The 71921-nt window shown below is 43.5% G+C and overlaps 2 protein-coding genes across 7 annotated transcripts; one reads left to right on the forward strand and one right to left on the reverse strand.

Annotated features, from left to right (window-relative positions):
• Window positions 1-699: 699 nt before the first annotated feature.
• FAM114A2 (family with sequence similarity 114 member A2) lies at window positions 700-20666 on the reverse strand. 2 transcript variants are annotated; one of them, XR_014522273.1, is made up of 15 exons: window positions 20524-20666; window positions 18157-18365; window positions 16900-16999; window positions 16407-16502; window positions 12868-12980; window positions 8513-8647; window positions 8166-8324; window positions 7561-7684; window positions 6525-6604; window positions 5525-5653; window positions 5199-5338; window positions 3900-3972; window positions 3090-3143; window positions 1137-2424; window positions 700-1018 (listed from the first exon to the last, which is right to left on the reverse strand). XR_014522273.1 is itself a non-coding variant. In XM_083488440.1 (14 exons), the coding sequence occupies exons 2-14, from the start codon at window positions 18349-18351 to the stop codon at window positions 2323-2325; spliced, it is 1500 nt and encodes a 499-aa protein (XP_083344566.1). In that variant the 5' UTR covers window positions 18352-18365; window positions 20524-20666; the 3' UTR covers window positions 700-2322. The 2 variants fall into 2 exon arrangements, 1 of the variants encoding a protein (XP_083344566.1); XM_083488440.1 differs by having other exon boundaries at window positions 700-2424.
• Window positions 20667-20805: 139 nt separating this feature from the next.
• Window positions 20806-34688, forward strand: MFAP3 (microfibril associated protein 3). Of its 5 annotated transcripts, none has more exons than XR_014522278.1 (4): window positions 20806-20945; window positions 27383-27800; window positions 29282-32942; window positions 33019-34688. XR_014522278.1 is itself a non-coding variant. In XM_083488493.1 (3 exons), exons 2-3 carry the CDS (start codon window positions 27518-27520, stop codon window positions 30052-30054), a joined length of 1056 nt encoding a protein of 351 aa, XP_083344619.1. In that variant the 5' UTR covers window positions 20806-20945; window positions 27383-27517; the 3' UTR covers window positions 30055-34688. The 5 variants fall into 5 exon arrangements, 3 of the variants coding, with proteins under 3 accessions (XP_083344619.1, XP_083344621.1, XP_083344620.1); XR_014522279.1 differs by having other exon boundaries at window positions 29282-31192; window positions 33294-34688; XM_083488493.1 differs by having other exon boundaries at window positions 29282-34688.
• The last annotated feature ends 37233 nt before the right edge of the window (window positions 34689-71921 follow it).

The raw sequence follows: 71921 nt of genomic DNA on the forward strand, positions 1-71921 counted from the left end.
AGGCTGAGAAGATCCCCCCGTTAGAAACATATTTGCTGTATCATGAAGTAAGAGTTTTAGAGACCTGCTGTTGCATGTTCCCACTATTAAAAAAGCAAGAGGAAAACACTCAAAATGTGTTGGGAAATCATGTTAAGTGACTGCAGAATTACATCTAATGTGCAGGGGATGGAGGAGAGAAGAAGGGGGTGACAACTAGTTCCTCCCCCCCCCTCCTCCTGGTGCCTTGGGAGAAGCCTTATAATTTCTTGAACAACCAGCAAGGCTCATTACACTACAGATCTTGGATGTTGCTTGAAGATTTTTCCATTAAAATTATTAATGCCTCTTGGGATTTGTTTTCCCTTTCCTGCAATTTAACAATACACCCCCCTTTGTTTGTGTTTACAATGAAAAACACAGTTGCTGTGAGTCATGGTTTACGCAGAAGCTGTCAATTTCTGCAAAATTCTCTGTTCACAGGTTCCAGAGTCAATTTATCGAGCATATATACTCTCATCTCTCTTTATATTTCGAAACGCCTTATGCAGGACTGCCAGACTATGATACATAAGACTGTTACCTGCTACTCCTTTGCAGGATAAAGCACATTTAAGGGAACAAGCTTTAGAGCAGTACCAAGAAGTGTGATTCACCTTTTACTGACCCATCCTGGAGTAAGCATGCCTGCATCCTACAGACAATGGATAGATAGCCTGGTTTTAATGGAAAACCTTCTCTTTATTGAATCACAGAACAACATTTATTCTCTTTATATAATATAGTGCAGATTTCACAAACATACATATTTAAAATATAGATTCTTTGGTAGAAAAAGAATCTGTCCCAAACAATAGAACATTTATTGAAAGCTGAAAGACGTTTGCCCTGATGTAGCCACCATTTTGAGTGTGCTGCTGCAACGCTGCTTTTCTGAGTAACGGGGTATGCCAGTAGTCAGAGGATTTAGAAATCAGAGCAGTTTGAAGGCTGAAAAAGATACTAAAAATATTACAACAAACCAGGGATAAGCAACATGGTGCCCTCCAGATGTGGTTGGACTGCAACTCCTATCATCTCTATTGGGGATGTTGCCCAACAACATCAAGAGGGCACCATGTTCACTACCCTGGCAATAGACCAAACCTGATAAAGATGGTGAAAAATTCACTCCTAAAATAAGAGAAAAGTTGGGGGTTGGACTAGATGACCCTTCCAACTCTACAACTCCATGATACCATTTCAAACGGCTGTATCCCATGCTAGTCCTACTCAGAGTAGACCCATTGAAGTTTACAGATATGTTGACTTAAGTTCATTAATTTCAATGAGTAAGACTTAATTGGATGCAACCCAAGCCTTTTCCCTTACTAGTCAAGCACTCGTTTTATTCTCTAAGTGGGGCAAATCATAGCAAGTTGCTTGGTTGTTTAATACAAAAATATTCAGGGTGTTCCTCCCAAATTGCAAGCACAAAGGGGGAGGAAAACTTTCCCATAGCCGTGCAAGATATAAACAATGCGAAGTAATAATTCTATAAAAATAATTCTGTCCTGAAAGTCTTGGGGCCTGTCCATATGAAGCAGCAACAAACCTTTGCCTGGGCATCTAGGCAGGGATCCCACACTCCTGAATACAATGGCGCAAGAGCATTCAGCCACTTGGGATAGGGCCAAGAGGAAGAAAATACGACCGCCAACTACGTACATTTAGCCTATATTAGCTTTTTATTAGCTAGTTCTCTTTGAGCTACTTTTCATCGATCACCGGAAAGCTAGACATTCCAAGTACATTGGCCAAATCTGGTCTAAGTTTCTGTTCTATCCAAACAAGTAAGCTCAAAGAAACAGTGTCACTTGAAGAGTGATTTTTTTAGACTTCCCAATTTGTCTCTAAGGTTTGATTAATAAAAGAGACAAGGCTAGGAAGATAAGGGGCTGATCCAGGCCTTTAATGAAATCTCTTTAAAACACACATACTTGTAGTGTAACCCCATGTTTGTTCACTTGGAAGGAAGTCACACTGTGTCCTATGGAACTTACTCCCGTGTAACTGTGCCTGGTATTGCAACCTTAATGATTCTTTCGCCAGGAACCTCTGGGGAAAAAACATTAACCGGCACAGTGACAAAGCCGCCCCATACTTTGAACTTGCAACGTTGTCTGCACTTTATCTTCCTCGCTAGCCTAGGCAGATAAATGATGGCCATTCAGCAAGTTATTACTGGTCAGTGAAACACAGTCAAAACGTTTTGTATTTTGTTACAAGCTCCTATTATTTTGCTGAACCGGGGAGGTGCCGTTTATGCCGGCTGGGGCACTGCTCTAGGTGCAGAGATTTGATTTATTGCTGTGTTAACTCCGTACGAGCCTTGATGTGAGAAATCTGTAGAACTGGCAGGAGTAGCTGGAAGGCATCTTGGATGTAAGAGGCACTGTTTGAAGCCTGCAAAGAAGAACATAAAAAGGCAATCGCGCTGGGGGGGCCCTTTCCATAAAGAGTGCCTGCTAATTCTGGAGGTTAGCATTTGGTCAGCACTCAAAACCACCACTCCCCAAATCAAACACTTCAATGGAATAATGGGACATTATGCAACAAAAGGCATCTAGGAGAAAGGGCTGAGATATAGCCATGTCCCATCTGGTAGCCTACATACCATGTTCATTGAAGAGCTATACCAACCCTCCACCCACTGTCATTTGAGCAGATAGTTCATATACTTTCTACATCTGCAATCCATAAGAGTTTGGGGAGTATTAAAGATTATTTTTGTTCCAAAAATCCAAATTAAAGTTTTACAGCATAACCTCCCACAGTCTAAATGAGCAGTCAGAAATATTTCTCAACATCTTATCCTCTACTTGCCACCCAATCAGCACAACAAAAAGATTACACCACACTTAGCTCTTTCAGTAATGAGATTTCAGAAACTAGTTACATAATATGAACCAGATGCTGTAACTTTATGACAATATTCACACACACACAAGATTTCTCAACTTATTCTTTCTTCACTCCAGTCATCAGCCAGCCCACCTCAGACAAAGTCATAGCCAGTAAAAATATACATTGTTTAACTAGCTAAAATGTTCAAGTATATTGCAACTGACCTCCAAAAACACTCCAGTGATTAAAGGGTTAAGGACATCTGCCTTCTCTTCCACCTGAAAAGATTGGATATTTTAGGTTGCATTACCAAACACAGCACAAAACATCTTGAATATTATCTGATCTCCAGTCCAAAAATGATTTAAAGATACACTGATTAGATTAGCTGATAATCCATCTCACATTATTTGAAAATGCAGCTCTGATGTATTTCACATCAAAAACATGTTACATACAAAGTAAAGTCAGTTTCTCAGATGAGCTTGCAAAAATTAAAACAACAGCTGTATTACTGGGGCATCATGCTACTTGAGAGAGAAAAAGTTCAGTATGAACCAAGAGTACTGAGGGGGCTACCAGAAATTATGAACAGGAAGTTCATAATATGCAGTCAATGTCAGCCGCCAAAGGAGAGGGGGGGGGGCATAGAAACCAAGAAGATATCTCTAAAATAAGCATAGTGCAAAATGGACATTTTCCACAGACGTTGCTAAACAACAGTTTGCAAAATACTGTTATCTCACTAAGTCATATTATGATATTAATGGACTTGAATCCAATGATTTTAGTTGGTCTACACTGAGTATGACTAATTAGATTATCACCCTATGGATTTTCCCCCCCTTCTTTTCTTTTTTTAAAAAAACCTTTTAATAAAGAGAGAGTAAAGTCTAGAACTGACTGCTGCAGCCACAAGAGGCCGTAGGGTGCCTCCTCTTTTAAAACAGCAAAACAAAGGGAAATCCAGCTTTTCAGATAACTGAAGTAAGATCATACCATTGTCCAACAACTCTTTAAACTTGACTTCTTACCCCAGCAGCTGTTAAGCACGTCACAAAGCCTTTAGATACAGCCGATAGTTCTTTGCACAACACAATGGTCATTCTAAGAAAGAACAAACAGCACACAGTAAACACAAATTGAAAGAAAATTTCCTCCTTGAATGCAATGCTTTTCAATAACCGCTCTTCAAAAACAAAAGTGATTTGATGAATTAAGATTCTTTTGAAAGCATCTGCCTCCTTCAAGCTTAATTCAAGCCTGTATTCGAAAGACAGATGGTGGAGGGAACAGGGATATTTCGAATAATCTGTCAGCATCACACTCTTACCTCCCCTCGGGGGGGGGGGGGGGCTGATATGGACATCACTATTCTGTCTCATCAATCCACCACTTTGGGTGGTGAGATAAGTATAAAGTCCCCTGTGGAGTGAAAACAAGCACATGGCCCCAAAGGAGTGGTGTGATCTCCTGGCTCCACAAGCAAGCAGGAAGACAAGTCAGAACTTTGCCACCTTTGCAGCAGGAACACAACTCCATCTACACCATTGCACAGTTTGCTACTGATTGGATTTGAAATTATTTTTGTGTATGTTTTTGTTGTTAATCGCTTCTAGATGCTTTGTGAGAAGCGATTCACAAATGAAATAGATGGAAGTATTAAGCAATCTGCCTCCTCCCTGTTTTCCCCACCCCTAGTTCTCTGCTCCAGACTGCAGAATCCATGGCTGCATTTGATTTTTTAAAACGCAGAGGAAAACAACATATAAGCGGGGGCAGTATGCAATGGACTTATTCCGTTGGCATAAAAATTTATGCATGCACAAGGAAACTTTCCTCCGCTCCCCAAATCTGCTCTGGAACAGATTAAAGGGGTGATTGGGAAGAGGAGAGGGTAGAAGTTCCATTACAGAAGCAAAATTTTTTGCATCAATGAAATGAGTGGTGTAGAGCTACTTTGGATACAACTCTTGAGTATAGTTTGGCCTAATAGTTCTCTAATATCAAAATCAAGAGAAATGGAACAGTAGTATCAAAGCCAGCAACAAGGATTCGACAGTGGTACCTCGGGTTACACACGCTTCAGGTTACACACTCCGCTAACCCAGAAATAGTGCTTCAGGTTAAGAACTTTGCTTCAGGATGAGAACAGAAATCGGGCTCCGGAGGCACAGCGGCAGCAGGAGGCCCCATAGGTAAAGTGGTGCTTCAGGTTAAGAACAGTTTCAGGTTAAGAACAGACCTCCGGAACGAATTAAGTACTTAACCCGAGGTACCACTGTACTTATCACCTTATACACAGCAGAGTGGCCAAGAGTGATCAACCTTACTGTGAAAGGGCTTTGGCCCGATCTAGGGCTAACACCTCTTGCTCCTGCCCGTGAAGAACCAGAGCTGCAGTTTTGTGGAACGCTTCGATAGAATAAGCTGTCAATTCAGCCAGGCTCCTGATCGCACATGCGTGAACTTCCTGCAGAAGTTAGAAAAAGATAAATAAATTATTGTGCTACTTTCCCACCCAATTCCATCCCACAGGCTTCATGCAGAGATTGTAACTGCAAGCATGAAGCAGCATGCTGTCAGCTATGAGCTTAGATTATATAAGCGCATTGACAGCTAGACAGCAGTGCAATATTCCTTCGGTTAAAATGATTACCTCTACTGATTTTTTATCCTCTTGCTCAGCATCCCCGGAGCCCACTTGCTGGTCTCCTTCGTTCGGCGTTTCTTGTTTTGCAGTTCGCGCGCTGAGGCTCTTTGTCAATTCATGAGCGGAGTTCCTTGCCTGTCCAAGAGGAAGCAGAAACACACCAGCACATCACCAAAAGGAGAGGCAGGACCATCATGATCATGCTGCACATGGAGGAAGTACAACTGCCTCTGGAACGAAACTACGCAATGGGGAACATAATTTTTGTTGCATTGACACCTGCAGTTGTTCTAACCTAATTTCAATGTGCTGATTTCATATCTGAAGTGGGTTTTGTTCTGGAAGCTCGAGGTTTTTTTGCAATTCATGTTTTTCACTTTTCACCATAATTTTTGTTTTTCACAATGCAAGAATTCAATATTTTATTAAACACATAGCCAAAGCAGTACAATATGAGTATAAATGTAAGTGACTTACATAGCATTGAACATGACATGTACAGCATTGAAAATGACATGTATATCTCTGTACAGCTGAAGGTATGCAAAAAAATGTATTCCCTTGGGATGCACAGTATACTGGGGAACAATTTTTCCCCCCATTTTCTTTTGCATGAGATTTTTCAACTGTTCTTATATGTTCTTTCAATGCTGGTTTCAAATCTGAAATTATTTCTGTGTACATGCGATAGTTATCTTTCAATTTCCAACTCTTGCCGATATGTCATATTTACACTGGGGATAAGTGGACACTGACATGTTGATCTACCCTAACCACATGGTAATTATTGTTTTGCAAACCTAGTTTTTCTTTATTTTTACAGTTTTGTAACCTAAATATTTGTATTTTTCAGATCGGACCATGGCTTCTTCAAGTAGACAAAAATGTGTAAACAAGCCTGATGCCTTTTGTGGCTGCTACACACTTCCTCGTCAAAGACGCAATATAACAGCGTTTGTGAGGCGTACCTAACAGCCAAAAGATGACAAAAAAAACACTCACTCACTTGGGTTAGTTTGGCTGGTGTTGTAGAGACTCGTAATTGTGAAAAGAGATCTCCTACTTCCTTTGTGAAGTCTTCCTCCTCTGAAAGCAAGAGATGACAGGTGCTGAATGCTACATCTAATCATCGACATTAAAACTTACTAAATTGCATTTGAATTTTGCATTTGTACTCATTTCTGTCCTTTTGTATAAATAGCTTTGCTTTACAAATACCGTATTTTTCGCTCTATAAGACGCACCAGACCACAAGACACACCTAGGAGGAAAACAAGAAAAAAAAATTCTGAATCTCAGAAGCCAGAGCAGCAAGAGGGATCGCTGCGCAGTGAAAGCAGCAATCCCTCTTGCTGTTCTGGCTTCTGGGATAGCTGCACAGCCTGCATTCGCTCCATAAGACCCACACACATTTCCGCTTACTTTTTAGGAGGGAAAAAGTGAGTCTTGTAGAGCAAAAAATACGGTATCTTAGTCTCCTTAAAATCTACCAAGAGGGACAGCCTCCTGCTCAAGGATTTGTATTAGAATGGTCTTCTTCCCCTTTATGTCAGGAACGATGAAGGAGATTATCCTGGGGAGCTTAGCAGTGCTTCTCTTGCGCAAGTCCACAAGACTTCTGCTGCGGTTTTCATGATCCCACTGATCAACTGCAATATCCTTCATTTAAGCTTTGGATCACAGACTCAAAGAGTGAGTGAGTCAGAATACCAGTAGTGATTAACCAAGAGCCTGATGACATAGATAATCTTGCCAAAGGTATTCACTTGAAGAAGCTGGAAGTGCACAGAGTAGTCAATTAACAGCCTGTGTTATCTGCATCTCCTGCAAAGCTTCCAGAGAACTGTCCACTGTCAGAAACAGAATAATGGTAAGGTGGACCATTGATAGGACTTAATGGACTGGTTCATATGCTTAGTTTTCCATCTTTCATGTGTTATTGCACCACACTCATAACGGAATGGCTGAACTCACCATTCAGTCATTTTACTTTTGCTATTCAGTCTACTGTTACTTTTGCAAGTGGGAATTCTTGTAATTACCCTTCTTTTCTTCCTCTTCATCATCATAAAATTCAGCTAACGAAAACGCTTCTTTGAGCTGTTCCAGTTCGGCCTTCAAAGTATCTAACTCATCTCCGGAGAGGGCGCTTATCACCGACTTCACCTGATTTAAAAGGAAGGAAAGCCACAAAGAGAACCGTAAACCCACCAGCCAGAAACGCTTGATATTTGGTGTGAAAAGTTAAGGTGGCAGCACTAATGACAAGCTGACTACGGAAAGCAGTTCACTCTTTGAGAAAGGGAGCTCTGTGTTTGGCATATTCCCTCACAGCAGAGAGAGAAGGTGTGTGTGTAAAAATATCAAACCTGCTCTACCTTGCAGTGCCATTGATTTTTACTCTCAATGGCTCAGGCATTCGGAGCAACAAAGATCGAGAAAGCTCTTATTTTAATAAAAAACACTACACAAGGGGTAAAGAAACAGCAGGGGAGGGCAGGGAGAGGTGTTTTTCCTGCATTTACTGGCTTTCATTTACTGATGCTTGTGTGGAATCCATAAAAGGGCTCATCTGCCAGAGTTTAAAGAAATATTCATTTTTATTCCTCCTCAACTGTAAAAAAAGGAAATTGCTCAGGGCCATTACCTTTGATTCACTCTCTCTGGAAAGCATCTCTAAAGCTTCCAAATGAGAAAGACCCTGAAACTCATCAAAAAGTAGCCCATAATGGGCTTTCTTCTCTGTAGCCATGGAAACCTCAGTAGCTGTCCGCTGTTCTTCTCTCTCCTTTGCCTCTCGCAAGATCTACAAATGGAAAAGTTGAAGCGTTAACGCTGGTGCATGTATATAGAAACACACACAAAGGAAAGGTTCGTCCTGAAATATCTGGTGTTCTGCTGTGAACAGCTCTAGGGACTGATCATTTGCCATTAAGGGAATTCAGGAAGAAGCTACTCTTTGTTGCTGTGTGGAAGCTTGAAGTTAGCCAATACCTGAGAAAGTGTGGAATTTCTGATCATCAGGCCTTTTGTTTTCTTAAAACCAGGGTCACCTTCAGCTATCACATCCATGGTCTTCTTACCAATGAATTCTAATGCATCCAAACTTCCACTAATAACAGTCTTCCCCTAAAAGTGGGGCAGAGTAAGGTGGGAAGCAAGAGAAAAAGAGTAAACATTTGATTGATGGAGTTTACTTAGGTGCTGCATTTCCACAATAAGCTGCACCCAAAGAGGCTTACAGCACACATTCAAAACATCAAAATACAGAGCATTGGAAATACAACTATACAAAACACAGAGCATGTCAGTAAATTCAAAAATTTGAAGGAACAGAGATCAAAACTCAAGTCAGAAAGGACTTGAAGGATTTAGCTTCAACCGGCTCCCACGTAACCATCCAGCCACAGCTTCCAAACATCTGGTCAGTGTGTCTGGGGCCGAGTCAGGATGGCCATCCATCAACAGATAGAGTTGGGTGTCATCAGCATACTGATGGCAACCCAGCTCAAAACTCCGGACAAGCTGGGCAAGGGGGCGCATAAAGATGTTGAAAAGCATCGGGGAGAGTATCACACCCTGAGGTACTCCACACACCAAGGAGTGGCGCAATGACAATTCCCCCCCAAGCACCACCCTCTGTCCCCGACCAGAGAGAAACGAGCGCAGCCATTGAAGGACTGTGCCCTGGATCCCCACGTTGGCAAGGGGGTGGTCCAGAAGTTCGTGATCAACCATGTCGAAAGCTGCTGACAGATCTAGAAGAATCAGCAGCCCCGACCCGCCTCGATCCAGTTGTCTACAAAGATCATCTGTTAGGGCAACCAGAGCCACCTCGGTCCCATGACCAGCGCGGAAGCCGGACAGGAATGGATCCAGAGCCGATGTTTCATCCAGAAACCCACCAAGCTGTTCAGCAACCGCTCTCTCAATCACCTTACCCAGGAACGGAAGATTCGAAACCGGGCAGTAATTGGATAGATCTAAAGGATCTAATGATGTTTTCTTTAAGAGCGGGCGCACCACTGCCTCCTTCAGTTCCCCTGGGAATGTCCCCCTGCCGAGGGACAAATTGATGATATCCCCCAGGAGGGCCCGCACCTCGTCTGGACATGCTCCAATCAGCCAAGACAGGCACGGGTCGAGAGGACAGGTGGTGGGCTTTCCAGCTCGGAGGAGTCTGTCCACATCGGCTGGGGATATCCGGTCGAAGTGGTCCAATACTGGACCCGAGGACAGTCGAGGGGCCTCCAGTTCCTTTATTGTATCCAAATTGGCAGGGAGGTCATGGCGGAGCAACAAGACCTTCTCCGCAAAAAAGCTCGCAAATGCCTCACAGCTGAGTGTCAAATTGTTATTTAAATTTGGCTGTCCCTCAAGGGACGTTAAAGACCTGATTATACTAAATAATTGCGTCGGGCGAGAGCTAGCAGATGCAATGGAGGCCGAGAAGTAAGACTTCTTAGCAGCCTTCACCGCCATCTCGTAGGTTTTCATAAAAGCCCTATAAGATGTTCTTGAGGCTCCGTCACGGGCACCCCGCCATACTCGTTCTAGCCGTCTGAGGTCCCGCTTCATTTTCCGGAGCTCCTCGGTAAACAAGGGAGCCCGTTTTCTGCGGGGTCGCAGAGGGCGCTAAGGTGCGATCTCATCGATGGCTGCCAGGAGCTGGGCATTCCAGCCCTCAACAAGCTCAGTCAATGAGTCGCCAGGGGGAGCAAGGTCCCACAAGGCTTGGCGGAATCTATCAGGGTCCATCAGCCTCTGCGGGCGAGCCCAAATCGGCTCACCACCTAAGCAGGGTGGGGGTGGAAAGTCAATCCTGGCTTTCAGAGCGTAGTGATCAGACCATGGCACCTTCATCGAAGGAGACATGATCACATCTATACCTACGCCAAAGATCAAATCCAGTGTGTGGCCTGCTTGATGTGTTGGGCCCGAAACAAACTGGGAGAGCCCTAGTGTCGCCATGAAAGACACCAGGTCCAGAGCCTGTGAGGAGGGAGTGGCATCAGCGTGGATGTTGAAGTCCCCCAATACCAATAGGTTAGGGAACTCCAAGGCCCAGCCGGCCACCGCCTCCAATAGGCCTGACAGGGTGGCTGCTGGTGTGCTAGGTGGCCGGTACACCAACCAGTCAGCCAAGCTCTCCTTGGAGCCCCACACTAGGCCAACACATTCAATGCCGGGGATCGATGGCGATGGTAGAGCCCTGAAAGGACAATCTTCCCGGATTAATAATGCCACCCCTCCCCCCCCGGCCCACAGTCTGTGACTGGTGGAGGACGGAGAAACCCGGGGGTGCCATCCCTCGTAAGGTAACTGTTGCCCCTTCGCGCACCCAGGTCTCTGTCACACAAGCCAGGTCGACCCCCTGCGAGATAAAGAAATCTCGCAGGGTGGCGGTTTTGTTGCCTATAGACCTGGCATTGCACAGCACCAGTGACGTAGGTGAGTAATCCTTACTCACCCTACCCTCGTCCCTCGGGATGGGGCACAGATTGGAAGGGGTACGAGCGTATCCATATCCCGGTCCCCTTCGCCTATAACATCTGCCCCCACCGCCATACCTCCCTCGCCCCTCCACGGTAGCAATCCCAAGCCTCATAGTAGCCTCCATTGACGGCAATTAATGTTCTTTCGCAGCCTAAAACAATAAAACCTTAAAACAATAAAAACAAAAACAACCCAGAAAACAAAAAAACAATGCAAATAAAAACTGCAAAAATTACAAATTCATCAAAATCTAACAAATTCCCAAGCCCACCCAAACATCCATCCCACCCCCATATATAAAAAATCTAAAGGGAAAGGAAAATTTTAAAACATGTTAAAAAGAACTCTGCACCCCTCCGGGTCCTCCTGGGCAGTAGCAGCATCAGTGGCAACAACCGTCCTTGTGAGGCCCCACCCTGGGCCAGATAGTAAGTGGCAGGAAGGAGCAGGGCCCTCAGGCACTCACACAGGAGAGTCCTCCTGGGCAGCAGAGCAGTCCTTTTGAGGCTTCAGGCTCCGCCCCAGGCCAGATGGTAAGTGGCAAGAGCAGGGCCCTCAGACACTCACACAGGGGAGTCCTCCTGGGCAGCAGAGCAGTCCATTTGAGGCTTCAGGCCCCGCCCCAGGCCAGATGGTAAGTGGCAAGAGCAGAACCCTCAGACACTCACACAGGGGAGTCCTCCTGGGCAGCAGAGCAGTCCATTTGAGGCTTCAGGCCCTGCCCTGGGCCAGATGGTAAGTGGCAAGAGCAGGGCCCTCAGACACTCACGCAGGGGGCCAGCAGGGGGGTGGTTTCTGGCTCAGACTGTAGACTGTAGTGGGAAAAAGCTATCAGGGGAGGAAATATAGGCTAAAGTGGTGCCTCGCAATACGAAAATAATTCGTTCCGCGAGTCTTTTCGTCTTGCGATGTTTTTCATCTTGCGAAGCACGGTCCGTCGCAACTGCGCCTCTTCAAGCGGCTTTTAAAAAAAAGCGCAAGACGTTTTTGTCTTGTGAAGCAAGCCCATAGGGAAATTCATCTAGCGAAGCAAAGCAAAACCGAAAAACCCTTTCGTCTAGCAAGTTTTTCGTCTTGCGAGGCATTCGTCTTGCAGGGCACCACTGTACTTCAGAATACCAGCATGTTAGGAATACATCACTTCTCTAAATGAAATAAAGCGTTACAAAGTTCAGCAACATCACTAATTGCTAGCAAAGTCCACAGAATACTACAAATCCAAATCTTTATTGCTTAGCCAAAGGTCCTTACCACCACAAAGCACCATGCAATGTACCATTTGCTAATGTACTTGTATACTTTCAGGATATTTCACTCCACTCCAATTAAACATCAGTTCTAGACTAAGGAATTCATTGAGATTGGTGCCCAGGGGAGTCCCCTGTGTGAGTGTCTGAGGGCCCTGCTCCTTCCTGCCACTTACCATCTGGCCCAGGGCAGGGCCTGAAGCCTCATTCATTGAGATTGGTCTTAAGCACGCAGCAGGAAATCCTCCTTTATGAAGGAATGCCGTCAAGACATTCCAGATTTTACATCTCAAGGATAAAATGCCCACTTCTACTCAGACGCCAATCAAAAACTTGTTCTTATCATATACAGCTGCTAGACAGGTCACAAGCAACTAATTACCCACCAATAAGTTATGATAATGCATATTACACAACACTACAGAATCATTTGATGATTTAATGAGCCATTGCGCAGCATCAACCAACCGCTTGAATCAGGTTTTCCACTACCCAGAATTCAAAATGAAAGACAAGCTTCCAATAAATAAATAAATAAATTCAATAAATAAATAAATAATAAAATAAGCTGGTGTTAATTGATATATTGCTTGCAGTCTCACTCACTGTGCTCTGAACAGCAGCAGAGATGGTAGAAAACATTCCAAATGCACCACTAATAGGCGAGGGATTTTCAGTTTCTTCTTTGCCATCATTGCCTTCTTCAGAGTTTTGGATTTCTGAAACAAGGGGAAGGGAATAGGATTTAAGTGGTGTGTGGGCCAAACTTAGCCTGTGAGGGATTTAAATTTGACCTACTAGGCCATTTTCTCCAAACCGTGCACACCTCTCCACACCTGACTTCATTTGTGGTGCCAGGTGTGGGGCAAGCAGAGATAGAATCATAGAATCGGAAGAGACCACAAGGGCCATCAAGTCCAACCCCCTGCCAACCAGGAAACACCATCAGAGCACTCCTGACATATGGTTGTCAAGCCTCTGCTTAAAGACCTCCAAAGTAGGAGACTCCACCACACTCCTTGGCAGCAAATTCCACTGTCGAACAGCTCTTACTGGCAGGAAGTTCTTCCTAATGTTTAGGTGGAATCTTCTTTCTTGTAGTTTGGATCCATTGCTCCGTGTCCGCTTCTCTGGAGCAGCAGAAAACAACCTTTCTCCCTCCTCTATGTGACATCCTTTTATATATTTGAACATGGCTATCATATCACCCCTTAACCTCCTCTTCTCCAGGCTAAACATGCCCAGCTCCCTTAGCCGTTCCTCATAAGGCATCGTTTCCAGGCCTTTGACCATTTCGGTTGCCCTCCTCTGGACACGTTCCAGTTTGTCAGTGTCCTTCTTGAACTGTGGTGCCCAGAACTGGACACAGTACTCCAGGTGAGGTCTGACCAGAGCAGAATACAGTGGCACTATTACTTCCCTTGATCTAGATGCTATACTCCTATTGATGCAGCCCAGAATTGCATTGGCTTTTTTAGCTGCCGTGTCACACTGTTGGCTCATGTCAAGTTTGTGGTCAACCAAGACTCCTAGATCCTTTTCACATGTACTGCTCTCAAGCCAGGTGTCACCCATCTTGTATTTGTGCCTCTCAATTTTTTTTGCCCAAGTGCAATACTTTACATTTCTCCTTGTTAAAGTTCATCTTGTTTGTTGATGCAGCAGCTCCCAATGCACAATCCAGCCCCTTTATTGACCCCCCAATTGTCCATTGGCAAAGGAAAGCAGGCTTTGATTTTTCCACCCATCAACTGATGAGTAGTAGAGCCAAAGGTCAGGTGAATGAGTTCCCTTGCACTCCTTACTCCTAGGGTTGTGCGTGGTCCCTACTTCAAAGCACCCAATCAGCTGACATCACTGTGATGTCAAGTGATTGAAAGGTGGTTACCACCACCTACCTGTGTAATTTGAAAAGGATCTGGTCAAAGAGCCAAAAAGGTTCTCCACCCTGGTTTAGAACAGAGGGAGGGTGAAATGTAAAAATGTCTGCTGGGCAATTGTTTTACCCTTTTTAATATATGCAATTGTTTCTATGGTATTGTGAAATTGCTGCAAGATGCTTTATAGGAAGTGATTCATTAAATAAATAAAGGTATATACCAAATCTAAGATCTCTCTCTCTCTCTCTCTCTCTCTCTCTGAATTGCATAAAATTGATGCTTCTATGAAAAAGAGGCGGCAAATAAGGTCCCAAGCATCTTTTTTAATATATTTGTGATAATGCCACATAAAACTCATACAGTATCACAGATGTAGTGCCAACATGGATGTAGAGCATCACAGATGTAGTGCTTAATATCACAAACCTGTTGCCAATCTGATCTTCGTGTGACAAAATCCATAGTTGACTTCAGGGTCAGTGATAAAACAGCTACTTGATAGAAATCCAGGAATTCAGAAGTTTGTGTTCGACACTTGTGATTAAAAGGCAGTTCAACATTTTGTGACCCATGAGGTCATAATTTGAAAACTGACTTGGATAAGCATGTGTCTTTAAGAAATGGCAGATCTTTCCTTTATTTCTGTTTCCCAAATGATGTTTTCTGAATACGGCCAAGTAGTCCTATTTTTATTTTGGGTTGAATCCAAAGCTTGAGTTCATGAGTCACACAGTCCTTGCCATGAGTTCCAAATCTGTTCCAGAGGGTTGGGGGACCCACAAGAATAGAACTGGGGTGTGCATAGGAAGCTGCAGTGGGGATGAGAGGAGGTGAAAGTCCCCTAATGCAAATATTGGATTCTGCCCTCTGCCTCCATGTCTACTTTTACAATTGACATTCTACAATGAAGGAATCTGGTGTTATAGTAACAGTACCATCCTAGGCAAGGACTTAGGTTGCACATAATGCTAAGCCAAACCATGACTTACTGTGAATGCATGAGTGTGCAAGTACTAACAGTAGAAATAAGGTCTGCTTTGACACCCACACCTACACACCCAGATGGTTTGGCTTAGCGTTACATCCAAATCCATAGTCATGGTTTGTGTCTTTCAGACAAACCACAAGCAGCAAGGCAAGAACAAACCTTGGCTACAGCTTGTCTGAGTGAGACCAACCACAAGTCTGGATTTGGACAGACCAGCAAGCCAGACGATGGCTGAGCTTCAGCAAGATGAAGATCACAGGAAGAGTGAAGCGGGTTGCAGTTTTTACTGTTAGTACCTGCACACCAACACACCAATGCTTAGCCATGCTTTGGCTTAGTGCTGCAATGTATCTAGGGCTTGATGCAGAGATATTCATGTGCAAAAGGACAATACCTGAAATCAAAAGAGCTTCTTTAGGTGCAGTCAAGAATTTGGGCAAGACCAGTGTAGTGTGACACTCCCTTTCCGACCAAAAGCAGACACATATGTCATCATCACAAGCTAACTTGAAAGTCCCCTTGATTTTTCAATAGCTTGCTATGGGGAACTGCTCTTTAAAACGAGTTCAAAGCCCCTTTGAGTGCATGGAAATAAAAGTAAAGGTAAAGGAACCCCTGACCGTTAAGTCCAGTCACGGATGACTCTGGGGTTGCGATGCTCATCTCGCTTTACTGGCCGAGGGAGTCGGCGTTTGTCTGCAGACAGTTTCCTGGTCATGTGGCCAGCATGACTAAGCCGCTTCTGCCAAACCAGAGCCGTGCACAGAAATGCCGTTTACCTTCCCGCCGGAGTGGTACCTATTTATCTACTTGCACGTTGACGTGCTTTCGAACTGCTAGGTTGGCAGGAAATAGTAATGCAATTATTTGAATCCCAGCCAATCTACGCCAGTAGTTTCACATGCAATAAGCTGATAAATATGCATTTAATTTGATTTGGACCAGTAGTCATTTACACTATACAGCAAAGAATCCTCATGTGCAAAGGCACCTCCCATAGCCATATAGGAGGTGCCAGTGCTAGATAAGACATAGGCTATGGGCTGTAGCTCCCATTTCTTTGTGTATGTCTTGGATAAAAGGAGGCAAGGGAAGCTGATACTTATGAAGAGCCTCACAATCTGTAAGTAAACTAGTGACAGCAAAATAGCAGCTTCTATTGAAATATATAACAGATTCCCTTGTACAAGAAGTAATAGCATTAAAACAACAACATCCATCATAGTACCACAAGGGGCAAACTTCAAATAGTTTATATATTTTTAATAGAAACCAACCTTCCCCAACATCTTTAGCCTCAGAAGATAATTCAGTAGGGCTGGGGATCCCAAGGGATGTCTCTGCTTTTTCAATGACATTTGAGATTCCGTGACCTAAAGAAAGCAGAGATGTTACTTTAGTCCAAAGGTAAAATGAATTACTTCAACAAGCAAGCAGAGGCCAAGTCAGCAAGATGAATTGCTCCAGGCAGTATGCTGCATTTGAAAAGCACAATGAATTGCCCAATCAAGCCAGTAGCTTAAAATTTCCCTCTTTTTCCTTTGTTTAAGAGACAGCACACATTGCAACCTTTCAACTTCTATGCTGCTGCTTACATTTTTACCATGTTTAATCTGCCACTAATTAATTTTCTTCTGTTGTTTTCTATATAGAACATTTTGCACTTGTCACTTTTAACTTCTAAAGGTAAAAAAGAAAAAGAAAAGCAATTTTGAGCAGACCCAATTTATTTGATTCGGATTGTATAGCTTAGGTTTCGGGCAGCCTCACCTACGGTAGCCACTGTAGCAGAAGCAGTCGAGAGCAATGATTTTCCCCAGCTCCCCCAGTAACTCCATCCTGTCTGCGACCCTTCCATGGAACTGGAACCCTGGGGAAGAAACGAAATGACATTACCAACTGTACTATTGAAATTAAACATCCAGTTTAACCAAAATTCATTTCCAGACAGGAAAACCAAGTCATTCAGGAATTTTTATAGCAACACAAGTCTTGAACCTTGCCATATGGGCATCCAGTATATATGTTTTAAATAGGTGTCACATGCTGTTGGCCATCTACCCCCATCAGCAGTCTAGCTGCTGCATTCTGCACTAGCTACTTACCAATGCATGGTCTACAGCGGCCAAGTTATCCCAGTCCAGACACAGTCATAGCTGGCAAACAAGGCAAAGCTGGTAAAAGGCACATGCCCTCAAAATATGCTCTAGGGCAGTGGTTCCCAACCTTTTTTTAGCCATGCCCCACCTAAGCAACTCTAAAATCCTGATGCCCCCCCCCCCCATGACATATCATTCTTATTATTCAAAAAGTGAACTATTCACATGGAGGAAACCTAAAAGGCCATTAACTGCTAACAAGTCATTCTTGATTTGTCCCCCTTAAAAATAAAGTTGCCCCCTGTGGGGCATGTGCCCCACATTAGCAACCACAGCTCTGGGGGGTCCAGAGCAGATTGTGGGTGTATATGGGGAAGAGAGAAAGGCGAAGTCACATTGCACTAGCAGGAACCCGCTCAAGCAGTGTTAGATTCCACCATACATCGTTTTATTAAATAATTTTTTAAAATAATTAATTAAACGAAAATTAAGCAGAGAAGAACGCAGGTCATTGCTTGTATCCCTTTTGACAGGTTCCATCCTGCTTAAAGCACTCAGTTTGTCTCAGCCTTTACTGACTCTCACAGTTCTGACCGAGTAAGGTAGCAAAATCAACAACAGGGTTTTGCCACTGTGCTGTCCGCTGCTACATCCATCCACATCTTCTTAGCCCATCATAAGTTACACAAGTCTGACTCCTGCTTTCCCTATGTCTCAAACAGGTCCAACAAGATGAATGTTAACGATGCACCTTACTATTTAGCACACAGGACAAATGCAGAACACAGACATCCACATCTCACAGTTCCACACTTCATTCAAATGGATCTTCTTGGCCCATTTGAATGTATAGGGAATGTATAATATTAAAATGTGAATGTTGTTGGGGTAAATGAGAATTTACTGATAGCAGGCTTAGCACCAATACCTGTACATTCTGACCCAGTGGCTGTTGTACAATACTGGGCTCAGAGATTTTTGCTTCAGGCCTTTTCCGTGTCATAGCCACAAGCTCAGCTTCCTCTCCATTAGTCTCAGTGGGTTCTGCCTCCTCTGTCTTCTGAACATTTTCCTCTAGTTCATGAGCAACTTCATTCAAGGGTTCATTATCCTTTTGGGACATGACCACAGCATACCCTAGATTTATAAAGAATTATTGTTAAAACACATACAAGAAGTTTAACAAGATAAATGGCATTTTGGGGGGAATAAACTTAACTGGAATATTTTCTGGTGGCCTACATAGGTTGCGGAGTAATTTAACATGTTTGGATCATATATACTTTTGGTGTCAATCTGCGCTCCTTACAAAAAAATAATCCTAGTATGTGTTTCCCTAGCAAGGGCAGTCATGGGAATGTGGGAGTTAATTACATTTTTTAAGTGTCCTAATTTGATTGGCATTGTACCCATTCATTATGATACTAATTCTATGAGACAATGCATTTTGAAAACAAAGTATTTTCCGTAGAAAAATATAGCAGTTGAAAACTTCCCACCATTGCTCACTACTAGTCCCAGCGTATAGGGGATCTAAAATCCAGGTTATGTCCAGTTGTGAAATTCTACATAATGAAACTACATGGCCCAGTTAGTACAGTAGCTACTCAAAACATTTTTCTTAAGATTGTTGTGCATTCCAAAATGTATTCACTTGGACTTGAAGTGTCCTCCCATTCACCAATGGCTCTTTGATCCAGCAAAAACTTCCATAAACAGAAGGCAAGAGGCAATTTTTTGACTCTTTCGCTCTGAAGATTCCTGTGCCTCTCCCCCGTGTCTGTTCTAGACGGCTGACTGGTGGGGCAGAGGTCTTCAGGAGACAGGGACTGATACACACAAGTCACTCCACTCCCATTTTTCTTCATGTGTGTGCTAACAACATCGGTGAGCATTCCGCAATATTGTGGGGGGAAATAAAAGATGACCATACCATATTCTCTCCCTCTCTCTCTCTCTCACACACACACACACTTCAGATATGCAGAACCACAAATATGTCTCTTCCTCTCTCTGTCCACGTGCATGACACAGGGCAGACAGCCCATTTCCCAAACATTTGCTCTTCTCGGGTCATATCACTTACCCCCCAAGTGACCTGTCAGCCTTCTATTACAGTTTAACATTACTGAATGACATCAGTGTGTTCAGTTGTATACAACACTGTTGTGAATAATAAAAAAGAAGGGAGGAAAACTGGATTTATTCAGGGTGGGGGTATTAGGCAGCAGCTAAAATAGCCTTCTGCTTAAACACTAGCCTGGTAGCTTTGTTGTTGTTTAGTTGTTTAGTCGTGTCCGACTCTTCGTGACCCCATGGACCAGAGCACGCCAGGCACTCCTGTCTTCCACTGCCTCCCGCAGTTCAGTCAAACTCATAGCCTGGTAGCTATACAGGTGGCAAGAAATGACATATAGGCAAATGCATTGAATACCATATGGGTGAGTGAGGGAGCTGTTGGAGGAGGAACTCTGCACCTAGTATAGAAACCAGGGAAGCTGCCTTCTCCTCCCCTCTGGAGTCTAGCACAGAAACACAAGATGCTGCTTCAGGAAGGCTGGTGATCTCTGCCCCTCCTTGGGCAACACCCAACAGGCTACTAAAAAAACTAACTCCTTTTCTTGGCAGGCCGCTAACTTTTGTGCGCTTATTTGCAAGGCTAAGCTAAACATGAATCAAAAAGAACTTTTTAAGAGCTATGCCATAGAACCATTAAAAACAAAGCAAAAAAAAAAGTATCAAAAAAAGAAAGAAAGTACAATTGTTAATGGAAAGTGGCAGACAGTAAGTACTGGAAATGCAGCAACTGTTGATACTGTAAAAGATCAACCTGAGGCTACAGCTGGCAAACAGAGCGAGAGATTGCTTTCTCCACACTTAAGAGAAAACACACGCTTTATGGAGCTGCTTTCAAATGGAGAACGGTGTGGGTGGGTCAGTGGGGGGGGGGAGAAGAGGGACCCCCAAAACCCGCAGCGCCCCCTGGAAACCCGTAAGTGGGTCAGGGATTTCGCACCGGGGCTCTCGCTCCTCCCTTCCGCGGATGCTCAACAGGCAGGCCCAGGGCTGCTTCAAGAGGTCGGGACGGGGAAAGCCCCATCACAGGGAGGGACCCCAACAGAGGGACATCCCCACCCCTGAAGGGGAAGCCTCACTCCGCCCTTTGGTTTGGGGGACGGTGACAAGCGCCCTCCGCCCCCAGTCATCTCCTGTGAAGGTTTCGGCCAAGCATTGCTGCTGCTCCCCAGGGCGGGCGGCGTTGTAGGGACACGTAGAAGAGAGTCGCGCAACTTACAGGCAACACAAACAAACCGGGCAACTCGCGGTCCGCCGCCTCCGCCTCGTCGGTTTCCACCCGCCAGAGGCCTTCCCCGTCCCCACCGCAGCCACGTCTCAGCAAGTCAGGCACAGGCGCCTCTCCCCCAGCATAAACACCGACGGACGGTCCTCCGAACCATAGAGGCGGCGGGAAAGAACGGCGGCGCGTGGGGGTGGGAGGAGAATCATTCCAGGAAAAAACACGCCCGACGGGCGGAAGTTGCGTCGCTCCTCCCGTTCCCTCGGCGGACCTCGCGCAGGAGCAGAAGAGGCAGTTGAGAGGAAGGGAAGGCGGAAGGTCCGGAGTCCCGGTTGGAGCTGTGCGCGGGGGCCCGTCAGCGGAGGGGACCGGGAGGCGGACTGAGCGGGCCGAGCGAGGGATGACAGGGCGTTGCCAAGGTAACTCGTCACGGGCGCTTCTCCCGCTCGGAGTTCAAGGCCGGGTCGTAGGACCCGGAGCGACGCGCCGGTGTTTTAGTGGGCGCATTTATGACGTTGCGGGCGTTGGCCTCGGGGGCGAGCTGCTGGGAGTTGTGCAATGCTTACAGGGTGGTGTATTTGCGCATACCTATAAATTGTGTGTATACATGTATATGCATGCATGCAGAGTTGAAAGGAAGCGTGCACGGCCGCCACCAGTTCCTGGGAACTTGCGCCTCCTCTCTCGCAGGGCAAAAGAGAGACCAAACCGGCCCCAAGTCATGAGCTAGTGAGGATGTAGGTTCTACAGCGCTTGCTTTCATCGTCCCTCCCTATTCCTTTCCCGCCTTTCCCTCTTGCCTATTAGGTTGCAGACCTTGCTGCTCAGAAAAACAACAACAACACAGGCACTTTATACGTGTTAATAATAGCACACATGTGTTTACTCCCTTAGCAGGGCTAGCAGATAAAGCCTGCACAGGCTTGGAGGTGACATGGACTCAGTAGAAGGCGGGTAAGTCAGAACAGTACCTGGCAAGTTAAGGCAGACCCTTATAGTTCCCTAATGAATTAAGACAGAGTTAGACAAGTTGGGGGGGGGAGGGCAGGTTTAGATCTGGTAGTTTGGGGTGGAGTTAGTGGAAACTTGTGGTCCAAGGGCAGAGCCTGGTGGCATCTATGGTGGAGAGAAGTCCATGAAGCATTACTAGTTTTTCAGGCTCCAGTGTTGGTTTTTCCGCTGAACACAATTTTACTGGTTGGACCAGTGAAAAAGTGACTGTTTGATAATCCAAGTGCCTACCATAAATAGAGTTTGTATTGCTAGTTGTATTGGGCTTCCGTTATAAAAGGAAAGCTAGATGCAAACCGTGAAATGATCTGGTTACAAATGAGGAGGCTGATCTCGTCTGTAACACTGAAACCTGGGTGGGTGAACAGGGTGGAGTTGGTCTTACCCAGCTGTGTCCACCTGGGTACTCAGGCAGCATCAGGGCAGACTTGGGGGGTGGGGAATTGTTGCAGTCTATAGAGATTCCATCTCTGTCTCCAGGTTCTCTGTCCAGTTGTGTGGGGATCTAGTGTGTGTGTTTCTGGCACTGGGCAATTGGACAGATTAGGAATTCTGCTGGTTTGCTGCCTGTCTCCCTACCCAGCACTCTGCCTGCCGGAGGTGATGGAGCTGGTTTTGAAGGCAGTGTTGAGGAATCCCAGACTGCTGGTTCTGGCGGACTTCAACATCCATGCCAAGGCGATTGGCTCTGGGATGACTCAGGACTTCATTGCTGCCATGATGACCATTTGCAGGATGTGCTGAACAGTTGCCTTGCCTTGGTAATGCATTGGAGAAAGACCACAAACTGAAGCTCAATCCAGATAAGAGTGAGACATTGTTAGAGGCTGGTTCCCTAGATCATATGCATGGGAGGTTGCCTGCTCTTGGTGGAATTACACTCCCTCTGAAGGAGCAGGTACATAGCTCAGGGGTACTTCTGGCTCAGGTGGCTTCTGACCTGGAGTACCTTCCATCAGCTTCAGCTGGTGGCCAAGCTGCACTGCATCTAGACAAGGGTAGCTTAACTTCTGTTTCTGTTCTCTGGTAACCTCTAGATTAGATTACTGCCACATATTATACATAGGGCTGCCTATGAAGATGGTTTGGAAACTTCAGTAGCCAGGTTGCTCACCAGGACAAGACAGTTTGAGCTGATCCTGGGTTTGGTGCTCTTCCTCAACAAATCCACTTTTTCAAAAACCAAACTTCATGATGAGAAAATTGATAGGAAGATGGAAAGTCTGGGGTAATCATTGCTTGATGCGATGTTGTGTAACCTCCCCACAAACAAACCAGAAAGAATGCCCAATAAACAACCAGTGTTGTATAACACACACACCCTCCACTCCTGCAAAGTGTGCAAACCAGGATGAATGCTCAACAAACAGATAATCTGGAATCAACCTTCAGCGTTTTTCTTTGTGTTCTTCCATCTTCTCAGCATCGTATTTCTGTGGTGTAATCTGCATTTGTGTCAGGCATGTGTAAACACATTTTAAGTTCTTAGATATAAGCATTGCATTTAAAAATGTCTGATATGGTTGAAAAAAATTACAGGTATGTAGGATCAACAGCATATTTTAGGTAGAGAGTTTATTAGGATAGTTTTCTGCACAATGGTGGGGGTAGTATTTGGGGCTCTTTGTCTAGGCCTTTAAAGCAGGGGTGGGAAAATCTACTCCAAATGTTGTTGGACTCCAACTCCCATCGGTAACAAATAGCACAACCTGTAGTTTGGAATGGAATGGTGGGAATTGTAGTCCAGCAAGATTCCCTTTTTTGCTTTAATTGCAGGGACTATCCTCCATATTATGTAGAACTAGAATATGTATATATATATTATCTAATAAATAATATCAGTGTGGTGATCATTTAAATTCATTAAATTAGTCTTAGAACTTAAATAAACAGCTTGCCCCTGTCACTTGGAGTCTTGGAAACACTCAAAAAGCTGCAAAGTCTAAAGTTGAACACTGTCAGTCCTTCATAAAGGTAAAGGTACCCCTCCCTGACTGTTAAGTCCAGTCATGGATGACTCTGGGGTTGTGGCGCTCATCTCACTTTACTGGCTGAGGGAGCTGGTGTTTTGTCCGCAGACAGCTTTTGTCGGATTCTTAAGCCTTATCAGAGGAAACTGGCCACTCTCCAGGCACTCGGCTTAAGATCCTTGTTGACCTCCCCATCTCCGTCTCCCGGCAGGATACAGGCTAGGTCACTATCGGCGATCCTCCTCAAGCGTGAGAAGAACACACCCGTCTCCCCTCCTCCCTGCCTCCCCCAGGGAGGGGAAAGAGACAGACAGAAATGTATTTACATGTCTTTATTTCTGTCCTTGCAGCAGTACAGAGAAACGCGTCTGTACTCATCAGACTCCAACAGTAGAGAGAGATATAAAACTCCACCCCTGTACTTCCAGTACAGGTCAGATGACACTGAGCTAACATCCGGTGCTCAGTACAGTGAATAGACTGCCCCTTTGTTCCCATGGTACAGTCCCAAACATCAACATCCTGTTTTGCATTCCAGCAACTTGCAGCTCGCTCTCGCATTGCTGCTTTTCCGTAACAGCTTTCTGGGTCATGTGGCCAGCATGACTAAGCTGCTTCTAGTGAACCAGAGCAGCACACAGAAACGCCATTTATCTACTTGCACTTTGACGTCCTTTCGAACTGCTAGGTGGGCAGGAGCTGGGAGCTGGGACCGAGCAACAGCTCACCCCATCGTTGGGATTGGAACCGCCAACCTTCTGATCGGCAAGTCCTAGGCTCTGTGGTTTAACCCACAGTGCCACCCGCGTCCCCCAGAGAGGAGCCGTACCCTCTTCTAAATAACTAGGTGGGCAGGAGCTGGGACCGAACAACAACCGCCAACCTTCTGATCAGCAAGCCCTAGGCTCTGTGGTTTAGACCATAGCACCACCTGTGTCCCTCTCAGTCCTTCATATGTATACCTAAAATGTTTCTCGGAGTTCAAGCCTGATTCTGTACATATGTAAGCACAATTCTACATAACATCAGGCTGTTTCAGGAGCTACTCCTGAAGAATCTACTCTCAGCTTTAAAACACCTTGGAAATTTGGTGTGCCAGCGTCTTTAAAAAAAAAAAAGAAATATAGATTCCAAAAGTATGGGTATGCTCTTTCCCCTAGTTTCACCTTTGTAAATATTGTCTCTCCGGATCACTGCAGTAAAATGAAGCAGCACCTGACTCTCTGTGATATATCAGTATTGACATTTTCGTTTTCAAAAAGAAATGTTGTAAACTAGCAAATGTGGCGAGTGATTCTTAAGGGCTCTTAAAGCAGGGTGGGTTGAAACATGGTAACTCAAATATCTGTAAGATCCTTTGCTTTTGCAGTGATCTCCGTGTTTAAGTGAAATTCTTGCTCTTGAAATAGTTCTGTGAGTACTGGAGTTGCTGAAGTTGATAAAAGTGAGACTCTTTGGAAGGATAACTGCAATTCGATAAAATGTCGCCATCCAGTAAACATAGGAAATATTTGTTTTTTGTTCTCTTGGGGCCATAGTCTAAACTTTTTGCTTTTCCACTATCTATTTAGGCAGCAATATTGTAGATATTTTTAAAGTGCTGCAGAAACAGGAGCATATGCTTCCTTCTGTTCTCTGAGAGTCCGGATGATTGTACACTGCATAAAATTGAGCATATGTTAGTTTGTAAGTGTGCAGATGAAAATGAAAGACATCTGTTCTGCTTCTCAGTACATATACTCTGGGCTGAATCTGTCTTCAGGTATAGTGCATCTGTGGCTCAGATGGAGCATGTTGAACCTGTGTTAATGTTCATTCATAACAGCTACTTTATGATATGCATGGCTGTGCTTTTCTTGAAAAATTTAGGGCATTATATGGTCTTTTCTTCCTTGTGGTTTATCAGCCACAGAAGCTGTTTTATATAAATATGATGGCTCTGTCATAAAAATGTAACCTCTTTTCCTCAAAAGAAAAAAAAACCCTGCAGCAGAAGATCTTTGCTTAACAGTAATGGGTTTGCATAAAAGAAAATGGGATAAACAGTTTAATAAATCAAACACTGAAGGATTTAATGGCGAAATCCAATGACCCATCACAACTGCTGCTGTGCATTATGCAAACAATGTACAATGTAGTAGAAAGCATATGCAATTACTGCTGATATTTATCTCAGGTCTTTGAAGGACAATGTAACTGGATTTTTCCCAGTTGCAAATAGCCTCAGGATGCTATCCAAGCCCTCGGTGGTGCCTGGTTAGGCATAACAAAGTGGCAGGACCATCACAGTCCTACTGCATGCCCTAGCTGTGGCATAAAGCAGGTAGGTACAAAGCTTTGAGTCTGCAGCCATCACCCCAATCTGAGTCAATGCTGTTATATGATGGCAATTGGTATTACAGTGGAACCTCAGAATCCAAACACCTGTAAACGTTTTGGCTCTTGAACAATCGAAAACCGGAAGTGATTGTTCCGGTTTCCGAATGATTTTCGGAAGCCAAAAGTCTAGCGCAGCTTCTGTGGCTTCTGATTGGCTGTAAGACACTCCTGCAGCCAATCGGAAGCCATGCCTTGGAAGTCGAACTGACTCCCAGAATGGATTCCATTCAACTTCCAAGGTACATCTGTACTTGAGATCCAACAGCTCCCAAGTCATCTCAGTAGCACCCCTGCTTGGAACTGATACCACTTCTGCCCACCCACCTGTTTGGTGTGCAGAACAGAGAGCTCTGCACTAGCAGAATAGTGGAAGCAAATCTCATTAAATTTATAGTGCTGTAGTTTAGATGCATATATTTCAGGATGGAATTAGTTCACTCTGGGTTTTTAGAGCACTTTGAAGATATTGATGAGAACGCTGCCATGTAGTAGCACCGTGAGCTGCCCTGTTTTGTACTCTGAATTACTGGGAAGTTAGATAGCATTGCAGAAAGAGGTGGTTAGGAAGGAAGCAGCTAGGATAAGGGTAGAAATGCATTAAGGGTTCAAGTTTAGAGAGTATTGTCTATACTGACTGGCAATGGCTTTCCGGAGTTTCTGGCCTCTCCCAGCCCTACTTGGTGATCAACCTTCTGCAGGCAAAGAAGCTTTGCTTCTTGGCAGCTGCTCTTTGGTTGGTTTGCCTTTTTCAGTTTCAACCCAAGGGTGAACAAAACCTTGAATGTTGTATGCAGTGGACCTATTAAATTTGTTTCTGTTTATAATTTGAGCCTACCAAAGGAAAGAATGGTTAGTTTTTAGGTCCCATTCGTTTCCTGGAAAGTTGCTATTTGTGCCTATTTACCTTAAGCTCCTTTCAGCTCTAGACAACTAGCATTTTATACTAGGGGTGGCTAACCTTTGGTCTGCTTTGATGGTTGACAGCTCTCTGGGGACTGCATACCAGCAGCTGGCATGGCTAAAGTCACCAGTGCATACTCAATTGCATGTGCACACTTACCACACATTTTGATAGGCAGACAGACATGCAGACATATTCAGACAGCCCACCCCTTGCACACTCTTCTGCCAGTCAGCAGAGGATCCGGTGGCTTCCTTCTCATCACATCAGTGGGCTGGGAGTAGTTCTCCTCTTTCTTACCCAGCACTGATACAGGAAGGAAAATAAGTGTTCCTTTCTATTTCTGAAGCCTTTTTCTTCTGCTTGAGGGGGGAAAGGCACTTTTCCAAGGTAAGAAGAGGCAGATTTTGACAGAGGACAAGGAAGCCACTATAAGTGGCTTGGCAAGCTGAATCTGGTCTGTGGGTTTGCCTTCCCTGTTATATGCCATTTCATTCTGGAATTGTATTGTTAATTATTTGAGTTTGAAAGCCAAAAAGCTTTGTGTTGTTAAGAATCCTGACTTGCATTGGTTTTGTTTTGTTTTACATTTCAGTTGGATTGTTCCTTTACTTGTAAAGAAAAACCCAAAGCCCTTCCAAAGTTGATGAACCCATCAATATCTTCCATGGTGACTGGTGCAATACAGACTGCTTAACTTTTTGCATTGTGCTTTATACTTCAAGCTTTCATGAAGCTCAGCTGCTGCCTATTGACTTTGATTCTCAGTTCTAGTGTTTCTGCACTAGAAAATGTGGCCTCCAACCTGACAGCCTCTCCTGGGTCAAGGTTCCTTCCTCTCGATGCATCATTTCTTCCCACCCTACAAGCCTTCACAAAATCGGCAGTACCTCAAGATATCATAGTGAAAGAAGGTAACGGTGCTTTCATTGAATGTAAGCTGAACATCAGTCAGCATAACAGCATCCTTTGGTTCAACTCAAAAGGGCATCTACTGAAGCAAGATGGAGAGGGTAAGAGACAATTGTTTGACTTGCTTTACACAATGTACCAGGTGTGCTGTATTGATCACAGAAGTTCTCCTGTATGTCACTTTTAAGAAGACTTTGAAGGGAAAGCCACTCTCCCTAGGTTCGTCACCTCTCTGCCTAAACATACCTACATTAAAACACAATACAAGTCTATTTTAAATTAAAGTACTGGATTTTGACGGAAGCAAAATGGGCTATAATTTACACAACTTGCAATCTAGGTACTGTTACATAATATTCAAGCAGCTAGTAGTTTTCATTCTGAACTAGTTGCTTTAGGAGTATAGCTACTTGATATTTTAATCCATGTGCTGATTCCATGGTTTTTATCAGGGGAGAATGCTCACCTCTTCAAACCCAGATTTACATTTAGATTGGGAGACGACAGTGCAGCAATAATTTTTGGTGACCCAACCCTCTAGGGCAGCCTTTCTCAACCTGTGGGTCCCCAGATGTTGAACTACAACTCCCATCACCCCTAGCTAGCACGGCCAGAGCTCAGGGATGATGGGAGTTGTAGTCCAACAACATCTGGGAACCCACACGTTGAGAACCGCTGCCCTAGGGGCTACATGCCAGCAGAAGATGTGACCATCTCATACGGGCAGACAGTCACCTCAGCTGAGCCATGCAGATCAGCTGGGGAGAGGGGGTTATTGTCTGTTATGCAGTCATCAAATGATCAGTCTGGTGACTGGGGAAGGGAGTGGTTTGCATCCCTATCATGGCACTGGGCTCTGTCCAATCCAGCAATACATTTACCTTTTTTTTAACCTTTTTGCTGTTCTGCCAGAATAGGGTATTGGGAAAGCAGAAAACATTGCATGAAAAAGTGAGATAGCACTGTACACATATTTTGTCCAAGTGCCCGCCTTTTATAGCCCATCAAGCTTTTAAGTACACATTTGCCTGCTGCCACAATCCAGTGGATCTTGCTACATTTGTTAATAGAAACATTTGCAGTTTAACAATATAATTTTCACAAGCAGTATTGGGGTTGGAGGGAAGGGCCACCCTGTAGGAATGAGTGCCTTTGCAAATGGATAGCAACATTATAATGTAAACAACTGCCCAAATCAGACCCAGGGCCCAGCTCTAACCCAAACATGCATTTGTAGATCTATTTCTTCTTTTTTACAATATATTTGTATGTTGGGAGTGCTGCTGTGTGACCCACCTTAGATCAGGCAGTGACCCAGAAGTGGGTCTCAACTCACCAGTGGAAGAGCAGCAACCTAGATCAAGTACATGAGATGAATATTTTCTTGGCTAGGTAAAGATAATCAACCCTGCTTGACTAGTATGTTGGCAAATGACCAGAAATATGTTGTTATCCATAGTCCCAATTCATTGTTGCTGGTTTCGTAATGCAGTTCACGGGGCATGCCTATAAATATATCAGAAAAGATGCAAGTATGATCTGTAACTCCAATGTTGAAATCTTTTTTGTATTTGTGTTTTAGATGGAAGATGGCTGATCTCTAACAGTACCCTTAATATCACAAGTGTAACCTTTGGTGACCGGGGGCGATACAGTTGTGTTGTCACTACCCAAAATGGCTCTTTCTATTACTCAGTCACCCTCAGGGTGGTCGCCACATCTGGGGACATGGGCATTTACTACATGATTGTCTGCCTGGTTGCCTTTACTATCACCCTGATCTTAAATATAACACGTCTGTGCATGATGAGCAGCCATCTCCGCAAGACAGAGAAGGCCATCAATGAATTCTTCAGAACTGAAGGGGCTGAGAAACTACAGAAGGCCTTTGAAATTGCCAAACGCATTCCAATCATTACCTCTGCCAAAACGCTGGAACTGGCCAAAGTCACCCAGTTTAAGACTATGGAATTTGCTCGATACATTGAAGAGTTAGCCAGAAGCATCCCTCTTCCGCCGCTCATCCTTAACTGTAGGGCCTTTATGGAAGAGATATTTGAAGCAGTGAGAGTCGATGACCCTGATGAAGTTGGAGATGGAGTCAAACAAGCCCTCGGTGTCCAAGACGGACTCTATCCCTTAAACCCAGAAATTAAGCGCAGTAATTCACCGACAGCAGACTCGGATGATGGTTCTGTAAATGACCATGGTAAAGAAATAGCTGTTGAGGTATCCATCCACCTTCAGTCAGAAGCACAAAGCATTGACACTGTTTCCCACGACAGTGTTCCCTCCATACCTTCTGAAGATGATGCAGGTGCTGAAGCCAGTACAGCAGCAAAGGCAGATGTATGAAAGCTTCATCTGGAAACTTCAAGAAAAAAGGGGAAGCCAAAAAAAGAAAAAGCAGCTGGAGTCACAAATGCACAAAAACCTTATCTCTTTTTAAAAACTCCAGTGGCTATAAGGTGCTGAACATTTAGCAAAAGTATGGATTTGGATTTTTCTTTTGTAACATATCTCAGTGTTCACCAACCAATTAGGAAAACAGCTTAAATCATGTTTTTTAAACATTCTCCTTGGTAGGAATGCTGCTGGGGGCATTTTACAGAGGGGATACTTTCTCCCAGTTTTGGGGATCTCCAGTTAACATCAACAAAAGAGCAAGGATACATTGACATAAACTGTTTTTGCCATTCTTACAGGGAGGTTGAATTCCTGAATATGTCCAGTGATGATTTCATAGTGTGTGATGGCATAGTTCACTAGAACAGTGCTTGTCTTGCTTGTCTGAATGTATAATATCTGATCAAGCTTATCTTGAGTTTGTAAGAAACATACATTTTAGCATTTCTTATAGTAGTAGTATAGGATTATTACACTTTTAAATGAAGAGTTGGATCCAGACTGACTCATGTTTAGAGTAGATCTATTGCAATCAGTGACACTTAAGTTAGCCTGAGTCCAGCCTTATGTCAGTAAGCTGTGAAATTACCAAAGCTGCCAGTTTGTCATGTTGTTCATGTTCGCGTACATTGCAATCACATGCAATACTTGAACTAGAAAATGGAAACCAAATGCAAATTTTGGCATCTGAATTTCTCATAGCAGCCAAGAAGTGGTAATTTGGTTGTTTTAAATGTGCTGCTGCTTGCCAAGCAGTTCAAAAAAGGCCCTGTCTGTTTGGGGGGGGGGGTTTAGTAAAGCTCCAGATGTCAGCACTTCAAGTATTCTTTCTTCTCTGACACTGCTGAAATTCCAATGTGTTCTAGTGCCATCAGTATTGCTAGGAGGAAAGCAATGACAACTTAAACAGTTATGATCTTGTTGAAGAGTTTGCAATAAACTCTCACATTAAAAAGGGAAATGAAACCTCTTTGGTTTCTCAGGCAGTTGTTTCTGAACAATATTTATAAGAGGCAAATGTGTGGCCAGAGTCTTTGGAACTAGTCATCACCCAATGGACGTGCCTAACACTCTCCTAATGATTCAGGTAGGTAACCGTGTTTGTCTACTAATGTACATTTGTGTTTGATGAAAAGCAGCCATGGGTGCAGAATGATTGGGGTAGAGGAGCTGTGCAGGTGGATGAGGAGGTTGTGGCTGGCTTTTGCATGAACATACGCTGTATACCATTCTTTGGCACTTTAGTAAAATCTGATGAATGCAACAAAGGGTGAATGGTTAACACATTGAGTGACTTCTCTCCTGTGCTGATGCTTAGCTAGCTCTGCATGTGCAGCAGGTGATACAATGGACTGTACCACTTCAGATGGGGATACTACATTTAAAAAAATCAGAAAAAGAGGTTGTGGCCTCACTTCTTATTGGCCATTTTGTTTTTTGTTTGCTATACTGGAATCTTCCAAATGTTTCACGTGATCTAAGGTGGTGCAGTCCTTTCTACCACCACATTGTGTGGCATAAGTAGACTGATATTTAACTAGCAAATTATCGTTGCATGACAGGTTGATTTGTTAATAGCCACTATAAATGTTTCAAATGGCCATTTCCCCATGTCATGAATTGGGCCATGTTATAACATGTAGAGCTGGAAAACAGACTGAATAATTGGAAGATGATAAAATTAACTTTTGGCATCCTTCTGTACTCTGAATAATATAGCTGGTTGGCTTCCTACTTGGCCCATGTTCTTTTTTGTCTTTCATGTGGCCATAGCTGTGCAAACCCAGTTTTGTGATATGAATGTGCCTCTGCTAGCTGCTCATTAAGCTCCAGTCAAGGCAGATGCTAGCTTTTGCTATTTGGTGCTTGTTTTTTTATATATATACTTTAAGAGTGTGTCACTTTAATTGCATCTTATATCCAGTTTTGTTTTAATGTATACAAAGCTTGTCTACATTTTTTTCACGACTTAAAACATAATGTCATATCATTTTAACAATTGGCAACGGGAGTTCCCATTAATTTCCTACAGCTCTTCTTCTGCTGTTTTATTCATAGAATCTCATTTGAACTAGCAATCGCTGAAGGGGAATAAACACAATTTTCAGGCGGATTTAGTGTTACATCTATAGCAATAGAAGTGGGTGGCAAACGGCAACAGTAATGCTACCTAGGAAATGGGAGTCATTGGCAGTAATGCTCGCTACGTAACTCATAAAACAAGTAAATGATATTTACCTGTCAGAATTTTGCTTGAATTTCTTCTGACAAAAGTTCCTAAAGCAAAATAGAGATGGTGCAGACCTTAACTTGGCAGTGGGATATATCTGAGTTTCCCCTAACCTCCAAAGGTGCTCTTCAAACTAAGTTGCTTGCTTCTGGCCCTTGCTTCATGCCCAAGTGGCCCATTCTTCTCCACTTGACTGCTGCTTGCTGTGAAGCATAAGCTGGACACCTGCTTGGGAATGCAAATAACAGGTAGGATCTCTGGGTCAGGAGCTAGCACATCTACACTCCACCCAGGCCCTGTTCATTCATTACTTGCATGTAGGGTGTAGTTGTGTTTACATGTAGCAGGGCTGTGCTTTTTGCCCTGCCCACCCATATCATGCCTCCTTCCTCAAACAATTGCAGACAAGCAGGAGGTCACATGTTAGAGTTTCTGTTCAGTAGTGGGCAACTTGGTTATTTGAGGAAGGAGGTGTGACATCACGGGGGGGGGCAGGGCTAAAAACATATACCCTCCTTCAAGAAAACACATCTATGTCCTACATCAGGCATGTCCAACTCCCAAGAGACTGCGATCTACTCCCACTATATAAAAAAAAAATCTGTCAGTGATCTACCCATTGGATTGACCAAAGTTGCTGAGCTTTTTTTGGAGGGGAGGGCAAGGAACACACAATCGACCAGGGACGCCTGCGATCGCCCTGTTGGACATACCTGTCCTACATGTAAATAAGGCTGCAGTATTTATCTGTTGACTCCTCTGGGCTTTCACAATGTTTCCTGTGCTACCTGACTCTGTCCTAAAGATAGAAACTGTGGACTGATGCATAATAGCTTCACTTACGTAAGCTAATCTGGCAGCAATGAGTGAAATTACTTTGGCAGGCTTGGCTGATAAATGTATTCCTCTGGGATTCCGCTCTGTCCTAAATCATAAGAACAGGTCAATTTATTTTCAGTGTGTCTGTTAGATGAAGAAAGTCTGCAGGAAGGAATTAGAATGCGACCCCTGCCTCTTGCTGAATACCGCAATCCTGATTTTTCACAGTAAGCGTTTATCAGCAGCCCCATCCTTGAATGTTGAAGCACACAGTTCACAGTTTTGCACTGAGGAGAGATGGTGTTTAATACTTTCCAGAAGCGTGGGCTCTTCTAACTCTGGAAGCAAGCGATTAAATGTTTTGAATCCCACCAATTTATTCCTACAATTACAGTTTACAGCAGTAAATTCTACAGGCTATGGATTCCTCTGTGCCCAGTAGCACTGCAATGCTTACATGGCAACAGTGGCAACACAGTAATTGCTGAATGGATTTGTAGGCCTAATAATCAAGTCAGATTATCGTGATTGTCCTTGTGAATCTGCAGAACATGATGTTCTATGTATAACATGGAGGCACAACTAGCAAATTCGGGGCTTCCAACCCAGCAGATACAATATAGCAATGTTTGATGTTTCCATAGAAAAGTCGCTGGAAAATTCCAAATAATCATAAAACACTGGAACCTGGGTATAAGATCTGTGCAAGACAATAATACTTAATTTCTGTTTTTCAATTTCTGTGTATGAAAATATAATGTATATTCAGGTATACCATTGAAATACTTGGAACTGATATCGTCTACCAGGAGTAAGGGGGTGGGCAATGGGGAAAGCAGTTCCTCTGAAACCTAGAACATGATCTCCGACCCGCACTCTCATTGCTGGTAGACAGTCCATATTTGTTCTGTTCCAGGATAGAAACTGTGAGGTTTATTTTCTCTAGACCCTTCTGTAAATAATTTGCATTTATGACACAGGCATAGGACCCCGCCTGTGCAACAGAGGCGCAACTGAAACATACAGTATATTTTCCAGACTAAGTAAAAAGAAAAGTATTAAAACCGGATGCATGATGAATTTGTTGTTGAGCGTGGATAAGCTTTACAAAATGTTGATGTGATATTGTTAATTTGTATGGAGAAGATTGATTGTGTTTGCATTTGTTTGATGCAGCTAACTAAAAATTGATGTAAGATTACTCAGATGGCCAACAAATGGCAAAAGTCACTTGCAGATGAAATGTCACTTGCAGAATGCCCACTGGCTCACTGAGTATAAATTATACCAATGCTTGACTTAAACTAATGTCTCTTGTCAATCATGAGGTTGTCTTGTCTTGTTTCCTTAGCCTCTGAATTTTGTGGCAATCATAACGATCTACTTTTAACTGAAATAGTATTTAAAACAATATTGTAGTAATTTGCATTCTGGAGGGGGCAGTGTCAATTTTCTGTAACAGCACAGGATTTCATACTTTCATATAAAAGGTGGTGGGTTCCCCCCCCCCCCAGAATAAAATCCATTATTAAAAGTTTGGACTGGTTTTTTCCTGGTTTTTGCATGTCTTCCTGCCAGAAAATGACAGAAAAATGAACTGTCCAATATAGGGTTTGGAGAGCTGGCTTTCACTAATTGCAATAAACCTTGCAGCAAACCTATCATACAACCAAGGAACGTTTGCTAGAGTATTTGAGTGTCAGGCCATATAATAAAAGATTTGGCTTGTCGTGTTGATAGTCCTGTGACCATCTAAAACAATTCATGCCAGGTCTGGAGAACTGTTGTTGTGAAATAACTGTATTACAGCTAATATCCCTAGCAACAAAATGCCCCTTTCCTTTGCTGAGCTTACATAAGTTCTTTATTTAGTTTTCATAAAATGCAATTCTGTGCAGAACAATGGATTTTTAAAAAGGGAAATGCGTAATTAACCTTCAGCAAATCTATTATACAAGTGATGGAACAATTACAACTTGACAAGCACAGGATATTTAGCCTGGCAGAATCTCAAATGTTGCCCTGTGAGTAGGCCACAGGTTAGACCATAACTGTCACAACCCAATTGAAACCTGTTTCTCCAAGGAAGAAATAACTCCTTAAAGAGAAAATGGGAGAATATGTTTTATTTGGTTAGTGTTCATAATGCAGTGTATGATCTTTTAGATTATACTTCCGGGTTTTAGGCATTCAGGATCCAAAACGTTCGAAAACAGAGCCGTTCGAGAACCAAGGTTTGACTGTATTTGTGTGTGAGCAGATGAGTTGAGTTCCATTGCAGTAGCAGAAGTCAAATTGCTCACATAATGACTTCGAGACCTAGTGTTGAAACCAGCTATCTCCTTTCCCTTTAAAAGTATTTGGTCATCAGTGGAGTGTAAGAGGGGAGATCAAGATGTCAGCTGAGCCCACAGAACGGACCTTGTCTGACTTCTGTATATTAAAAACCTGGGCAGTGAGTGTAATTGTTTTGTGTAGAGCCTTTTACACAGCAGGGGCACAAGAAAATGTTTGAAAATGACAGTAATAATAGTATTTAAACCAGGGAAAGGATTCATGAGTCACACCTGATAACAAAATGGCAAGAAAAACTGTAGTAGGCATATATTACCTCAGAGCAATGAAGAAGCAAATGCACTCACATATTAAGAAAATATCTTCTTTGTACATTATAATCTCCATGTGTACCTGCTGTTTTTAAACTTCTTTTGTAATTTGCCTGTTGGATGCTACATCAAACCATGTGGGTGATTTATGTATTATAAGTGCTAGCAAAATGCCTGTTGATCTTCCGTTCAGCTTCTCTAAGGCCAGAAACATCAATTTTTCGAAACTGTAGCTATAGGCATTTAACACTAGAGGCAGCTGTTGCTTTGAACACGAAGGAGACACCAAAAGCTAGGGGACTTGAACAGTGTTCGCTTGGTGTAGTGTGCTGATATTCAAAGCTCTCACATGTCCAAAAGGTTCTGGTTTGGGTCCTGTGCATAGCTTGAGGTTTGCTGACCTATTTTGAATTTGTAATGGATTATAATCCGTGTATTTGTAGCTGAATTATGGACATATTTTTAAACCATTCTGTAAAAACAGGAGGGCAAAAATGTACTTCACTGAAAGCTGAGCACCTCACAGTTAAGTAGGGCATGATCCAGCCAGTTGTAAAACAGAGTAAAACTATTTTTCCCCCAGAGCTGCTCTGCTTAAAAAATTAAATGTGATGTTCACTGGGTGATAGTCACTCTCCTTCAACCTAAACTACCTTATAGGGTTATTGTGGGACTAATTTGGAGGGAAGGGAGAAAACAGATCATTTACACCAGCCAGAACTCTTTGGAGGAGAAGGAGGAAATTATAATTAATTAATCAATAAGGGGTTGGTAGAGGGGCATAGAACCCTTCAATTACTGTTCCAGACTTCCAAATTATAAATCCCATAAAGGGATCCAGGTTTGGGCAGAAGACTTGGTAAAGTGTTTTGGCCCTTTTTAAAAATCTAGCTGCCAGTTTAGCAGGCAACTAATTCCACAGTCCCTTAGCTGAAACCTAACATCACTCCTAGGCACTATGGTCCATGGCTCTCTTGCTGGGGTTGGTAAAGATATCAGTGCATTGAGTCCTGCAGTAGCACTGGGGCCCTTGAAGATGCCAGATGCTGGCACCAGACCTGTTCCCATGGACATCTTAAGTAGGGTTATCCTTTTTTTCCCCCTGGCAGGACTATGGCCATACATGCAGATGGAGCACATGTTTGGTGAAGAACAGAGCAGTCGCTTTTTTTTGCTGCAGGCCTCTTGTGTCCTCAGCCACTGCAAATGATGCAAAGAGTCTTTGAGAAACCAAATCTTAGGGGCAGCATATGCAAAACAAATACAAGAATGGATATAACTAGCTTTTTCTTGGACACAACCCTTCATAATGCAAAGAGCAAAATTGTATTAGCTAAAATTGAGACGAGTTGCATCAGGGGAGGCACGGCGATGAATTATCACCAGCTAGATGCATTAACATTAGAATCAATTTTCGTAAGCACTCATTGTGTAAAAAAACCCACACCCAACAAGTTATAAGTTTATAATAATGTCCAAATACATTGATATAAAGTAATGATTTCATTCCTTCCATTCACAAATATTTTTCACATACAGTACTTAATTGACATATTTCCCCCAATCTTTGTGCAACGTAGTACAGTCACTAGTGCCACCCATATAGTTTATTCCATGTGCAGTACAATCCTGCACAATGCCCCCAAGCACTGCAGTTGGACAGCCCTAGTAAAATATTTTCCTCTGATTAGAAGCTAGATCTATCGGTCATAAAAGAACTCGCCCTTCTTCCCACCCTGGCATTTCCCTTAAATAACAAGCTTGGGGATAAATGTTTCAGTTTTCAGGAGCTGGATCTGAATGTTGATTCTAATTGCCGTCTGGATTGACATCCCAGTTGAGTCATGGCCATGTTTCCCTCTATGCAGTTATGACAACACTCAACAAAAAAAAGAAGGCAGCCCCAGGTGGCCAATTAACATCCAAAACTGGATTCAGTACCTCACGACGTATCCAATGAGTTGGATCATGAAAAGCCACATCCAAGATAATCCCCTGTATAAGAATGTTCCCCGGCTGTATTTGATCTATTAAGCCAATTTGGTGAACACACCTTCCCTCCTTCACATGTGTCCTAGTTGGCAGCTTCTCATTATTGATGGTTTCTGTAATTTGGTTTCAAAGGGGAAAATAGAATATGGTAAAAGGAGAAGAGAATTCCCTGGATGTCTTGATCCAGGTTTGGGGCAAGTACTCATTGTTGAGAGAACCCCAGCAGAGATTTATAATCACGAAACATTCAGCAAAGTAAAGCATGGAAATACAGGCTGTTAGATCTTTAAAATATCCCCTTATAAGTTGCTTCCAAATTATTTGTATAGAAACACTCATATGTCTTGCTAAAGCCATGCAGTCTAAGCTTGGAGCATTCAACTTTGACCTTACACGTAGGGTTCACATGGTGGAAGAAAAAGAACAGAGACTTTGGTAACCCTTCCTCCCAAGGTGAGGGGTTGTGACCTAGCTAAGCCTGGCAGGACAACTTACTCTATGGTCTTAACCCCTTCATGCATTAACTGGAGTTAAGCATGCTGGTTATATGAGACTGGATTTATCCCATAATTATAACACACTAAAACAAGTCAGTTGTTTGTTTTCCTTTTTGCAGTGTTCCAGCTTCAAGAGTGAAACTCCTATATTGACAATTCAAAGGCTCAATGAATCCCTGGGGAGCTTCAACAGCTCACTGCTTTCTCCCCCTTGCTGTTTTTGTTGTGTGCAATATCCTGATACGTGCCACAGAGAGGCTTTGTATGTGCGCTGCTTCTCATTAATTTGATCACAGGGCACGGATGGGAAATGTGATTCAACTGCCTAAAATGATCTAGTTGGCTCTTCCATTTGTAATCTTCATCTCATGCCTTTGAATTCATTAGCTGTGAACACACACATACTGTACACCAGTACACACTTGTAAAGATACTGCCTTGCATTTCTCAAAGCATCATTCTTCAGGGGAGCCATTGACAAAGTCAGTATTTTTGTAGTGCTTGTTCTAAATGCATCAGGACACTCACGAGATGCCTGCACCATCCTCAGGCTTACAGGCTTACATAGCTAGTCTGTCGTATGCAGTTGATTTTTATCACTACGTATATGCACAGCAGGCGTGCTACATGGAGACAGAAGTAGCTAGCGATAGGCAGGAGGGTGTGGAGATTCAGTTCAGATTTTAATGCAAACCTAATTCACATTCTCTGAAAAAAATATGCAAAGCATAATGTAGCTGACCTCTGAAATTTGCACTTCTCCAATTTTTGTGATGCAGTTCTCCAACCCTGAGTGAAAAAAATGTGTATGTTAGGGGAAGGTTTAAGGGGACCGAATGAAGACCCAGGTTCATTGTGCTCAGTGATGAATGTGCTCTTACATAACAGACGAGAAGCATCTTTACCTCCATCTCATAGAAGCTGAGGGTAGAAGCGGCAGTATCCCTCTTTGCACCACCTCCTTTGAGGCAGCAGTGACACACCAATAAGGCTGAGATAGATAGATAGATGATAGATAGATAGATAGATAGATAGATAGATAGATAGATAGATAGATGATAGATAAAATCACTTGAAGACTGGAGAGAAGCAAAGAGCAAATACAGTGGTGCCCCGCAAGACAAATGCCTCGCAAGACAAAAAACTCGCTAGACGAAAGGTTTTTTCATTCGCGATTTGCCTCGCAAGACGAATTCCCCTATGGGCTTGCTTCGCAAGACGAAAACGTCTTGCGACTTTGTTAAACTGTTTAAACCGTGCTTCGCAAGAAGAAAAATTCGCTAGACGGCAAAAATTGCGGAACGAATTAATTTCGTCTTGCGGGGCACCACTGTATGCAATAAGAACAAATGCTGGTGTCAGGGGAAAAACCTGGGCAGGGAATATAAATGTATGTGGTAGCTTCAGCAATTCTGAAAACACAATCAGAGCACAGAGGTTGTGACATTAAAAACACTTTGGATTTGAACCAGCCAGCCTTGCAAGTTGTTACCCAAAAATAACACAATAAATTTGTCATTGGATCTGGAATATCATGATAGGCTAATGGAATGACTGAACAACCACACCATTTCAGCATTCCTACGTAATGTGTCATTTCCCCAGCAGCCAATGTGGTTGTTTGGTTAGCTAAAATGATATAATTCATGGGATTAGTTTTGCAAAGGCCTGTGGATTCCTACTAGAACCTTGGCTCACGGTTCTAGAAAGTGTAGTTTTCAGTTTCATCTGTGTGCGTCCTTGGCCAAACTGTCTTTATGGAATGAGAGGGATCTGCAAAAAAAAAGTTATGATTAATGTATTCATTTTGGCTGTGATTCTGTGGCCAGCCATGTGCTCTAATACTCACCTATTTCAGTAATCATTCGGTGTACAAAATTGTGGGCAGCAGAACTTGGAATCAAGCGTCTCATTTCATTCATAATGCCAAGGGGAACCCAGATTTGGTACTGAGCATGCACTCAGGAGGGAGCAGCAGCCAATCATGTCTCTCTGACAAAAACGATATACCGTATTTTTCGCCCCATAAGACGCACCGGCCCATAAGGCGCACCTAGATTTTTTGGGGGGAAATAAAGGAAAAAAAATTTATTTCCCCCCCCAGGTGCGCTGCGCTACACCAGGAGCTTGGGGCGTGCGGAGCTCAGCGCGCCCCAAGCTTCTGCGTGCAGGCAAGGTCTCCGCTAGCGTGGCAGAGCCGGGCGCCTCTCCCAGGGCTAGCGGACTCCTGTGCTAATCCAGAAGCTTGGGGCAAGCTGAGGTCAGCGCGCCCCAAGCTTCTGCGTGCCGGCAAGCAGTCCGCTAGCCCTGGGAGAGCCGCGGGGCTCTCCCAGGGCTAGCGGATCGCTGCGCTATACCAGGAGCTTGGGGCGTGCTGAGCTCAGCGCGCCCCAAGCTTCTAGGTGCGCGCAAGCAGTCCGCTGCCGCCCCAAGCCTGGCGCACCCGGCAGGAGGTCCCACCGGGTGCGCGAGGCTTGGGGTGGCAGCGGACTGCTTGCGCGCACCTAGAAGCTTGGGGCGTGCTGAGCGCCCCAAGCTTCTAGGTGCGCGCAAGCAGTCCGCTGCCGCCCCAAGCCTGGCGCACCCGGCAGGAGGTCCCCCCGAGGGCTCCCCGTGCTTCGGGCGACAGGCTGCCGCCCCAAGCCTCGCGCACCCGGTGGGACCTCCTGCCGAGCGCGCGAGGCTTGCAGGCATTCGCCCCATAAGACGCACCCCGATTTCCTCTTCATTTTTGGAGAGGAAAAAGTGCGTCTTATGGGGCGAAAAATACGGTACATGTTTCCTGCCTTTCAGACTTTAGGGTGCCAATCCAACAGCGCACACATGGAGTAACTGGCTTTGACTGCGAGGGTGCCCTTTCTTAGGAGCTGAAATGCTGCCAATCAGTAAGGAGGAATAGGGATGCTGAATTTGAAAAGTGCAAATTACCAAGTAAGCCATGTTAGGATGATTGGTACCCCAAGAATAAGAGCACTGTGAAGAAGGCAAGGCTGGATCTAGACACATCAAAAAAGCACCTCAGGGAAATGTGTTCTAAACTTCATAAAGGGAAAGCACGTTGGTGAAAGGCGGGGCTCCACAGCGCCATCTGGTGTCATAGTGTTATAACGCATATACAGTGCTTTTTCTTTGCCAGTGTAGCTGAGTCCCAAGGCTGTGGTTGGAATGGTGGGCCTCAGGGGCGGAGGAAAGGGTGTGTGGTGGGGGCAAGGCCCCCCGGCTGCTACCACTGAGGAGGGTGACAAAATGCCAAGCAGCACTCACCACAAGGCCTGGGAGTGACGTGGTGGCTTGGGCACCCGCAGGCTCTGCGCTGCCCCAAATGGTCCGACCACCGCCTCCCCCTCAGCTGTAGGGTGGCTGAGTGGGAGGAGTCAGGCAGACTCCTCTGAGGCCCCACGGAGTGTCCTGCCCTGGCTGGCCCTGCCCCGCAGACGGCTAGCTCCACTCCTGCCCCAGGCACCCAATCGGCTTGCTCCGCTCCTGGTGGGCCAGGAAAGTAATGAAGAAATGAGAAGTGGAGCTAGCGCAGGAGAAACCAGACTGAGCTGCTCAAAGACTACAATCTGAGACACGCTACCAAGGAGTAAGTCTGATTCACCCTCATAGATCTTACTTCCAAGTAGGAAAGGATAAGATTGCACAGCATAACCACAATCTAAAATACACTTAGATTGCAATCCTATACATTTTAGTTCAATAGGACTTAGGCTGTGTATGTAATGAATTCTGCTCATATTGATCCAGAGCAAAACTCCAACGTATAGTTAGCAGAGTAAACACTTAAACACGTTGCAGGATTCCCCCCAAAATAGACCAGATGCAGTTGTATTTCATCCAGCGGAGGTTACTGCTGCTACTGAAGGTTAATGAGCATAATGGTCACAAATTCATGCATTCAGGATTGGCACTGTCCATAAGAAATCCACTTGCAGGAGACTTAACTTAAAACTTGCAAGAAGTTACACTAAGACTGAAACCTTAACACTTAAGCATACTATGTACAGAACACACCAGAAGGAAAAGTGAAATATACTCTGAGTCGAGTGTGAATTTCCTGCTCTTTATTCAGCTCGTAGCAATGAATGAAAGTTTCCCCAAAACGTCTAGCTATATATACATTATTTACACAATGGGCCCCACATGATTGGCTAATTTCAGCTGCTCTTGTAGGCCAATCATGTTGCGGATTCACCTCCTCCAGAAGCCTGATAGGCTGCTCCTGGAGAGCCAGTGTGGTGTAGTGGTTAAGAGCGGTCGACTCATAATCTGGGGAACCGGGTTCGCGTCTCCGCTCCTCCACATGCAGCTGCTGGGTGACCTTGGGCCAGTCACACTTCTCTGAACTCTCTCAGCCTCACTCACCTCACAGAGTGTTTGTTGTGGGGGAGGAAGGGAAAGGAGAATGTTAGCCACTTTGAGACTCCTTCGGGTAGTGATAAAGCAGGGTATCAAATCCAAACTCTTCTTCTTCTCCTGCAGGCCTGGAGCTGGATTGGGTAGCTCCTGCGGACCAATCAGACTGCTGCATTCTGGATCCTATTGTTCTAGGATTCAGCTCAGTACATAACAAAAAGAAAGAAAGAAAGTGAAACTCAGGCTCCTTCTGGCCCATTATAGTCAGCATGACCTTGAGTGAAAGAGATAACAGAACCAGTTTACGGTAAATCAGCTGTTCACCTTCTCTGAAGGAATAACCCAAACATCAGGAACCTTCTGCCAGTTTCCAGGCAGAATAAAAACTTATGTGTCTGTTACAAATTCGTGCAAGCTGGAAGTTTCTATCACACAGAGAAGCTTGCAGAACCCTCTTGAATCAATTAGAATGACAAGATTTCTATACTTCAGCTCAATACTTTCTTCATCAAAAAAATGCAAACTGACAGTGTACACACCCGTTTACTCCACATCCAGTTGGCTCCTGCCATTGGTTTGAGAAGCAGTGTACACACTTAGCCACAATCCATATCTATCCTGTTATTTCTTATGAAATATTGCATTTTGATGCCTGTCGCCCCCAACCAGCTTCCATCTGATTTGCGGGGGAGAAATGAGTTAGCTGCATTTTAAGCCAGTAATGTGTACACAGCCTTATTCCCAGGTATGTAGGTCCAGGACTGCAGCCTCAGGCAGCAATCTTATATCCACATTCCTGAGAGCGAGCTGTATTGAACTCAGTGGGGCTTGCCTCTGAGTAGACATCTCTAGGATTGCACGGTTACTAAAATGTAGGACCTATCAAACTATGTGAGTGGAGAAGCTACCATCCTAGTAAATGCCCTTGGGATTGCATTGCATTTGTTATTGATGTTTAACCCGTATTCTTGTCATGTCCCTGCCAGAAGAATAATCTTGGGAGGACAGCCTGGAGCTCCCAGAGGGAAATATTGTAGAGGAGCAGGCTGTGCTAGGGGACCAGGAGGCAGACCAGGGGGATCCAGGGCGCTCAAGGGGAGACAGTAATCCAACCTTCCCCTCACAACACAGGTAGCCCCTTCACAGACTGAGAGATGCAGGCTCATGAGGAACATGGTCTCCTCAGGAGTAAATGAATACTTGTTGTGAGCAAGCCACATCTCATGAGTAGACCAAATCTGCACACAACACCGATGGCTTATAGCTGTGTTCTGCGTGGGACTGTGTATGGTTACCAGATTTTTTCAATGAATCCAGAGGTACTTTTTTCTTTTCTTTTTTTGACACTGAGTAGCAACAGGGAGTCAGTAGTGGGGATGGTGAGGCAAAAGACTCTGGACCCAAGCACACATGCCTATTGTATAAAGGTGCAAAGCCCTTCTTTCGCACCCTGTGAAACATAAATGCTCTGAGTTTTTTAAAAACTGGGCAACGGCGCGCCGCCCACACGTGACTCCCTAGCCTCCCCCAATCTCCTGCCCCCTTCCCCCTTTGTTTTGACAGATCAGGGGAGGCTTGGGAGTCGTGGGCGGGTGGCCGTTGCCCAGTTATTTTAAAAACTCAGAGCATTTATGTTTCACAGAGTGCAAAAGAAGGGCTTTGCACCTTGCCTGGCAAAGAAACTGCGCACCTTGCGCCCCTCCTGGGCAACAGCCGTCCGCCCGCGACTCCCAAGCCTCCCCTGATCTGCCAAAACAAAGGGAGAAGGGGGCAGGAGATCTGTACCGCCAGATGTCACTGGTTCCCCCTCGGCAGTGGCGGCAGCAGCGAGCAGCTCCTGAAGCCAGCCAGAGCCAACTGCGCTACCAGGCTGGCTCCGGGCTTCTGAGGCTGCTGCTACCATGTTTCCTGGGGACAGATTTGCAAATCCGGGGACTGTCCCCGGGAACCGGGGATGTCTGGTAACCCTACTCTAAAGGCTCAGGTTTACAAGCCTTCAGTCGTTGGCCCAGAGTGCTGGAACAGCATCTTTGCACTGGCCTCTAGCTAGCTGCTAGGCCCACTGTGTGCAAACCTTGGACAGTTTCTGCACCCTGCTTCTCATGGTGCCCATCTATATGGACTTTGCACTTCCCCATTAACTTGTAGCTGCTCAGCCTGTGCACTGCCTTAAATATACAGTAGTACCTCGGGTTACATACACTTCAGGTTACATACGCTTCAGGTTACAGACTCCGCTAACCCAGAAATATTACCTCGGGTTAAGAACTTTCCTTCAGGATGAGAACAGAAATTGTGCTCTGGCGGTGCGGCAGCAGCAGGAGGCCCCATTAGCTAAAGTGGTGCTTCAGGTTAAGAACAGTTTCAGGTTGAGAACGGACCTCTGGAACGAATTAAGTACTTAACCCGAGGTACCACTGTATTGGATTGTAGTGGCCTGGCCAGGTTCAGAAATGAGTTCAGATGTGCATTTCTCCCTCTAACATTTGCATTCCTTTTAAAGTAAAGTGTGTAACCAATAGGATATGCTAATCAAAGGAGAAGCTTTCCAAGCGACAGGGGACCATTGTCAACCTCCCCAGTTGTTTTAAAGCTGTAGGCACCCGCAGTACCTCATTTTAAAAGTTTTCTTCGTGATTCATCTGACATTAAGCACTTGTCCTGCAAGCAGAGGAGAGATGGAATCTAATTTTAGAGCTACTCCTGGGATCTGATTTGGAGAGCACGGCAGCATAAACAGATGCCCGTTTGTCAAGCTCAGCAAGACATATTGGTGCACAAAATTAAAAGCTGAACATTTGCTTTCTTGTGATACCTTCCTACATGCAAAATGTGAATCAGGGATCAAAGCTGCTTTTCAGATGAGCAATCTGCAGCTGATGGCATTTAGAAAAAGAAGAGAAAAAGTCCCCCCACAATTTGCTTGCTTTTGTTCATTGTCATTACAGCTTGGTAATCTGCAAGAAGATGCAGCAGATCAACATGAATCTTTCACCTCCTCCTTCTGCTGCTGCTGCTGACAAAATCCCATGGAGGCCCTCTTGGTGTACAACTACAAATCTGTAGCTTCTCTCAACCCACTGCATAATTCAGCTGATCATAGGAGCAAGCACAAAGCTACTTCTTCATAGGCAGCAAATGTTTTTAAAGCAATATTATAAAGCAAATATAATGATGGCATTAAAACAGGCCCATCTAAAACAATGCTATCTGTTCTGTTTCCCACATTAGTAGAAGGCTATGATCTGATTAATAATAATAATAACAACAACAAATAATATCACCATCATCATCCACAACAAAAACAACCTGATCTCTTCCATTAAAATATAGTCCATTTCTCCAGGATATCACAGCTCTGACAAATAATACAAAAACTACAGTGGTACCGCGGGTTAAGTACTTAATTTGTTCCGGAGGTCCGTTCTTAACCTGAAACTGTTCTTAACCTGAAGCACCACTTTAGCTAATGGGGCCTCCCGCTGCTTCCACGCCGCCGGAGCACAATTTCTGTTCTCATTTTGAAGCAAAGTTCTTAACCCGAGGTACTATTTCTGGGTTAGCGGAGTCTGTAACCTGAAGCGTATGTAACCTGAAGCGTCTGTAACCCGAGGTACCACTGTACTGCTAAGTTCGTTCTACTACAGCTCTACAGAACGGTTCAGAAAAAGCAGCCCAACTCTGAAAGGCTAAGAAGGCGGTTTTCTGTTCCAGCCAGAAATGCCTGCACTTCTCCAGCCATGCTCAGTACCCCTGCCCAATGACAAAAGAGCCTTGTGTCAGAGGGAAGATTGATTATAGTGCAACACCTGCGAAAAGCCAGAAAATCTAATGATTCCCTCTTAAGTTCTCGTCCAAAGGGGAATTGGGGAGAGAAAAGTGGAATGGATGCTGCACTACCAGATGAGCATGGAAGCAACACAGGTGTCAGAAGTGGGTTTTAAACGTTCAGTGTCTCCAAGCAGTGGTCCTGTTGACAGGGGTTGGCTTCTTGACTACTCTGCAACTCAGTATGGCCCAAGGTTCAGCAGGATACTCAGCTCGGTGGAACACTGATTTGGTCCATATCCAGGTGACTGATAGATACAGAAGCAGCCATTAGCCGTGCATTCCAGAGAGGTAAAGCAAAGAGGTGGCAATGCTAGAACCAGGTCTTTTAAAATAAGGTATGAACAAATGAAGAACTCAAACTTTTGTTTACAGATAGGTAGCCGTGTTGGTCTACCATAGTCAAAATAAAAAAATTCCTTCCAGTAGCACCTTAAAGACCAACTAAGTTAGTTCTTGGTATGAACTTTCGTGTGCATGCACACTTCTTCAGATACCAGGCTGAGCAGCTACAAGTTAATGGGGAAGTGCAAAGTCCATATAGATGGGCACCATGAGAAGCAGGGTATCTGAAGAAGTGTGCATGCACACGAAAGCTCATACCAAGCACTAACTTAGTTGGTCTTTAAGGTGCTACTGGAAGGAATTTTCAAACTTTTGTGTTTGTTATAATAAATTTCAAAGTTTGTGAAACAATAGCCACTAGGTAGAAATTTAAGTGCCGATTAAGATGGCACATTATCACCTTTAGGAAACATAAAATTTAAACACAAGCACAACTTTTGGTGATGCAATATCCTCACCAATTTCTGCACACTATACACTGTGTTACTTAAACAATGGAAAGTATCAGCAGGAATAATGAAAAAGCTTGGTCCCTCTGAGCGAATCATGTCATTAATTGCATGCCATTATTTGAAACTTGTTGTCAAGTCTCTCCCCGCCCCCCACCCCCCTTGTGAATCATTTATCAGAATATGACTCCATGCAAACAAAAGGCGTTTGATACTTTAATTAGCACCTCTCAATTTCTGTAAGAGGCTTTGTTATTTGTTTTTTACAAGTGATGAAAGAAAGCATTGAATTGTAAAACAGAAAACATGGAGTTGGTAGTAAATGATGTGAAATTCATAAATGAACATATTTCCCATAGTTGATATCTGGTTTGGTATAATATGGGCATTTTAGGTTACCGGTACTTGGAGAAGAAAGTAGGAAAAGCCACTGGGCCGGTAAGATACAATCTAAGTCAAATCCCTTATGAATACACAGTGGAAGTGAGGAACAGGTTTAAGGATTTAGATTTGGTGGACAGAGTGCCTGAAGAACTATGGACGGAGGCTCGCAACATTATACAGGAGGCAGCAACGAAAACAATCCCAATTAAAAGGAAATGCAAGAAAGCAAAGTGGCTGTCCAACGAGGCCTTACAAATAGCAGAGGAGAGAAGGCAAGCAAAATGCGAAGGAGATAGTGAAAGATACAGGAAATTGAATGCAGATTTCCAAAAAATAGCAAGGAGAGACAAGAAGGCCTTCTTAAACGAGCAATGCAAAGAAATAGAGGAAAACAACAGAATGGGAAGAACCAGAGATCTGTTCAAGAAAATTGGAGATATGAAAGGGACATGTCGTACAAAGATTACCATAATAAAGGACAAAAGTGGTAAGGACCTAACAGAAGCAGAAGACATCAAGAAGAGGTGGCAAGAATACACAGAGGAATTATACCAGAAAGATATGGATGTCTCATACACCCCAGGTAGTGTGGTTGCTGACCTTGAGCCAGACATCCTGGAGAGTGAAGTCAAATGGGCCTTAGAAAGCACTGCAAATAACAAGGCCAGTGGAAGTGATGGTATTCCAGCTGAACTATTTAAAATTTTAAAAGATGATGCTGTTAAGGTGCTACACTCAATATGCCACTGAAAAGGATATATCAAGAACTCTGGCCACAAGTTTCAGTATAAGGAATAATTCCTACTCAAGAGTTGAAATGAAAAACGTGTATATTCTGCTAAGAATAACAGTATGAAGCTAGTAGTAAATTTAAACACAACGTGTAAGTACGATAGTTTTAAAGTAATGGTAAGTTTGGACACAACGTTTAAGTACAGAAATAATGTAGTTTCAAATATACAGTGATACAGTACAATGGTACATGAAATACCAGTGCACAACAATTGCTTTATACAAGTCTCAATGGCACAGAGAAACGCAAGAAAACTTGGATTTTATTATCTAAGACACATGTCGAAAAAGAAACATAAAAGAATCAAAAGATATAGACTTCCAACAGATTTATAGTCCTCCAAAAACCGAGCTGAAGAAGGCGTTTACTCTGAAACAGGGCCCTGTCCTGGTCACCACTACTGAGTCGTACATCTGATTCACACTCCGGATACTCCTTTTTGGCCCTATTTGATCCTTTATTCCTTATTCTTTATTCTGATTTTATATAATATGGACTTTTTTTGACTGCCATTGAGACTTGTATAAAGCAATTGTTGTGCACTGGTATTTCATGTACCATTGTACTGTATCACTGTATATTTGAAACTACATTATTTCTGTACTTAAACGTTGTGTCCAAACTTACCATTACTTTAAAACTATCGTACTTACACGTTGTGTTTAAATTTACTACAGATGGTGACAGCAGTCACAAAATTAAAAGACGCCTGCTTCTTGGGAGAAAGGCGATGGCAAACCTAGACAATGTCTTAAAAAGCAGAGACATCACCTTGCCAACAAAGGTCCGTATAGTTAAAGCCATGGTTTTCCCAGTAGTGATGTATGGAAGTGAGAGCTGGACCATAAAGAAGACTGATCGCCGAAGAATTGATGCTTTTGAATTATGGTGCTGGAGGAGACTCTTGAGAGTCCCATGGACTGCAAGAAGATCAAACCTCTCCATTCTTAAGGAAATCAGCCCTGAGTGCTCACTGGAAGGACAGATCGTGAAGCTTAGGCTCCAATATTTTGGCCACCTCATGAGAAGAGAAGAATCCCTGGAAAAGACCCTGATGTTGGGAAAGACTGAGGGCACAAGGAGAAGGGGACGACAGAGGACAAGATGGTTGGACAGTGTTCTCAAAGCTACAAACATGAGTCTGAACAAACTGCAGGAGACAGTGGAAGACAGAAGTGCCTGGTGTGCTCTGGTCTACAGGGTCTCGAAGAGTCGGACACGACTAAACGACTAAACAACAACAACACTTGGAGAAAGGTTTCTATGAGAAGCACCGCATAAACAATCATTCTGATAGAATATTGAAGATTATGTTTCATTAGCATGCATAAAGTCCAGAATTGTGCTGGTATATCAAACCAGCTAAGGAAAATTTCTTTCTTCAATGTCTCGTTTGGCTTTGACAAGATAATTAATCCCCCTGTTAGACCCTCTGCAATGATGGCTTTGTGTCTGGAAATCTGCCTGCACCTAATCCAGAACTCAGAGCTGGACTTTGTGCAACAGGGTAGCAGAATAGCAATAGCTTCTTTGGGTTTTCAGTCTCTCTGCAGTAGTAGTTTGGGTTCTGGGCAAATGACCACTGTAATTTTCATTGCTTCTAGTGAGATCAGTGTGCAAATTCAGGTCATTATTCTTTTTTGTTAGGGGGGCAAAAAAGATGTGCAACGCACTTTCCCATGGTATGGGGTGGGTGAATTGGTCAATTTATCTATATCTCTTTTTTCAGTCTTCTCCACATCAGTGTTTATATATATATATATGTGTGTGTGTGTGTGTGTGTGTGTGTGTGTGTGTGTGTGTGTGTATTCCTCACAAAAATTCAACAGCATTTTAGTGCACGTTTCTCCAGTATGCACATTTTAAAGCAATCTCCCCAAATATAGGTATTTATGAAAGCAATATAATGCATTTTATCTTATTTTCATTTGTGCAGACTTTCCCCCAACATACCCATTTCTGGAAACATTTTTCAGCTGGACAACTTCATTGCAGAAGTTGAAGAAGTGTGAATTGCAAAAGATAGCTGGGTTTCAGTAAGTGCAAATTGTTGCTGCTCCAAGTTCCTGGGTGTGTTACAATTAAAACACAATTTTTAAAACAGTTCAAAACAACTTACAATCACAGAAATCAGGTGGGTCCTAAGAATATACATCTCAGGAGTCAAATGCCAGGCTAAAGATACGGTTGCCATATTTCAAAAAGTAAAAACCAGGAAAACACCAAAATTGTTGAGGGTTTTTTTTTAGGAAAATGCCCCCAAACCATGATTTTTTTTATTGACTTGCCTAAGATCCAGGACAAGCGCCACCTTTCATAAATTCCCCCCAGACATCCATTCCGCCTTTGAAATCCCTATATTGTCAAGGAAAATCTTTAGCATTCATCAAAAGTTGCATAGCGAAGGTGTCAGAAACACCTCTGTGAGAGGGGGGAGTTCCCCAGAGAAGGACATCTCCCAGGTTGCCAGACACAAAACCTCTGAGGGTGGTGAGACAAGAAAGAGGGCCCCCTCTGTCAATTTTAACACCCAACAGAGGCTGTACACAAGGAGTTAGTCTTTCAGGTATTTGGGGCCCAAGTCATTTAGGGCTTTAAACACTCACATGAGCACCCTGAAACAAATTGGCAACTGGAGCAGCTGTTTTAAAGCAGACCTTATGCAAGATCTTAATGGAAACCCCCAGCAGGAATCTGGCTGCTGTGTTTTGAACTGTCGGAAGGTTTTAAGCCATCTTCAAGGGCATCCCCATGTAGAGTGCATTGCAACAATCCAGTCTGGAAGTTACCAGAGCATGGAGTACAGTAGCCAAATCATTTCTTTTCAAAAAGGGGCCAGAGCTGGAAAACGGCACTCCTCACCACCAAAATCACCTGGTTCTCCAGTGACAGTGCTGAACCCAGAAGCACCATTAAGCTGCAGACTTGCTCTTTCCAACCGGGTGAAGTCTCACTGTTATGTACTGAGTTGAAAAGGATTCAGAATGCAGCAGTCTGATTGGTCCTAGAACAATAGGACCCAGAATGCAGCAGTCTGATTGGTCCACAGGAGCCACCCAATCCAGCTCCAGATGGAAGTGAATCCACAATCTGATTGGCCTATAGGAGAATCCCAGAATTAGCCAATCACGTGGGGCCCATTGTGTAAATAATGTATACAAAGCAGACATTCTAGGGGAACTTCCATTCCTCCTCACCACTGTGAGCTGAATAAAGAGCATGAAATTCACTCTCGACTCCTAGTATATTTCACTCACCCAGGACAAGCCATCTCCCTACCTCCCAGACGTGAGAACTTGGAACATGTAACACCTCTGTCTTTTCAGGATTCAACTTCAGTTTGTTGCCCCACTGCCCAGCACTGCCTCCAAGCACTGCTCTAGCACCTCAACTGATTCAGATGGAACAGTTTCTCTGCCAACAAAAAGGCTTCCAGCAAAATAGACAGCAAGGAAACCCAAATAAGGTGCAAACAAGAAGACAGTAAACCAATAGAGCAATAAAAATGGGGGGTATTTTATAAAGCACCAAAAATGGTTTCCAGTTCTCAAAGGTCTTGTGAAACAGCTGCTTGATATAAGCAGATCAGTGCCGCCTAGGTATAGGGAAGCGGCAAACATTTCAAAACTCCAAGCATCTCTCCTGCTGCAGTTAAAAACAAAAAGTCCTCTTCAGGTATGCTAATTGTTGTTCACGGTAACTAAATACAAATCTGAATGTGTCAAAGTAATTGGAAACAGTGCCGGGGAAGCCATTTTCATTGTCTAAGCCAAGGGAGCGACATTTATTTTTAGCACTGAAAAGGTGAATTGGTACTAGGGAGCTTTATGGTAAAATGTGAGCAGCCTGTCATTCCAGAGAATGGAGGGGGAGAGAGGAGGAGAGAGATGGCAGTGAAAATAAATAGCAAAATCCCCGAAACATATGGCTCATGCACTCTATCTTTCCACATGCGACAGGCCAAATAAAAGTTTTAAGACGGAAAAGGCAAATGAAATTGATAATCTGCCCAAGGAGAGTGATTCAAAGAATGCCAGCCTGCGACAAGTGGATGTCTGATTTACCATTTCCTTCTCTTTGCCATTTTATGACTGCTTGAGTTATTCTTGCACATGCCGTTCATTACGTTTCCATTCATTCCCGGGAACAAAAATAAATAAAAGAGATCTAGAGTTTATCAGCCCGTAGCAGAAACAATGAAACACTACCACAACACATGGTTCTTGTTGTTTTGGGGGAGGCGGAATCAAAGTCAGAGCAACGAAGTATACTAGAATTGGGCACTTAAAATATATATATATTAGAGAGCCCTATGCATACACTCAGCTGAATGATTAATCTCTGTTTGCAAGATTTCCTAGGCATCAGGGTGACCGCTGAGAGAACAGAATGTTGGACTAGATAGGCCTTTGGCCTGATGCTACAGGTTCTTCTGGGGTTTTTTTTACTCTTGCATTGTACAGTGCTGTTTCCATTGCCACCATTCCCTACATCCTCAACAAGGTTGGCAGAGGTGTGAGTGGGGAAGGTGGCTGGCAGTTGCTGAGCCTGCTGGTGGGCTCAGTCCTACTCAGTAAGCCACCAGGCTTCCTTAGGATAAGAAGAAATTCAAGTGGGTGCTGGTGAGCCAGGATCAGCGGTGAAGGATGGTCTGGGGGAGCCTGAAGACTCTACTCTTAATGCTATTGTAACAGATTACCGTATTTTTCGCCCTATAGGACGCAATTTTCCCCTCCAAAAATGAAGGGGATATGTGTGTGCGTCCTATGGGGTGAATGCAGGCTTTCGCTGAAGCCTGGAGAGCGAGAGGGGTTGGTGCGCACCGACCCCTCTCGCTCTCCAGGCTTCAGGAGAGCCCCAGCGCCAGCCCCACAAGGTCAGGGGACAGAGGGAGGCGGAACGCCGCCATCCCGCTGTCTCCCGAAGTGGTTTGGAGGCTGACGGCGGGGAGACCCCGCCGCCAGCCCCGCAAGCTCCGGGGACAGCTGGGAGGTGCAGCGCGTCTCCCCGCTGTCCCCGGACCTGATCTGAAGGCGGGCGGCGGGGAGAAGAGCGCTTCTCCCCGCTGCCTGCCCCGCAAGCTCCGGGGACAGCTGGGAGGCGCAGCGCGTCTCCCTGCTGTCCCCGGACCTGATCTGAAGGCGGGCGGCGGGGGAAAGAGCGCTTCTCCCCGCTGCCGGCCCCACAAGCGCCTGGGGGGAAAATTAAAAAAAATTCCTTTATTTCCCCCCCAAAAAACTTGATGCGTCCTATGGGCCGGTGCGTCCTATGGGGCGAAAAATACGGTATGCAGCAGGTCCCTCCTCTGATCAACAGTCCCCCAAATCAGCCTCTGTTCTGGGCCTCTACCAGTCTTACCTGTAACAAGGGCAGCTGAGACAAAGGTGACAAATACAAAGTGGAAGGCGACTGGCAGGCTGGCAGGTCAAATTGCTTGAGCCTGCGCAGTAGCTGGAGATGGAGACCTCCCCATGCATGCGTACACTTACATGCACTAAAAGCATTTTCAAGAACAATTACATAAATTTAAAATGACACACCTGCTGCTTCCTGCAGTCTGCCGCCTGAAGCTGTGCCCTCTAGCCCACTTCACAGCAGAGCTGTTCCTGGCAGACTCTCTCGGTGCCCTGCTGGTAGACGGGTAATATCCTAATCAACTCCCTATCTTTGCTTCCCACCTGCATCCCATGCATTCCATGGCTCATTTAACTCCGGGCCATTAGAGAGGAGGATTCTTTCCAGGTAAGAAACCACAGCAGACATAAACCCTGTCAGCAGCCGAGTGTGCAAAGTGAGGCTGCATCTCCAGACCTAGAGCAGTAAATACATGGATATGCACTTACGATTGCTTAAGCAGCAGTTCTCAACCAGTGGGTCCCCAGATGTTGTTGGACTACAACTCCCATCATCGCTGAGCTCTGGCCTTGCTAGCTAGGGGTGATGGGAGTTGTAGTTCAACAACATCTGAGAACCCACAGGATGAGAAAGACTGGCTTACAGGTTGCACTGTGATCCATAGCTGACCTAAATCTCTTGGCATCATTTGCACCAGACAAATTATTGCACTGCATCCCATGATCACTGAGCAGGGGTCAGCAAACTTTTTCAGCAGGGGGCCGGTCCACTGTCCCTCAGACCTTGGGGGGGGGAGGACTATATTGGGGGGGGGGAATGAATGAATTCCTATGCCCCACAAATAACCCAGAAATGCATTTTAAATAAAAGGACACATTCTACTCATGTAAAAACACGCTGATTTCCGGACTGTCCGCGGGCCAGATTTAGAAGGTGATTGGGCTGGATCCAGCCCTTGGGCCTTAGTTTGCCTACCCATGACTGAGTGTGATCGATAGTACAGTGGTACCTCTGGTTACATACTTAATTCGTTCCGAAGGTCTGTTCTTAACCTGAAACTGTTCTTAACCTGAAGCACCACTTTAGCTAATGGGGCCTCCTGCTGCCGCCACGCCGCCGGAGCACGATTTCTGTTCTCATCCTGAAGCAAAGTTCTTAACCTGAGGTACTATTTCTGGGTTAGTGGAATCTGTAACCTGAAGCATATGTATCCTGAAGCGTATGTAACCCGAGGTACCACTGTATGCCTAAAGTACCTTGCACATGGCCTGCACAGCTGAGCCTCCCAGTCTGCTCTGTAGATGTCACGATCACAGCATCAGCGTCTCCCCTAAGTGAAGAGCAATGACTGGTTGCTGGCTTTGTGCCCCAGAGTTTCATTTTAAGGAGCAACCTGTATCTCTGGATGGCTCATTCATACAGCTACAACACTGATACAGCTTAAGACCACTCAGTGCTCTCTCATCACCTTCCTTGTCTCTTCACCTCAAGAGTCCTACTCAACATATAATTTTCCCTGTTTAAGAAGGCATTCTTAATTATGTTGCTTTCCTTTCTGCACGAAGCAAGGCCCAAGGTAAAGGGTGATAATGCATCTCAATGATATTGACAGCCTGGCTGATAGAAAAGGGGACACTTTTTGCAGTCTCATGCTCAGCAAAGGCTCTAGAAGGATCAGAATCAGCTCCAATTCTGCTGATGAAACCAAAACTGGAACACTGGGTTTTTACATGGCCCAACCCACGGAAGATAGGAAAGGGATGCCTTTCTTTATACCTTGTGGCGTAGACAAGCTAAAAACAGCAGCTGTAGCAGACTTGCCAGTTGACTAGAAAATCAAATCAGAGGCTATTTATTAGGCAATTACAAGGGGTAACAAAAGCAAAGAACACAATGGAAGTGGAGGCAGATATGCTTTTATTTCTGGTCATGGCAAACATTTAAAGAGGCTTTAATTTTATGGGAGCTAAGTACCATCTGACTATTTAAAGTTGTTTGTAGCCAACCCTCTGGGGAAGAGTGTGGGAAGCTGTTAACACGTCCTTACTGCGGCTCTTGTTAGGAAAGAGCATCATGAGTTTAGAGACAGTTTGGTTCCTTACAGCATTCAACTTCTTTCTGACCTTTGATTACATACTGACAGATTTTCTATCGCAAGACAAGACCGGAGGAACTGTGGTGCAATCGGGCTTCAGTCTCTTAGCACAGCAACCAGGGAGAAAGTTTCATGAGCTCACTGGGACTTAAAGGTAAAGGGACCCCTGACCATTAGGTCCAGTCGTGACCAACTCTGGGGTTGTGGCGCTCATCTCGCTTTATTGGCCGAGGGAGCCGGCGTACAGCTTCCGGGTCATGTGGCCAGCATGACTAAGCCGCTTCTGGCAAACCAGAGCAGCGCATGGAGACACCGTTTACTTTCCCGCCAGAGCGGTACCTATTTATCTACTTGCACTTTGGCGTGCTTTTGAACTGCTAGGTTGGCAGGAGCAGGGACCGAGCAACGGGAGCTCACCCCGTCATGGGGATTCGAACCGCCGACCTTCTGATCGGCAAGCCCTAGGCTCAGTGGTTTACAGCGCCACCCGCCACTGGGACTTACTTGTCTATAAATGTGTTTAGCATTATGTTGTGTGAAGGGATCCTGCATTGGGGAGAACAATCCTGTATCTAAGAACACCACCTTTTAAATATGTAATAGACACATATTTGCACAGCCTTTGTTTACCAAAAAAATGTTGACTAGGTATTTGTAATTATTAATTTAAAGCAGGTGTAGTGTTATGACGTACTGTGAAAAAGGTGTGCATACTTATAATGGGTCGTATCCAGCACTGTTGTTCTGCCAGCATAGCAGATTTCCATTTGGACATGGGACTTTCCCCTCCCCTTGGCTTCAACCCCCCAGAGCAAATTTTGAGGGTGTGAGGGAAGAATAGAGGAAGGGGAAATCCCGTTGCATGGCCAGAATTCTGCGCACACAACATTGGCTTCCATCCGCTGATGCTGTTGTAATAAACATTGGTTCTTAACATAAATGTTTGTATTAAATTTTGATGGAAGCCATTTGGGCACCTCTAAAATGAAGTGGAAATGCAGGGTGTGCATGTTTTTCATAAAAAACAATCAGTTATTGTTCTTTGGGTGGGCGTTCTCATCATGACTCTTGTGAGTGTGCTTTCATGTCCATTGTTCCCATGAAACAATGTCTCTGTTATCAGATGTACACTAAAAGAAAAGGATCCTCTGCTTCACAGCATCCCTTGGACAGCCTCCCTCTTTCTCTCTCTAGTTATTGCTTGCTGGCATTGCACTTGAAGGAAAATGGGGGATTGCAGACAATTATGGATCATTGTGAAACATATTCCACACCTGCTGTTTGAGTTGCCTCAGCTGCTTGAATAGAATAGAAGGTATAGTATCTTCTTCTCCAAGCAGAGAGACTTTCTTTTCACATTTGGATCCTGGGTAGGAATTCCAGTTTCTCCTTCTCAACACCCATCCCAGGTTATGTACTGCTTCAGTTTGCTAACAACTCCAATGCTAACGCGCCAGAACTCAGGTTGAGGCTGCACAAAAAGAACTGCATCCATTTTTGAATCATTATTGATCCCCTCTTATAACTTACTGAGGACTCTATTGTGTGTCCCAGACATGAATTATGAGCTCATCAGTATCTTGCTGAAGTAAACAATGTACACAGAAGAGCAATTTATTGTTTGCTGCTGCTTCTTTTTAAAGAAGAAATAGTGCCTTATATCCATACTGTAGCATGCACACACACACACACACACAGAGAGAGAGAGAGAGAGAGAGAGAGAGAGAGAGAGAGTTTTGAATGAAATCATTCACAGGGACTGTTAAGAGAACATAATAACTGTCACCTAGGGATGAGGGAAAATTTTTGTTCTAATGCACAGTTCGTGAAACTGAAGCTCAGCTCTCCTTTAAAACTCACACGTCTGTGAATTTTGTGCTGCAGTTCTCCAGGTCAAATAATAGATGCGAAAAGTGTATATTTTAGGAGAAAGGTTTTTGCATTGAATAAAGTTACAAATTATGGATTAATGTAACCAAAATCATATTACAGTGTCACAGCAATGTAAATAAATCATATGGCTTTACATTACTATGCACTTCATTGTTCCAAAACAAAATAAAAATTGATCACATTTCTAGGAATCTTTGTCCTCTTCTTTATCTAATGAAATGTGTAAGTTTTGTTTGTATTTGTTCTTTGTGTGTATGTGTGTTTAATAAGAGTTCTGCAGTCAATGCATTAAATGAGTTAGACAGTAGACAGAAGAGCTTTCCTTCCCCTGCTCCTAGACATAATAAAGCAATTGTCAGCTGGTGCCAAAATGGAGCGTCCCCTTTGGCACAGCACTGCAAAATTAGGTGCCTTAAAGAGCCTTCATTGCTTCAGCATTGACCTGCTTTTGGAGGCAGCAATAGAAGGGCCATTGATCTCTTTCTGTGAGACAATTCGTGTGTTCTAGTAAAGCAATTTACTACAGCAATTAGAATATCCCAGCAGGAGGAAGCAAAGCTGTGGGGAGCTTAAAGCCACTGAAGTCCAAACATTTCACGAAAAGCAAATTTTAAAGGAGTCCAGGTTTTAAGATGGAATCTGTGTCACTGCTGAATATTCCTTTAAACAGGGACCAAGGAGGAGGAAGGGAGAATGTGTTTGTTGATGAAACATACTGATGTCAGGAGTGCTGGAAAGGGAGGCAAATGATTCGTGCCCAGCCCAAGCAGCAGCTGTGCTAAGCTTTCCCGACCCCAGGGATCTATCACTGCACTATTGCCAAGAACATACTTGCCCAGGTCACTCAAGCCAGTGGGGAGATGATTGCATCATCCCAAAATGCCTTCAGTGAACTCCTCACAATGGGATGGGACGAAAGCAACATCTCAGCAATTCATTGTCTGCATGCCTCATTCATAGGTCTCAATTGTCCTGCCAGTGACCTGGAATGGGAACCTACTATAGCCACTTTCGTGATTGGGAGACAGATGTGGCCTGCAGAACTGGCAAGATGAAGTGCACCAACAGCGCGTAGCAGAATGTCAGCCGGTTGATGAAATCGGTGGGTTGCCAGCTGTGTGTTCTCCTCTGTGCAGCAGGGGAAAGGATTAAGCTCCGGCACGCTTGCTGCTGGAACATATGGTATACCAGAGCTGTTTCTCTTCACTGCCTCGGCTGCAGTGCCTGGAAGGTGGAAACTGACTGCGTCAGCTTGTAACTGGCTTGTTCAGCTGTGAGAACATCGGGGAGTTTCAGGGAAATTTCACACACAAGTTGTCAGCGTTTCCCCTCCGGAGATTCCACATGCTAACTTTTTGGATTTGCCAAAGTAGACGTGAGGAGGTGGGAGAAGAGGGTAGCAACAGACTGTTGCTATTATTGGGTGGGATCCAGTCACCTACTGGCAAATTCAGGTTGTGCAATTATAGCTGGTTTGAAGCTCTTGCACAACAAACCTGTTTCCCCAAAGACTGGACTTTTTATGACAAAGAAAATGACTGGGAAACGCAGGGGGAGGTGTGGGATAACGCATGTTTGGGCAGACGCCTCTCCGTAAACAAGTCTGAGTGAATGCTCATTAAATAGCCAGTGTTGTCTAAACTCCCTGCAAACAAATCAGGATGAATGTTCTGTAAACAGGTCATTTAGAAGTAGTAGTAATAATAATAATAATAATAATAATAATAATAATAATAATAATAATTAATAATAATAATAATTTATTTATATCCCGCCCATTTGGGTGGGTTTCCCAGCCACTCTGAATGGCTCCCAACAGAATATTAAAAACACATTAAAACAGGGCTGCCTTCAGATGTCTTCTAAAAGTCAGGTACTTGTTTATTTCCTTGACATCTGATGGGAGGGTGTTCCACAGGGCAGGAGCCACTATCAAGAAGGCCCTCTGCTTGGTTCCCTGTAACCTCACTTCTCACAGGGAGGGAACCGCCAGAAGGCCCTCGGCGCTGGACCTCAGCGTCTGTACAGAATGATGGGAGTGGAGACTCTCCTTCAGGTACACTGGGCCGAGGCCATTTAGGGCTTTAAAGGTCAGCACCAACACTTTGAATTGTGCTCAGAAACGTACTGGGAGCCAATGTAGGTCTTCCAGGACCGGTGTTATATGGTCTCGGCAGCCACTCCCAGTCACCAGTCTAGCTGCCCAAAGAGCCAGATACTTCCATCACAGAGATTCGTTAAATACTCTTTCATGCATCAAGTCTCTGTTTTAGAATTTTTGTAACTAAAGGCAAAATTACACATTACATGAAATGGGTGTTGGTGTGGGTGTTTGTTTAAATAGCCGTTACCACCATAACTATTCCTCCTCTGCCTCCTCCATCCATCTGAGCCCCCAACAATTCTGAATCATATACAAAAATACAGATTCTCGATCTGGAACACTACCTCCAGATGTCACTTGCCTTCTGTCAAATATTATGTATTCATTTATTGGTTTACATCTTTTCTATACTGCTTTACATTCGAGGGACCGCTAAGTGGTTTACAGCTTATCATAAAGCATCATGAATACAACTGTGCAACATGTTGAAACAGAATGTTACAAAGGAATAACGAATGCAATAAAAAGCCACATTTAGAGCAGCATAATTAGCAGCAAAAATGCTAAGAGCACCATGTCCTGTTAAAACATTTTTTAAAAATACAAGTAAAAATGAGACACAAAAAACAATGAAAATCCCAACAATGTACACTCACAACCAAGATGGCTAGAAAGGAAGAACTGAAATACTCAAATTATGGGCCAGATAGATATCTGGTCAGAGGTGGAGAAAGGGGGCGGGGGGCAGTCTGCCCCGGGTGTCATCCCTGAGGTGGGTGACATCGCCATGGGCAGCGCCCCCGAGACGCTCGCCGCCCCCTGCCCTCCCCTGCTGGGACATGCAGCGGCGGCGCACCCCCGCAGGTGGCTAGCCCCACCCCCACGGGCTGCTCTGGGTTCTGGAGCAGCTAGCTCCGCCTCTGAACCTGGTGATTCCATGCAAAGCTCCACATCACAGAAGAGTTTGTTTACGTATATATGTGTGGCACTTGATTTCAAATAGCTTTATTACAAAACATTCAATGACTCATCTAAAGGAATTCAGAGAAGGTTCACAGAAGGATTGACTTTAAAAAAACCCTCATGTGTAAGTTCTGCCAAATTCAGTTTCACCTCTAATACTTCATTCAGACTTGGGAAGTTATCCGTCAGTTTTGTAGCCTTCAAGTGATGAACACATCTGCATATCCCGCAAGTGTCCCAGAAAAAACAGGACATCCTATTTTCCCCTGCAAGAGCACAGTGGCCATTTTGGTCACTGTGATCTCCCCCCCCCAAAAAAAAAACACAACATTTTTCGGGGCTGCAATCTCAAACTCAAAATGGGTATTTTGGCACTGTTTAGAACATGTCCTCGAAAAAGCACATCTTCTGGAGAATTAGTTCGTCCTCTTGCCAAGCTCTGTTCCAACCCATGTTGAAATACCTACGTTTTTCCTTACTTTGTTTAATTATTTATTTCTCCTCCTTTCACTGAAGCTCTGCTGGCACTCATGAAAGGAATCTTACAAAGAGAGGGGGGTATTGATTTTCCTGTCATGCCAGTAAGCGATTGCCCTTCCATCATCCTCTAATTGGAAGTTTAAAACCTCCATTTGAAAAATTATGGGTTGCATGTTTCTGTCAAACTTAGTGGCAGCTAGGGAAGAAGAACTACCAAGTTGTGGTCTCTGTAGTGAAGTCACTGGAACAACATAGGAATGGGAATGACAAGCTCCCAGTCCCCATTATATGTGTGTGTGTGTGTGTGTGTGTGTGTGTGTGTGTGTGTGTGTGTGTGTGTGTTTCAAATAACTGAAGCTTTTAGTAGTGTCAGTCTGCTGTAGCAAAAAACAATGAAGACTCTTATGGCATCTTAAATACTAATACATTAATTATGGAATACAGTGGTACCTTTGTTTACAAACTTAATCCGTTCCAAAAGTCCATTCTTAAACTGAAACTGTTCTTAAACTGAGGCACGCTTTCCCTAAAGAGGCCTCCTGCCGCCAGTGCCCTTCCACTGTTCAGCCATTGGCCACAGGTTGCCGACCCCTGATATAGACTCGTGAATCTGCTTTATCCTTAGGCTTTTAATCCACTGGGCAGACCAAATGTTCTGACTCAGGCTAAGACAAAATATTTAGAAACTGTGGAAACACATGAAGAATTGAGAAACAGATTGGTTAAGGATATGAAAACCAAACAGAATGAAAGAGTTGGTACTTAATTCCTTGTCCTTTAACCTAATCCTTTTCCCCATGTGTTACCTGTGTGCAATTGAGTATCACCTTCCTTTTGCATTGATCATTGAGTGGGACCGAAATGCATTTTGGGAAGATTATTGCTTACGTGCACAGAAAAGGGCGTACAGATACAGAGTAAAGTGTATGGTTTCCAGCCTCCCTGCTCTGTATAGTAATAACTATAATACACAGCTACTGTAGCGTAACACAATCTTTGCCACATCACAGGGGGTTGTTATATTTTAAACGTCAGCCAATCTCTCCTTGGAGAATGCTTGTTAAAAGCTTTAGGGTGGAACAGCAAAAACCCTTTAGACTATTATACGCTCTGAAGAACTAGTGTGACCAAGTGAAGCTCTATGAGCTGATAAAACTATCAAGCCACCAAGACTTTCTCCTGTGGAAGGAGACTCTAATGAGCTCCAGGGGTATAAAATAATGAATAGGTGTATTGAGGGATATTAAATCAATATAAATCAGTTCCTGATTTATTTTCCTTCGTGGGCTCCAAGAAGTAATTGAAAACATTCTCCTAGACATCTAAACTCTTGGCATGGATAGATTAGGACTTTGAAAGCATATCAAACCACATTATATGTAGCAGCAGAGCAGAAGTGAGGCTCTTTGTGTGAAGTGGGGAGATAAGAGAATTTAAATAAAGTCTTGGCCTGTTTTGAGGGGAAACAATGTGTTTTTAAATAAATAAATAAATAAATAAATAAATAAATAATCCTGCATTTTTCTTTGCACACAACAGTCTCACACCAAGGTATGGTGAATGGAGTTTTACAAAGGGACCCCCAAAATTACATTAAAATTGTGTAAGTCAAACTGAGAAAGCATTGGAATCTGGGTCTGAATATAGCAACTGTCTGTGCCAAAGTTAAGCCAAGCTTTCTCTTTTTCTGCAATTTAGGAGATATTTGGAATCACTTTTAATCTTGGCAGCTGAAACCAAGTTCCAACTATATTGAGCTCTTCTTGTTTTGGGTTTGGCTCCACATCAATGATGATAAAGGGACTTTTTGTAAATTTCTATCCTGTTGCTCTGAGTCTCAGCTGGCACCAGGAAATGAACGGAAAGTGCTTGACTATAACCTTCTAATCACTTTGTTTTCTAATGTATTCCTCCAGCTCAGGATGAGGAGTGATGGTTCTGTGAAGGTGCTGCACTCTGAAAGTAAGAAATTAGTACATCCTATGGGTGTAATGAAAAGGGCCTCTATCCCACTAGGAGACAATGCTACTCAACCCTGAGAAATTCTTCAGACATCTGCTTAACTCCTATTGGAAATGAACAATAAGAGCTGGTTAAATTAGTACTACTAGTGCTCCACCTGGCAAGTACATTGTAGTAGCCCAAGGGGGGAAAACAGAATGCCTGGAAGATTTTGCCATGTTCTTGAAGGTATAGTCAAAACTAGTGCTGTGTTGAAAATCTCACCTGCATTTTTCACCATCAATTAATGAGAAAAAGAATTACATTGGAAAATTATGAAAGGGATGCGGAAATATTGATAATTTCTCATGGGTGGAGTGTAGAGTTTTTTATATACAATGACTGCATACACATCATGCAGTTAAAGCGCGCACACACACACATCCTAAGAATCCTGGGGATTGTAGCTTATTCCTCACAGAGCTACAATAACCAGCACTCTTAATGAGTTACAGTTTCCAGGATTCTCAGGGTGTGTGCTATAAATATATGGTGTGTATGCAAATCATCTCCTCAATGTTCTATGTCTCCCCACCCCCATAACCAGCCATGAGGACAGACATGGTATACAAGTTGTCATTTTAGATGATCAATACTTAGTATTGTTTCCTTTTCAACTGGGTACTGGGTTCAAAAATTTTGTCTCAGATCCAAATTGCAAAAATGTATATTTCAAAATATAAATGTTGGATTTGAATCTTGAAATGTTTAACAATTTTGCATTTGCATAACATTTTGTTCTTGAACTACTGGATAGATTGTCTGCACTTTCAGTCAGATTCATTGCTTTTTGTCCTTCAAGGTCTGATTTGATTCTTCTTAACCATGGATGAAACTTTAGAGGATGATACCTTAGAAGATAAGACACAACTCCACCATCAGCTTAGGAATGGCACATCCAAATGTCACCTACTCTAATAAAATGCTATACTCAGGCTACAGTCCAGAGAAAAATCAGGACTTGGATGGGAAATTTTGGTATTCATATGGAGGATTGAAGACAGAGAGGTCCCATTTGGACTCATCTTCTCCATTTGAATAGTTGAAGACCAGTTATGGGCTCCATGCATAGTCCTGGATCAGGCCTCTCAAGTCCTGAATGAACTGGCCTCATAAGTAAACAGATTTGAGACACTGTGTTCCAAAACTGATGTGTATGTTATTAATACTTAAATATCCTTCGCAAGCTTAAGTGATGAAAGATTTCCAGAATAGACCTAAATTAATATTAATGTTTTCTGGCTCAGAAGTATATTGGGAATACACTGATTAAATCAAGAATTTTAGTAAAACCAGGCTTGACCTTACTTGCTCCAGAGCTGATTTTATTTTCTTTAAATGGAAGAGCTCAAGAAACAAATTTAAATAAATCACTGATATGATATAAAATAAATAAAACTGGAAATAATTCAAATCACCCGTGGACCACTCAGTGTGCTATTGTTTTATTTATAGGTAATAAGATATTCATCCAAAATCTGTCCTCTGGAATCATCTTCTCCTTTGCATTCCAAGACAGTCCAATTCCTTGTGCATATAGGGAGGGACAGTTCCCTTTGCTTGGCGCAATTAGTCCTTCTTCCATCTGCTACTTCAGATGACTCATTCTGACTTCTTGACTTTTTATTCCCTTTTGTAGCCCTGCATGGGGACAGCTAGCAATTAAAATATTAGCTGGGGGAAAGCATTATCATAATGTGCATAATTACCCCTCAGTCCCAGAATTAATTAGATAAAATTGAGAAGTAAAAAGATCTGAGGTATCTAAAACTCCTAAAGAGTTATTATGATCTTGTGACTGCATGTCCTTAAAAAAAAAAAGGCTCGAAGATTACATCAAATAGTTTCCCATTATTTTTGAAAGGAGGAAAAGATAATGGAGGTAGATGTCTTAGGGATGTGTACTCTGCACAATCAGGACCACTATGACCACAAATGTTTGATGGCCACCTTGATGAGACGGAGGACACTAACTAAGGGAATGACATCATAAACAGGAAGGAAGATCAAGAAGCATCTCCCAGACAGAGGTCCTGTACTACATCATTGATCTAGAGCAGGCACATCCAACTCCCAAGGGACTGCGATCTACTCCCAGTATTTTTTTAAAAATGGCAGTGATCTACTCAAGGTGGCGACTAACAGGAAGAGGGGGGAGAATTGTCCAGAGTTGCTGAGCTATTTGGGGAGGGGGAGAGCAGAGTAGTTGAGCTTTTTTTGAAATCAAAACACCAAAGAAAAGGCTGCAAATGAACACTTTAGGAAGCGAAAAATGTGCAGGAGGGATCATACAACCGGGGGGGGGGGTTACATTCTGTGATCACTATCATCCCATGATCAACTGGCTGGACATCCCTGATCTAATATGATAAGATCATATTATCATATGTGGTGGGATTGTAATGTAATTTAACATTTTTGGGAAACGATATACAATGAATTGAAGAAAATGTTTTAACATTTGTTAAAAAACCCGAGGCATTTTTGTTGGGGATTGTAGGGAAAGACCTGCCAAAAAAGCTGAAAAACATCTTCATGTATGCAACAACAGCCGCGAGAGTTCTGGCAGCACAAGGATGGAAGATTGAAGAAACACCAACTAAAGAATCATGGCAAGAAAAATTGACCGACTATGCAGAACTGGCAAAACTGACATATAAGCTACGGGACAAGGATAACTGTGACTTTAAGGATGAATGGGAACCCTTTACAAAGTATCTGAAGACCCAAAAAAGTGAACTGGACTCCTTGACAGGTTTTGAATAAACATTCACAAACTTTTTATTGATAATAATCGGCTAAATAGTTTGAGGATCTATACAACTTTGTAACAAGAGGAAACAGCAGTCTTTGTAACATGAGGAAACAGCAGAGAAACCAAAGACTGGAACTGGGGGCGGTTGGGTTCTGTGTGGGAGGGAGGGGGGAGGGAGGAAAAATGGGGGGGACACAAGGATGATATGTTTTGGGATAATATATGTTGTTTTAATTATGAATTAAAAAAAAATAAATTTAAAAAAGGACATCCCTGATCTAAATGGTTTCAGCCAGCCATGTGCAACAGTGAGCTGGAAAGCCAAAAGATGCTCAAAGTATTCACCGTACCCTGACAATATCAACAGATATGACACACATCCTGTCAGAAAAGACTGCTAGTTTTCTCAGCAGTTTCCACATTTGTTTCCTGATCAAATTGAGAGAAGAAAATTACATTATGGGGAAAGCAGGGAAGTTTTTCCACTCAGTTAAGTACTGCTTATAACCTTGACTTTAGAGACATAATAATTCAGAGTGCCCAGGACAAGAAAACATGGAATGAGAATAACACAGAGCTATCTTCAGCTAGAAATCTAGTGGCTGCTCAGCTCTCAGAAGATTATAGACTTGGAAAAAGCCCACACTTGAGGAAATAAAGCTCATTAATGCTTTGGATATTTTTAAAACATTAAATCCATTCATTCATTTCCAGAACTTTCTAAGAGTAACATTTTTCTTTTCTTTTTTCTTTTCTTTTGATGTGTTTAGCCATTTTGGTTAGCAGGTTCTAATCTCCCAGAAAGATTTGCAAAGCAATATGTTATTTATTTATTTATTTATTCCATTAATTCATTAAGTATAGATATTAATTAATAAAATGTTTATCCTGCCCTTCTTGGCAAAGCAGACCAATGTGGTTTACACAATCATCCAAATAATTGCCTAACAGTGCTGAGTCCTATCCAATCTTGCACCAAGTCTCTACGGAGAACAACAATTCCCAAAGATTAAACTTACAGCTCTTGTCCTCTCAAATCAAACTGCCCGTGTGGCTGTTTGTCACACACACATGCAAAGCATGGCAGACATAGGAAGCAGCCTTATGCTTAGTCAGACCCTGGGCCCATCTAGTATGGCCCACAATAGCTGACAGTGGCTTTCCAGGGTTTCAGAGAGGGGACATTCCCAGCCCTACATGCCGATGCCAGAGATTGATCCTGGGACCTTAGGCATGCAAAGCAGATGCTCTACCACTGAGCTATGGTCCTTCTCAGACTCCTCTCCTGCAGGTAACATTTTTATTCAGGAATACACATCTGCAGCCATTCAAAACCATTACTGTCTTTTGTCAAGTACATGATTCCCATCAGGTGATACTTGAGGCGAAACCGTAGTGATGAGACCAATTCAAAGTAATCAAGACCATTCAAATTCATAACAATATTTGAGGAGCTGCAAGTGGCTTTGGATTCTCATAATATAGCAGGCAGTGTATAATACATATTTTGCATTCCCTGGACACATGTGGTTATGTGCAGTGTAAACCCAAATTGAAAGCATGACAAGTCATCTATATATATTCTAAGCACAATATAATACAGTCATACCTTGGAAGTCGAACAGAATCCGTTTCAGAAGTCCGTTCGACTTCCAAAACATTAAGAAACCAAAGCGCAGCTTCTGATTGGCCGCAGGAGCCCCGTCAGACATTTGGGCTTCCAAAAATAGTTTGCAAACTGCAACACTCACTTCCAGGTTTGCGGCGTTCAGGAGCCAAAACGTTCAAGGACTAAGCTGTTCGAAAACCAAGGTACGACTGTATTAATAAAATTAAAAAGTGATAGCAAGACATGATCATCAGTTTCTAATGCTGGATTTGCTGGTCCCTGGTGGGGAAAGAAGACATTCTGTCTTTCGCACGTATTTATCAAATATTTGGTTAAATACGCATGACATATTTGCAAAATGTGTGACAGCTTCCACTGGAAAGTGTACGCATCATCTTGCAAAGTTGGCTGGTTTCCTTAAGTGCTTGAAGTGTATTGTAGGATGTTGTTAAGACAACTCGCTTGGCAGATGGCAGGAACAATCTACTAGGATTGTTTTTCTCTTGGAGATTTACCGGTAGATCAGTGAGATTGTGGCATAAATTCTTTGATATGTAGTTTTCTCAGCACCTGACAGAGACCTACTAACAACAGAAGAAGTCCATTAAGGCAAAAGCTTTGAAGGACTTAACTTGAGAAGTATCTGGCTTCTGTCTCCATTTGTGTCCTAAGAAATGCATAACCTCTTCTGGGACCTTGAAGCCAGCAGAAATCTTGACTTTTAAGGTTAGATCGTTAAAACTATAGAATCAAAATTGAGAAAGATGGGAAGAACTTGCTGAAATAGTGAATTGAACTAGAATACAAAAAAAGGGAGGTGTGAGGAGGTCGATGAAATAAGTTAAGGAAAGGCAAAGACATGGAATATTGGATGTGTTTTTTAGCTTCTTTTTTGTCTGGTTGTTGTTGTTTTTGCTGTATTATTGTATGGTTTTTATATGTTTTATGTGTTTTGTTATTGTTTTTTTCTACTTTATTGTTATTTCTTTTTTTCTTCTGTAACTTTTAAATTTTTAATAAATATCATTAAAAAAAAAAGAAATATTGACTTTAACTCAAGGCCTGAACTCTTTAACAAAGTAGCTGAACCAACTTGGTTTAGCTGCCTCACAGGCTAGCACCTAACTGCTTTCATTGCCCACTTTTAGTTAACTACATTCAGGTGAATTGAATGTTTCTCCACTCTACTGGCATGTGACCCTGAGATGCCATCTCCACAGAATACCTTGTCCCTTTGTTAGGATGCTCAGACATTTGTAATTCTGCTACAGTGGCTTACCACAAGTCACCCAAGCACAGATCTAGAGATTTATCATTCTAGCCCTAGCAATAGTTGTGTACTTTAGTATGGAAAACGAGATAAGAGAGCATCTCAGGCCTGTGACACAAGCCTAGCATGCCAGAAGATCCCAGGATCGATCTCAAGCATTCACAGCATCAAAGGCTGGGAATTTTGCCTGAGGGCCGAACTAGACAATGCTGAAGTTCCATGATTAGATCTTCCATCTTTTTAAAGGTTTTGTTAAAAAAAAGATGGTGAGCTCAACTTAGATCATTTTTCGGAGGAAAAATGTATGCGTGCCTATAAGTTTCCTATAAAGGGGGAAATAAAGAATTGTGGGCGGCGCAATGTTCATTAGGAGAAGGTGGGAGGGTCAAAATTCCTCATGTGGATATGCTTCAAGACCATGAAGGTGAGCCATCATTGCTGGATTTCAGCTTTCAATAAGTGTAATGCCATTTGAACAGGGCCTGTTATGCCTCTTCAAACCGATAACCACTTCCAAGATAAAGGGGTTGCAAGTGTAAAAGACTTACTGTCTTTCTCATAAAGTTAAATTTTCTTCTCCTACACTCTGCAGGAAATTAATACAAGGAATTAGGCAAACAAGTGAGAATGCTGTCAGAGCACTGTGAATATTTTAGCAGCATATTTTGGCTTCTTTTGACTGCCCAGTTTTGCTCAAAACCTACCACCTCCTTTCATGTAGCAAGCAGGGCAGGGCAGTTTTATTGATCTGGGACAAGTTAGCCACTGACATTTACTAATTTCTTTCACCCACCGCTTAAAAGAGTCACTACAACAACATGGACACACAGACACAAATATACATACATTACCCAAGAATATTGTTAATAAAAATCATTTTAAAAAACAAACATAAATGCCAAGCTAAATTTGAGAACTAGAAGTTCCCATTAGATATGAACCAATAAAATTAAGCAATAAAGAAAGCTACACAGCTGTACGATGAAAAGTCTGGGCAAAATATAAAAATGGACTTTTATAGACATAGGAGTACCTAAGATATCTCACAGTGACAATTGCTGGTTTGGGAGAATGAATCATATACAGAAGGAAAGTGTTCATTTCTGTGTCCCTTTGTCCAGATGGATTTTGCAGTCACAATTCACTAGGTTCATATGCATAATCAACAGATTGATTAAAAAAATGCTTCTTTAAGCATACAAATTAGCCTGGAGGACTAGAGGCTGTACACTACATGCCTGATTATGCAAATTGTGCAGGGCAGAAAAGAATGAGCAAATACTGAGCAAATACTTTATCCTTCCTAGCCTTCATTTTTTCAGGGCTATTTAACATATCCGGAAAAAAAATGTTTTGATCAGCTTGGTTGTTTTGCTTTTATGACAGCAGCTTTTGTAAACAAGCCCACAAAAGCTGCTAGCCAGCAATACATAAACAAGTAAATAACCATCCTACTAACAGGCTAATAGCCTGAATTTCCAGGCTAGCCACAGGACAGAGGAAACTCCCTCTTTTAGTGGCAGATTGGAAATGGCGGCTACTAGCCTATTAATAGGCTAATGCCATTTTTTTAAAGGCCTTCTATCAGCCCACGGCATGTCTGTCCTAACGGCAGAGGAAGTGACAGAAACAAAGTGGCCTAGTGGATGAGGAATGGAGCACTCCGCCTCTCCTCTTTCTGTTCTCTCACTTGCCTGCTTGGAATTCCATATACGGAAGGGGTTTGAAGTGCAAGGTTGTATTAGAGACCAACACTCATTCTCAGAACTTTCTGGGCACAACATAGGAAACTGCCTTACACTGAGTCAGACCATTGGTCCATCTAACTCCATATTGTCTACACTGACTATCATATCAGCATCTCTCCAGATTTCAGACAGGGGTTCATCCAGCTTCCCACTCACAGAACAGCAAGGTAAATAGTAGTTAGATGGGGAAAATAAAAGAAGCTAATGTAGCCTCCTAGTTGTCTCGGAGACAGTGCCTAGCTGTCCTCTTCCCCTGACAGCTCAAACAGTGCTATGGGCTTCCTCCTGTCCCCTAGCCCTGCCTCCTCATCCTGAGTTGAAGAAGAGGGAGCCTCCAAGGTTTCTGTGGGATGTGAAACACAGAGCAGTCAAATACAACATTCCTAGAGTGGACATAAAAGGGGGTGTCTGGACCAGCCACTCGGAACTTCCTGTTTCCTCCTGGGCTGGGACAGACTTCTTCTACATATGACCAGAGGTGGATGTGACCTCACCTATGCAGGTAACAAAATACCTCAGCGGAGGCAGCCATCTCTCTCTCTGACTCCATTCCTTGAAGAAGCAACATCTTCTTAGCCAAGAGAGGACAAAAGCTTGTAGCCAAGAGAGGACAAAAGAACTATCTCCTTATGGGATAGATTCCAGGTGTATATATTTTGTAACTTAAGTCTGCCTTCTGGGATCCATTTGTGAACAGAATGTGAGTAAACTATTTTATATACTTTTATACAAGACTGTGTTGTGTCTATCTTTTTATGAGGGAATAAAGGGGAATTACCAAGGAAACTTATTTTAGAGGCTTATACAAGCCTGGCAAAGACATTATCCACTGTGCAAGTTTAAAAAGGGGAATGTTACTCTGCTAAATTGTAGAACTTGTTAACACAAGTTGGGAAGGATATAATTAAACAATATATCCTCTCCTGCCTCCCTGAACATTCCCACAGTTTCAACAGAAAGTCCCAGCTGCAAAGCTTGGCTGGGTGGGTTCTGATCCATGCCCTCTTCTTCCCACTCATCACATTCATCAGAGTCCTCGGGTGTCGCCGTGCTGACTTTTCCATTGGCAAAGTGCTGCATGAGAGAATGCATCGGAAAGTTACTGGCACAACAGAGTGTGCAATCTGTTGCATGGGTTTCTGCTGGTTCAGCTGTTGCATTGGTTTCGTCCATAGGGCAACATTGCAGGCACCAGAGTGCTTGAACTAGTAGACAGCTCATTGATTGAGAAATGAGCACAAATC

Source organism: Podarcis liolepis, assembly GCF_965112155.1.
Source record: "Podarcis liolepis genome assembly, chromosome: 2".
Classification (NCBI taxonomy): domain Eukaryota; kingdom Metazoa; phylum Chordata; class Lepidosauria; order Squamata; family Lacertidae; genus Podarcis; species Podarcis liolepis.

Coding starts and splice junctions, on each gene's coding strand:
- FAM114A2 (XM_083488440.1), bottom strand. CDS start 18,351: ATGTCCCAAAAGGATAATGAACCCTTGAATGAAGTTGCTCATGAACTA. Junction 5,654..6,524: donor CACCAGCCAAACTAACCCAA/GTGAGTGAGTGT, acceptor CCTCTTGGACAG/GCAAGGAACTCCGCTCATGA. Junction 3,973..5,198: donor CGGGCCAAAGCCCTTTCACA/GTAAGGTTGATC, acceptor GTTCTTTCTTAG/AATGACCATTGTGTTGTGCA.
- MFAP3 (XM_083488493.1), top strand. CDS start 27,518: ATGAAGCTCAGCTGCTGCCTATTGACTTTGATTCTCAGTTCTAGTGTT. Junction 27,801..29,281: donor ACTGAAGCAAGATGGAGAGG/GTAAGAGACAAT, acceptor TTTGTGTTTTAG/ATGGAAGATGGCTGATCTCT.